The sequence below is a fragment of the Lygodium microphyllum genome, chromosome 16 (assembly GCF_053477565.2).
Source record: "Lygodium microphyllum isolate KBCC chromosome 16, Lygodium_microphyllum_v1.1.10, whole genome shotgun sequence".
In the NCBI taxonomy this organism is placed as follows: Eukaryota; Viridiplantae; Streptophyta; class Polypodiopsida; order Schizaeales; family Lygodiaceae; genus Lygodium; species Lygodium microphyllum.
The window spans coordinates 34,366,357-34,438,445 of NC_141150.1; the positions used below are offsets into that span (position 1 = coordinate 34,366,357).

Consider the following 72,089-nt stretch of genomic DNA (forward strand, 5'->3'; position numbering starts at 1 on the left):
CATTTTACTTGTAGAAATCCATGTGGATGTGTCTCCATACAAATAGAAAAGAAGCCTTCTTCCTATACAAGGTCTTGACAAAGCCTCTCCGATTGCACATCCTATCAATTGTTAGGCATTATTCTGGCCGTACATCCAATGCATACGGCCATGATGTGCTATATGAAGAGATTGAGTTTGATAGTCTAGTTTTTTACTTCACATCATCCATGGGACTAAGGAAATTACAACAATAGCAAAGCAATTAGGCCAGCGGAGCAAGTGAGGGAATGATGATGTGATACAAGACAATTGATCATGGCATTGCATCCTTTGTTCTCCATGGATCAACTAGGGATTTCTTTGCCTAACTCTGCGTATCTAGCCATTTTTAAGGCGTGAAACAAGCCTAAGGCCCTTATTCAGACCAAATATATTTATTTTCATTTTATCTTACATATACTATAGCTCACAAGGCTCATAGGAGAGCACTTGGGGCTAGACCTAGCTCGCTCTAGTGCTCTTGAAGATGCACATAATGTGTTTTTGTCCTTGCATAGATAGCCATGATATCTGGCTAGAGTGATTGATTGTGTCATGTGTATTGAAATCGAAAGGCTTTACATGGTGATGCGCAAAAGAACGGATTTACTTTAGATGTCTGTAATGTCCCCATTACTTAGTTTATTTTAATAAACAATGTGTGTATACATTCCAAAAATTGATAGTAAAGATTGCACATTTTTAAAACTAGCTATAACTATAAAGATAATTGATGAGGTATTATATGTCAGTTCATGGAAGGAAGGCTCTGGAAACTCTCCCAAGACAAGCTTATTAAAACTATGTTTGTAATATAGAACAACAAAAAGAACTAGCCTAGTAGATAGTCACTTTTGGCAAATAAGTGCACTTGGGTGATGACACTGCCGAGATGGGTGACCTCCTGAGAAGCTTTTCCTACAAACTAGTGGGAGCTTCTTGTGCACAGCTAATGGCACCAACGAAGCCTTCGTAGCCCACTGCCAAGTATGCCAAGGTCTATGCCTTGGTCATCACCTTAGTTGTAAGCCTTGGAGTGACGCCCACTTGACGATGAGACGCACAGTGCTCGCCATATCTTTATCTCCACGCTACGTTCCAAAAATGGGGGCCCTCTCTGACATCATCAGTGATGTCATTGAAAATGCTAAAAGCAAGCGTTCTCTCTTTATCCCCCCTCCTGATTACTATATAAATAGGGATAGAGTGTCATGTCATAACAACAACCTATGCAGAAGTCTCTCTGCTATTGACATGATGAAGCTCAGTTGCAATCAGTTGAGCCTCTCTCTCTCCACACATACGCAGAAGCACTACTCAAATCCATCAAGCTTCTTCCATGGCTCCCAAGAGACGTCAAGATGCTAAGTGAGGTCATGCCTTGGAGAACTCCCCAACGCAAGGAAGTAGTCACTGCTGAAGCGCAAGCGAAAGTTACCCCCGAATCCATTCAACTCAAAGGACTAGTTATTCCACAACAAGCCAAGGTTATGTCATAACCCGTAATCACAATGGATGGTCAAAAGGAGATAATCAGGTTTAGTACATAAGAAAAAGATTACTTTTAAGCTATTAACTCTACAACTTCCTAATTTTTCTATTTTATGTTATTGCTTTTTTGCATCTTACGATAAAATGAGGGATAAGTTAGTAATATTAGAAAACCCCATGGGATAAGTCTGTTACATAGATTACGATTAGTTAAAACATACTTAAAACTTACAAAAATATGTTAGTAATTATCAATTGCTTTTTAGGAAAGAACACTGGATTTGATGAGGGGGATAGATTCTATGCATTGCATGTATTGATAAGTGTGTTAAAAATGTTTAATGGTTATGACTGCTTTTGGATTTGTGAATGATGAATTATATATCTTATGATTCCATGCTTGTAACAGTCGAATGAGTCATGGATTGTGGTGGTTCGAGACGTTGGGGTCCCCAACCCAATGTTCCCTAATACTCTACTGTGGAGTGTTGAAAAACTCACCTGCTGCGGGTGGGGGTCTTATGCTCCCGAGGGAGGTAGGTGTTTTTGGTTTTTGATCACTCGAGCACCTAAGAGGGCAAAAGGGCCGAGTGATAAGTGCTCCTGCTATGTAGGATGGCTCCTGAGGCTCAAAGAAGCTTAAAGGGGCTCTGAGCCAGTAAATTCCCTATTGATTGCGAAGGATGAAGTGTGATCACATACAACCCAATCCCGAGGGATTGGAAGGTCCTATCATAGGTTGAACAATGTCTTTTTGTGAAAAGACAATGTTGTACCACTTTGCGTAGTGGTGGTTCTGATTGTTATTATGAAATAAAGTATTTGATTTCCGAATTGTTTGTTATGTGCTAAAGATTGAGTTTAACGAACCCAGTTTAACTGAGTAATAAAAGGAAGTTGTTTTTTTTAATATGTCCAAATAGCGTGGTAATATGCTTTGCTAGTTAGAAAACTAAAGCAAACCCAATCGAGGAAAGTAGGAGGCTTCGATCCTGAGACAATCGAACGCCTATGGCTAGGTGGACCCGATAAGTCGGGTAACTTCCAACACTAGATAGAGCTAATTAAATCATAACCCTCCCAATATCAGTAGGATTAGTTACCAGGTTTAACATCGTTTTAGAGGGACGGAGCTTAGATTTAACCTTATAGGTAGGGGGATCGAGTTACACTCTCCCTCGTCTCTTGCTCTCTTTGAACCAAGTGTGTTGTCAACCTCACTCCTGCCTTTGATTGATTCCAAAGTGATGTTTCTTAGGTGGGCATTAGATTGCTATTAGGGGTGACTTGTCCAGCTTCCACTGTGAAGTAGAATTGAGACTCCCATGTTCAACTAAGTCCTAGGTTTCCCATGGGGAGACTGGATGGTGATGTGCATGGATATGAATTTCAGTCGACTACTAAGAGGACTTCTCCGGGTCTGTTTGGAGGAGGTACCTCACAATGTCCTTGTTTGTACTACACTTTTAAACATATATAGCAAGTGAAAAAATATTCTAGAAGTAGAGAATATGTTTGATAGATTGTCAAAATGCAGTGTTCTATCATGGAATATAATGCTCTCTATTATAAAATTCGAGATACACACTCGACCTTCTTATATACTTCAAAGATATATGGTGAATATCATAGTGGTGCAGAGAGAGAACAGATTAGAGAAAATAAAGATATAGAGAGAAAGAGAGAGAGATAGAGAGATTGACAATACACTAGGGATTGGAAGATGGAGTTATATTATTGACAAGGAGTAAGCTCCTTCATTACACATAAACCCATTCTTAACTTGTAGATCTTGGGAACAAGATCATGGTTCCTTGCAAAGTATACAACCAGCTAACACTTGCATAACCTGGAAGTTGGCACCTTTTGATCCTTCTTGAGTCTCTCCTTCTCTCCTATAAAATATGTGTAGGGATCTCCTCTTGGAGCTTGATTTCAGCAGAGCTTCCGCAACACTTGCACAACTCGAGGGTTGGCGAGCTTGAACTTACACAGATTCTTGCATGGTATACAACCGGCGAGCACTTGCACAACTCAAAAGTTGGATCCTTTGATCTTCTTGATTTCTCTTCTTCTCTCCTACACAATATGTGTAGGGATCTCTTCTTGGTGCTTGATTTCAATAGAGCTTTCGTAGCACTTTGTGAGACTTGAACCACCTTCTCTCCTCCTCTTGTATACATGCAAAGTGATGCTTCCTTCACCTCCTCCACACCCAAGGAGAGCCTCCCTTTTATAGTCTCCAAGAGCTTCTCTTCTTGGAGAGAGACTTGAGTGTCAAGATTGGAAAGGTTGATCTTCATGCAAGATGTGGCTGTTCCAGGACCTACTCTCTACAACAGCACCAATTTTGGAATATCTCTCTATGAGTTGCTCGGATGGAAAAATGTCCAACACAAAAGTTGTAGATCTTGTTGTTTTTGATAACCTACGCGGGCCATTTTTTGAGATCGGCTTTCTATCACAAGGAATTTTTAAAATGGATTTACCATGTCTATTTTAAGAAAAGCAGCTTATAAACTCTATTCTTAACTTATGGTCAATGCAGCCACCTTGAGCCATAGATAAGGAGAGTTCATTAGATTGCCTTGGGCCTCAACCTTAAGATTGACTTCCACACAAAATCTTGTGTCATCTTAGACTTTAGAAAGAGAAAATCACTTCTCTCCTCACTTCCAGGGGATCATGTCTCTCGTCTTTCTTAGTGAGAGATTACCTCTCTCCTTAATTCATTAAGAGAGAAAAGACCTTAAACCTTGACTTGTAAGGGAGAGGATGACCCCAAATGAAAGCAATGCTCATTACACATAAGTAAACATTCCCAGGCATCCCCGGATGCACACATAAATACATATATACAATGCTAATGCACTTCCTCTTCTTAGAACTCAATCCATCTTCATTTATGTGTAACACCTTGGTTCTTGTGTACACTCTTACACTTGGCAAACACTTCCTTCCCCCTTCATAACTTGTACTGCATGTACTAGATATCCCCGTCATAGTGCTCTGATCACCCCATTAAGTAATGCACTAGAAATATTGGTCTCTAAATGGTCTCATGCCCATGGTAGATCATCATCAACACTTAAAGAAAAGCAAGTCATTAATTTATTGACATAAATTTTCTAAATAGAGAATTCGTAATAAGAAATTAATTTAGTACCATCCCTCTGGCTTCTAAACAGCTAACCTCAACTTTAGAGGGGATACATAGTCCTTAAGAAGATCTCAAAAGTCTTGTAGTTCTCTCTCACTCACATAAACTGAGCATCCAAGTGGGTATAATTCTTAAACTTAACGAGATACTTTCATAATACCTTACCTATCCTTAGAGTATTATCCTAATGGTGTAAAATTCTTTCAGGCACAGGGAAATATTTTGTTTCTTCTATGTCAGGTAAATCTTCCTTGATTGGTTCCATTGGAGGTTCTCCAATATAGGGACATAGCAAACTTATATGGAAAGCATTATGAATGTTCCAATGACTTGGTAGATCCAAACAAAAGGTCACATTGTTTATCTTATCTGTGATCTTAAAAGGGCCATAATAGCGATTAGAAAGCTTAATCATTTTACCCTTTTGATCTTTATGCTTCTTCAAGTGAGCCTTCTCAAACTTAAGAAGAACACCTTGTCCCAACTTGAGAACTAACTTACGATGATGCTTATCAGCTTTACGTTTATGCTTCTCTTGTGTCCTTTGGATAGCAACTTTTACTTGAGTGAAAGTTGTATCAATGCCTGTAACAAACTCATTTGTTGCAAAGATCTTATCCTTTGTAAGAAGAATGGGTGGTAAATGAGGCTTACCATAGATGATCTCAAAGGGTGCCCTACTAGTACTAGAGTGCACCGTGTCATTGTATGCAAACTCTACTAAAGGCAAATACTTTTCTCATTCTCTTTGATTATCAGAGACAGGATTTCAAAAGGTCAAGAACAGTAGAATTAGCACTTTCACTCTGCCCATCCATTTGAGGATGATAAGAGGATGAAAACCTTAACCAAGTCTCGAGGTTCTCGAAGAGAGCTTGCCAAAAGAGGCTGGTCATGCGGGGATCTCGATCACTTATAATGGACTTAGGCATGCCATGATGCTTGAAAATATGAGCAATGAGTAGCTTAGCCATATGATCAACTTTGATTGTCTTTCGTACAGGTATAAAGTGTGCTTGCTTATTGAATCTATCAATGATACTCTAGATTGCATCGTTGCCTACTTGTGTGAGGCGAGGAAGTTCTATGATAAAGTCCATGGCTATACTTTCCCAAGGCTCATTGAGAATAGGTAATGGCTTCAGTAGACTAGGTGGTTTATGCCTGTCATACTTTACTTTTTGGCATATCTTGCACTCATGGACATATCTTTCAATGTCAGCTCTAAGAATGGGCCAAAAAAAATATATTTCCAATGCTTGAGTAGTGGGTAGAATACCCCTATGTCCAGCATATGGAGATGCATGTGCTTCATCCATTACCTTGTGTTGCAATGGTAATGCTACACAAATTGCTTGATGATGATACAAATAACCATCTCGAATCGAGTAAGGTGTAATCGATTGACCTAAGTTAAGCTGATCCTATATGGTTGAGAAGTTGGAATCAGTTGCATACATTTTGTGTAAATCCATGAACTCATTATGGTAAATAGTTGTGATTACATTTACTCGATGTCACGGTGATAGAGCATTTGCTACCACATTCTTAGTTCCAGATGTGTGAAGGATTTGAAAGTGAAACAAAGATAAGAAATTTTCCCAACGCATCTGTTTCTCTGAGAGCTTCTTCTGAGTGAGGAAGCATCTTAGACTTTGGTGATCTATTTTAATAACAAAATGTGCACTAAGTAAATAGTGTTTCCATACTTGAAAAGCATGTACCACCACCATAAGCTCTTTCTCATATATTGGAGCATGTAGCTCTTGATCCTTGTGGCATCGGCTCTCAAATGCTATTGCATGATGCTCTTTGTTAAGCACAGCTCCAATGCAATCCCTAGAAGCATTGCAGTGAACTTCAAAAGGTTTTTGAAGATCTGGAACTATGAGAGCTGGTTCTTGAGTCACAAGAAACTTACTTCTTTCAAAGGCTTGTGAGAAATAATATGGCCCAAGTAATGAATTTCCAAAAGGAAAAATTCACTCTTCTTAGCATTGACCTATAGTCTATGCTTATGAAGCTCTTGAAAAACAATAGATAGATGTTTTCTATGCTCTTCTTCAAACCGTGAAAATATTAGAATGTCATCAAAGAAGACACTTGTGAACTTTGAGTGAGGTCTAAAAATTCTCCATCATTCGATTGGATGTGGCATGACTAAGAACTCGTATAGTCCAAATGTTGTACGAAAAGCTGTCTTATGAATATCTTTAGATGCTATCCATATCTGGTGATAGCCACTCTTGAGATCAATGCGACTAAAGATACTAGCCCCTTGCAACTTATCCAAGATATCATCTATCCTTGGGATAGGAAAACAATTCTTGATTATGATCTTATTCAAAGATCTGTAGTTTATGCACATACGAAAAGAACCATCTTTCTTTTGAACAAGTAAGTCTAGAGAGCAGTATGGAGAAGAGCTAGGTTGAACTAACCCTTTTTCCAACAGTTTGTTTACTTGTTTTAGGATCTCCTCTTACTGACTTGCACTTACTTAGTAAGGCGGTTGCTTAGGTGGTGAACTGCTTGGGATAAGATCAATTCTGTGATCTTCCGAGTGCTTAGGAGGTAGCTCTCCTTGGAGTGAATCACCAAAACAATCTTCATATTGTTTAACAAAATCATGTCTGGCTTGATCAATTAAAGAGAGGGATTCTTTTAAAGTTTGAGACTTAGAAGCATTAGTCACTTTGTGAGACTTGAACCGCCTTCTCTCCTCCTCTTGCATACATGCAAAGTGATGCTTCCTTCACCTCCTCCACACCCAAGGAGAGCCTCCCTTTTATAGGCTCCAAGAGCTTCTCTTCTTGGAGAGAGACTTAAGTGTCAAGGTTGGAAAGGTTGATCCTCATGCAACATGTGGTTGTTCAAGGACCTACTTTGCAGCACCAATTTTGGAATATCTCTGTGTGCCTTGCTCGAATGGAAAAATGTCCGACACAAAAGTTGTAGATCTTGCTATTTCTGATAACCCTCGCATGCCATTTTTTAAGATCGGCTTTCTATCACGAGAAATTTTAAAAATGGATTCACCATGTCTATTTTAAGAAAAACAACTTTTTAAACTCTATTCTTAACTTATGGTCCATGCAACCACCTTGAGCCATAGATAAGGAGAGTTCATTAGATTGCCTTGGGCCTCAACCTTAAGATTGACTTCCACACAAAATCTTGTATCATCTTAGACTTTAGAGAGAAAATCACTTCTCTCCTCACTTCCAGAGGATCACGTCTCTTGTCTTTCTTAGTGAGAGAACTACCTCTCTCCTTAATTCATTAAGAGATAAAAGACTTTAAACCTTGACTTGTAAGGGAGAGGATGACCCCAAATGAAAGCAATGCTCATTACACATAAGTAAACGTTCCCAGGTGTCATCGGATACACACATAAATACATATATACAATGCTAATGCACTTCCTCTTCTTAGAACTCAATCCATCTTCATTTATGTGTAACACTTTTGTTCTTGTGTACACTCTTACACTTGGCAGACACTTCCTTCCCCTTCATAACTTGTACTGCATGTACTAGATATCCTCGTCACAGTGCTCTGATCACCCCATTAATTGATGCACTAGGAATACTCGTCTCTAAATGGTCTCATGGCCATGCTAGATCATCATCAACACTTAAATAAAAGTGATTCTTTAATTTATTGACATAAATTTACTAAATAGAGAATTCGTAGTAAGCAATCAATTTAGTAACACTCTCTGTATATTCTGAGTAAGGCCAACAATAAAAAGCTTTGCAGATTTATAGACAAATGCAAGAGGAAGGGGTGATCATAACTCAAGAGATAGTTACAATTAGATTTTCTCAAAACACAATTGGATAAGCTATTGGAGTAAGAATTCACAACACCCTATGTCAAAATGGGATATTAGTCAGGTTCTACTATTATGCAATACCTCAACCTTCTATCTCTTACAATACACTACCTTGAGATTGAATGAATACACTTAATATTGGAATCAATATAGAAGCTATGGCAAGCATGAGAATAGTTAGGAAAGATATATGTAAGGTCATAGACTAAATCTAGGCTTATAAGTCTATGTAAGATCAAGCTTATCACATACATAGATACTTTAACACCATCCCATGAGGGGGGCACCTTCCCAAATCAACTATTGTATTTTAAATACTAAAAACTCATTATCCACATGCATGATCTAGATATAAGTTGTGAAACCTACATAAGTTGTCAAATCTGCACCATTAGAGCATAAATAAATCATCCATTAATATTAGATGAGAAGCACAACCAAAAGATATGCTAGGTGAATTTGAACTCATATCAATTAGAATTAAAAGGTATCTATTTTTTCTTCTCTATTTCCTCATATCATTAATGTTAAAAATACTAATCATGGAATGATTATGTTTACCCATAATTACTGCAAATTTTTAGGCCACCCATTTCTTTCAAACACTTAACCACCACACATACTCCACCACTAGGACCATCCCACAACTTAAGACAATCAACCAAACCCCCTAACACATTTCTAATTCTAGCCACAATCATAAACCTTGGAAACTATCTTTTTTGCTCTTACCATTGAGAACACTAATTATGACCTGATTATGATCACCTGCATCACTTTAGACCTTGCAAGGTGTTGGGGTCACTTCTCTCTTTTTCCTCATAGAAAATATGAATGTTTCTTTCCCCTTTCTTTATCTATATGACTACTAAGAAAGCTAGTACATGCACATAGGCTTTCGATTTTCCAAAGTTACTGACATTTATTTTCCAAAGAACACTAATCTTCATACTTACTCTCTTGCTAATTGATGCAAGGTTCTTCAAAATTGCCACAAGAAGTCCCAAAATATTCTTGACAACTAGGTACTTGACAATGTCCATTACTGTAGAATATCTATATCTTTAGGCCTAATCAAGCATTCTTAATCTAGATAACACTTTAGAATAGATCTAACATCACCCTCTCCTCAAAAATTAGTATCAATACCACAATATTTGATCAATACATCCACATATAATTAAATGGATTATTGTGAACACATTGGTCCCATCTGAAATGATTCTTCTCTCACAAGCAACAATTTTTGTGACTCTTTTCATGCTATGACCACATTCCGACAATGGAAGGCATATGGCTTACTCAATTCAATTGGATAATTAAGATCTATGGCTTAATCTATAGAAAAAAAGGGGGAAGTACCCTCCCATCGTTTGCGTGCACCCGGATGATGGGGGGTTGCTACCCCCCTTTTTTCTTGGCATGTGGGGTGTCCATAGGGTAGTAGGGTCGCATGGAGACTCTTGGGTTTGCAAAAGGTAGCAAGAAAGCAATTATTGTGTAATGAAGGAGACCTAGGAGAGAGAAGGGAGAGAAGGGAGAGATTGCAGAGAGGAGAGAGAAAGGGGAAGAAGAAGAGAGAGAAAGACTAGCAGAAGAGAGAGAAAGACAAGAAAAGAGAGAGAAAGAGAAGGGAAGCCATGAAAGCTGGAAGGAAGGGTAAAAGAGACTTGATTATTGATTAACTGATACCCTAATTGGATCTCCCAACACCTTAAATACTCCGTCATTATAACTAGGTATTCCCATGCTAACCCATGTCCTACCCATCTATCCCCACTCTTTTACATTCCATCTTGACCTCAAAGGTTTTTTCCCTCAAAAACAAAATGAGGACTTATGGCTCACAACAGAAGGGGGGTTGCAGAGTACTACTCTGTTCAGCATTACAAAGGAGAATAAAGGTATGGGGAAGTATAATCTCATGTGGAATTGGGGCATAAAAATGTTTATATGATGTATACAACATGTGCAAGTTGATAGCGTATGAGTTTGGCTTCCAATTCTTGACAATTAGGGGTTGACAAACAGTGGACAACATGCTGTCCAGAACAGGCCTGCTGGAGAAAACTGGTCATAACTTCCTATGGGCAGCTCTGATTGAAGCATATGACATGTCAAAAAAAAGCTCATGAAGCGTAATTTCAGCCCATATAGGTGACACTTGATTGTCATTAATGCAGGGTAAAAATTGTTCTAAAATAGTGTGTTGCATGCAAGTTGTCTACAATGTATACTAGAGCAAATTTAGCTACTCCTCAGTCAAAATTGCACCCTTGAAGTAGGGGAAGAACTGCACTGGTGAAATCCCAATCAGGTTAGGGCTTTTTCAATACCATTCCATTCCTCGAGATCAAATGGATAACCTGCATAATAAGCATCAGGAGCATAAGGGTCATCTATACAAGCATGGGCCACCGTACTACCACCAGGGTCAAAAGGATAATTGTGATCCAATGCATCTATTGTATCATAGTAGTAATTCATGGTGTCATCTTCAAGCACTAATGGAGGCAAGAGATCCTCAAGCACTGATGGTGGCACGAGATCCTCACTAACCCATATGGTGGCATGCATTGACTTGTCCATAAACTCATTGGGAACCAATGTGCCATGTAGAACTAGAGTTGATGAGGCTGCAATCACTACAACATTTACTGCATCAACCCCTAGACATTTCATGTCCATGAGTCCCACATGTGTGGCTACTATTGGGCATTCAAAGTTAAGGGCCTTGGGCTAATGGGACACCTGCTCATGAAGTTGCAGTGAGATGCTCTAATCATGGCATTTTTCGTGAGAAGCATCATGTTGCTCATATGGATGCGCATGCTGCTCATATAATGAAGTGACTGATGATACCGAGCACTCTGTTGTTGATAATGATGTTTCTCCCCATGTAGATACTCATATACATTTGAATGATATTTCCCATGTACATAAGGTTGTCTAGATGGTTGTTCATGTATGTGACCAGAATGTAGCTCATAAGAACATACATAGTCATTAGATGCATGCTGTTTCTCAAAATACGCACAATCATCCTATACATGTTGACCATAAGTAGGCACATGATCCTACCTTTGCACATCATCCAAACCATGCATGTGGTCAGGGTACTCATAATTTCCATGACAATGCCCATGATGCTGCTCATAATCATGCTGATATGTTCTTTTAATTGTAGCCATTTGAGCAACTTGAGTCGTAAGGGCTACAAGTTTGTCATTGATTATCTTGGCTTGCATGTTGGTGACGGAGAGGATTGAGATCACTTGGTCCATCTTAGACATGAACTGATTGTGTTTCTCAATTAGTTGGTTGTGGCTTGCAGCTCGAAGAGCTTCTTGTCACCATAGAGTAGCATCCAATGCATTCATTTGGGGATGCCAAGAGTGAGAAAAGGAACTAGAACTAGGAGCCACAACTGATTTGTTTTTGCAGATACTATTGTCTCTTTGTTGGTGCATTTTATCCATCAATTCCTTATGTATTTCTGCATCCCTTGCATCAAGCCACTGGGAAGTGTGGAGCAAAGCTCTACACTCTTGGTCACTAATCTTTCTTTTATCATTGTCCCACTTGTTCCTCCTCTCTGTCAGAGCAAAGTGAGCCTCAAGCATAGCAACATTGACAGACTTGGATGGCTATGCCTCATAAAGAGTTACAGTAAACTTAGTGCATGTCCCTTAGCCTTTTATTGTTCCACTAGAAGTTCTACATATGGTTCCCCATGGCCCAAGCATCTTACCCCAGACAAAGAGAATGCAATGGTACAAGTTCCTTTTGGTACAAACATTCTGTAGCAGTGCCCACTAAGCACATAATCCATCAGAAAGCCTCTTTGCTCTCTGAAGGAAGGGTAAAAGCTACTTGGCTTTCTATATCACAGAGCCTGAGCTTTCTGGTTTGCATTATGATCCCCTGGCCCAGAAGTTGGCAGAGTTAAATCATTTGTGTGCATTACTGGAGGTTCTCTAGATGAGTGTACTCCTTTCTTTCCCTTCCTAGCTTTTGATTCAACTGCAAGTAAGGCATCATAGTAATTATACTGATCTTCAAAATCATTGTGCCTGACAGCCATGGCAAGTCCTCTTGCTACCACCATTTTTGCAACATCGATGCCATGTCTAGGCATCCGCTGACCAAATTTATTGCCATCTGACTTTTGCATACCAGGCCCTTCCATTCACCTAAAATCATTGCCACGATTTGCATTAACACTGGGGCCTTGTACTCTTCTAAATACATCATCAAGTTCAGGACCAGGAATCCCAGTCCCTTCCATTTGCCTTAGAGTATCATCTTCAGGCTGTGGCATACCAGGTCCGTCCATTCCCCTAAGAATGCCATCACCTACAGGATGGAGCATACGAGCACCTTCCATCCTCCTTACTATAATATCATTTTCAGCACACAGCATTCCATTAGCACCTTTGATTCTTCTCAGCATACTATCACCTTGAGAAGGTAATATTCTAGGTCCTTCCACTCTCCTGAGAGCCTTGTCACTAGCAGGTCATAGTATTCCATGACCATCTATCCTCCTAAGGGCATTTCCATTTCTAGGGTGAAGCACATCGAGGCCTTATCTTTTCCACAAACTGTTGTCATCCTCAAGGTGAAGCATAGCAGCACCATCAATCATCCTTACAATGGGATCCCATTCAAGGTGCAGTATAACAGGGCCTTGGGGGCACAAAATGCCATCACCTTTAGGGTGCAAGAAACCAGGGCCTTCCATCCTCTATAAAGCATGATTGCCCTGCAAGCGTGGCACAATAGGGCCATCCATCCTTTTGGGGCTCATCCAAATGCAGCATACCAAGTCTTTCCATTCGGAGGGGCACATTATTCCCATCCAAGAGGGCAAACCCCAACCATCCATTCTATCTAGGTGAGGTAAAACTAGACCATCCATCCTTCTAGGCATGTTCTATCCATCAATATGCAACAATCTAGATCTCACATAGTTTGACTTGGTCTTGAAGTAATTCTTGCTCACTTCCAACGACCTGCTTAGGAAGGTGCTCAACAAACCAAAGATGCCAACAATGTTTGCGATTACCTTTGATAGAGTTTCTCAATAAGAAACTAAGACATTTCAATCCACATAGCCGCTTAAGTGATGCCAATTGTGTTTTAGTGAAGAAAGCACTCGCCAAACTGAAAATTGAGCGGCCTCAAGCATAGCTTGAGCAAGCAGACTGATTGCAGTTAGTTGTCCTGGTAGTACCCTGTCGGAGGGGTTTTTGTCGAAGGTCGTATCCACCAGGGATCAGAGGTAGAAGGAAGTAGAGATAGGAGATGGAAGAGAAGATAAAGAATACTCAAGAGCTAAACACAATAATGACAAAGCACAATGAATCAAATAAATATGTATTGAAAAAACCTAAAATTATTTGCCTGGCACCAATCAGAAGCACTCTCCAGGCATTAGATCTCATGGAGCTTCTTTGTAGAATAAAAACGTGGATCAGAAATAAGAGTTCCTTCTCTACTACTTGGAATCCAAATTTGTTGGCTCTGTTGGCTCCCGAAGAGGGGTAAAACACCGGGATGCTTGCTCACGAATCTCCCTAATCACTCCTTCTTCCAGTTCAAAGTGCAGTTTTCAGCTTGTCAACAGTGATCGCGACGCGCACGATTTTTCCTCTCTATCTTTTTTATGAAAAATCTCATAACTGGCTGAAAAAGCAACTTGCTTTTTGCATGCCATCCTAATTTAAAATATTTTTATAATAAATAATATCAAAATAGGCTAAATTATCCAAAAATCTAGTATTTTTGGATAATCCATGCAACTCACACTAGTACTAATGACTCAGATCACATTGACTCTCTAGATCAATAAATAAGTCGAATGATGATGCATTCCATGCTTTTTCTCACTATGTCCGCATAGCATTACGATATCCATCCCCTCTGAACCTGCACATCCTCCGATATGTGCCACTGATGCACCACCCGTGTCAAACATCCATAGTATCAACTTGTTGCTTATCATGCATATAAGAAGGCATCCCCTTGGATCATAGATCAAAATACTCGACATTTTTACAACTCTTGAGCCATACTTAGTACCCCCTCTAGGGACATAAGGCCTTGGGTGCATATCATACATTAGAGGTTGTTGAATCTCCATATACATGCTATCAATACACCCATTAACAAATACATAGCAACATGCCTGCTCTTTCAAAGTCCATCGCATGGGAAGTTGCTTTTGATAACCTTTTTGCTCCTTATCCAACATAAATTGAGCCTCACTTGCATTCAACACATTCTTACCATCACCAAAAATAGTGAAGCAATCCATATCTTGAAGCATCTTAGAATTGTCAATCATGGCCTTTGACAAAGCATCCCCGAAACATTTTCGAGCTATAAAGCATTACATCTAACATCTTGTAAATGCATATCCTCGAGCTCATGAACTATTTCAAAAATAATAACTGTATCATCTTGCAAGTCATGTGCATCCAACAAGTCACTAATCTCTGTTTGAGTCCCTGCATCAAGCAAAACATTATCTTCACAAACCTTTTCAGTTGCATTAAGAAAATCTATAGGTGCAATGGTTGTATCTTCTAGTACATGATCTTCCAAGGTATCCATAACTATCTCAATATTATGTTGTAGCTTATATCCCTACTATTTGTCCTCTTGCGCTTGCTATCTTGTTTTTGCTCCTGCTCAATCTCTTCCATAACATGCTCGGGAGGTGGCTTATTTGTAGCTTTAGACAAATCCATACTTCCTCTTGTCACTTCCTTAGATATTATTGCATTATCTTCATCTCTCATCTATTTCTCTTCAACAAGTACATCCATGTTTTTCCCTTTTTCCAAATATGCATTCATTGAATATGCATCTATTGGTGATTCCCAACCAGTTATGTCACGAATGTCTTGCCTTGCATGAGACATTTCACTATCAGTAACCTTTCTCTTTTCAGCTACATGTTTAGCATGTGTCCATATTTCATCCTTTGGACCAACCATCACTTGGCCATGCATTCTATCCAACTATAGACCAAAAGTAGAAGCATGTATAGCTGCATAAGTATTTCGGACAGCCAAGTCTTCCAACAACTTCTGCATACCTCCCTTTCCAAAATTCAAAGAAAAAGGCAATCCCATTTCTTGTGCATGGATCTTTTCATCTTTCCAAAAGATAAGCTATTGTGCCAAGGCCTCCTGATAGGCAACACAATCCTTTCTCTACTATCACACCACCTACATCTTTTTTCTAGCTTAGGGGCTGCTGCTTGTCCCCTTTCCTCTTGTCCTTTCTCATTCAATTTTGTGACCTTCAACTGAAGCTCATGCGTGCCTTTGACCAATTCATCCAAGACATCTTCCCTAATAGAGGGGACAATAGCATGTACATCCATAGGGTTAGCCACAGAAGTGGGTGGCTTACTGGATACATCAATTGTCTTGCCCGTAACAGTGGGCAAGCTAGAGACATGCAATCTTTCTCTTCTTCTATGCTTCTTCACAAGTGCAGTAACAGCTTCCTTGACATGTCTCCACTCTGTTTTCAGACCTGTCTCTGTAGTCTGATCCATCAAGCTTCTCTTAAAGCTTAGGATCAACTGCCTATAGAAATAATTCAATTTTCTGACTTGTAAGAGCTTGCTATTCTGCAAGATCCAATTGCTCAAATCGAGTTTCAAATTCTCTTAATAATTTTGTAGCCACAAGACCCTTATTGGATTGTAAAATCCACTCCTGAAAAGTCTTGCGCGTAATCAAACTGGTATCTTCAATGTAAAATTATTCCCTGAGTATCTTCTTGGAAGCTACCCAATCAACATCCTGCATGTATAATTAAGTAATCCGCGCTTTCAACTCATGTACAGTAACACGTACAAAATACCAGCTCCATGTGAGTTGAGCCACTCCAAAGAATTCCATCTTCTGAGCATAGGTATGTACATATGCAGATACATTCCCACCATTGAATAACTTCATCTCACGCTCAACCGCTTGCAGAGCATTCATCACGACACTTTTTGTTTGAGTAGAAGCCTGCATCACATGTTGTTGTTGTTGTACCTGCATAAGCATATTTATATTTTGCACCAACTGTTGCAAAACATCACTGGAGATTGTGTTCGAAGGTTCTCTTATCTTGTCTTTCCTTCTTCTGATGACCTTTCACATCGGATTTACCAATGTCAGAGGGGTTTTTGTCGAAAGGTCGTATCCACCGGGGATCAAAGGTAGAAGGAAGTAGAAAAAGGGGATGGAAGAGAACATAAATAATACTCAAGAGGTAAACACAATAATGGCAAAGCACAATGAATCAAATCAATATGTATTAAAAGAACTTGAAATTCTTTATCTGGCACTACTCAGAAGCACTCTCCAGGCATTGAAATTCTTTATCTGGCACTACTCAGAAGCACTCTCCAGGCATTAGATCTCTTGGAGCTTCTTTGTAGAACAAAAATGTGGATCAGAAATAACAGTTCCTTTTCTACTACTCGGAACCCAAATCTGCTAGCTTCGTTGGCTCCGAGAAGGGGGGTAAAAGTCATGGACTCCCTGATTACTCCTTCTTCTTCTAGTTCAAAGTGCAGTTTTTAGCCTATCAACAGTGATTGCGATGCGCGCGATTTTGCCCCTTTGTCTTTTTTATGAAAAATCCCATAACTAATTGAAAAAGCAACTTGCTTTTTGCATGCCATCCTAATCTAGAAGCTTTTCTTACTTTTTCAAATTTTTACAATAAATAATATCAAAAATAGGCTAATATTAGCCAAAATTCTAGTATTTTTGGATAATCCATGCAACTCACACTAGTACTAATGACTCAGATCACATTAACTCTCTAGATCAATAAAGAAGTCGGATGATGATGCATTCCATGCTTTTTCACACTGTGTCCGCATAGCATCACGACAACACCCCTGTGATTCGACCGTAGATCTTACTGCCTGTCGTACCCCAGACCGTGCCGTTGTTTTCCAGACCCTAGGGATAATTGGAAGACAAGGCAAGAGAGGTTGCTTCTGGCAAATCGGTGTCAATGGGCTTCAAGAGGGTAGAACAAGTCCGATTTGGTGAGGGTCTACCCTCTGTAAGAGTTTGCAACACTAGGGGAGATCATGGAGTCTGATGCATGATTGTGGTATGAAAATGGCTCAAGTATTGGCTCCTGCAACTATTAGCAATGCTCCAGCTATAGTAAGCAGACTACAATCAACACCTCAGTCTCTCAGCCTAGAGGTACCAGCACAACATCAAGAGCCTTATCATCACCTTCTATTTCTCCGAGCTTTCAACAACAGCCAACTCTAGCTTTGCAAAACCACCTTTAGCAACGATATCAACTACATCATCTTCTGTACCATCCACTTCCATTCCGGCCATCACATCAAACCCCAAGTTTGTATGTTGGAGGATCAACGGTTACTACAGGATCATCCTCTACAATCAGGGTAACTATGTCTTCAGTAGCTCCATCCACAAATGCCCTAGGTTCTTCATTCATGCCAAGAAGTTCAATTTTTTGGTGCTATTGCTGGACAATCGAGCAACACAGCTCAATTCTCAATCCCGCATTGGTATCATCTTGCCCTGTGTGAGACGCCTCTGAGACCCTGATTCTTGAAATTCGACAATGTGAATGAAAATGAAACTGAGAAAACCGATGACGATCCATGCCGTGGAGGAGAGACGGGAGCACAGGAGGCTGAAGGAGCATCCCTTGGCTTCAAATGAGCCAGAGGAAGGCGTGCCTCACTTTCCTGCTGCACGTCTCCAACCCTGCTTCTTCAACATGATTCATGTTGCCATGATCCGCTTCAGAAGAAGCTTTTAATGAGATCCAAGAAGGGTCATCCGCTGTGCCTCACACGATCGGATCAATGGCAGATTTGGAAATTAAGCTTCACGACTCTGGAATTTACAGAGTCTGACTAGAGATCGTGTGAAAATCAAACGAAGCAAAACCAAGGGGGTTACTCAGAGTCAGCCTTGATGGCAGGGGCTAAAGAGAAATGAAGCTTTGTCATCTAGTTTATGAAGAAGACCTTCATTATAAGCCTGCAAAGAAAGTAATGAAACCTCCCTCCGACACACATCAGGGTCTATCGCCCAGAGTGATGCATCTCCCCCATTTGCAAGGGAGGAGCAAGGTCTAAGAGATATGAAAATATTGTGACTTGGTACTCCATGGAAACTCCAAAAGGAAGCTTGCAAGGAAGAAAGAAAAGACCTCTTCTCAAAAATAAGTAGGACTAAAGCCCTCACTAACTCCTTTGAGTCCTTCTTGGCAGGTTTACCTCTAAAATTTGACTAGGGATTCAAACGAATTGCCATTTTTATCCCCTTGCCTCTAATTTTTCCAAGCCTCCTACTGCCATAGCTTTTGTAGTCTTCAAGAAAGCTGTCATCCTTACAAGATATATCTCACTGCTCTTTACAACTCTTGTCCCTGCAAGACCTATCTGAACTAGGGCCTTTTTTGTAAAATGTAACTAGATGTGAGGAAAGAGAAGGAAGAAAGGACCAAATACCTAAGCTCTAAATACCAACTGTAATGAAGGAGACCTGAGAGAGAGAAGGAGAGAAGGGAGAGACTGTAGAGAGCAGAGAGAAAGGGGAAGAAGATGAGAGAAGAAGAGAAAGAAAGACTAGCAAAAGAGAGCGAAAGACAGGAAAAGAGGGAGAAAGAGAAGGGAAACTCATCCAAATTTATGTACGTTAGGGATATGCTCAATGTCCCTTTTAATTTGCAAGAGCTCATGGGAGATCTTGATGAGAAGCTTAAGAACTACAAATAATTATATTCTAGACATATAGAGTCTCTCACAATTGACAATTATGTTCATTTTAATGATGTGATCCAAGCAACCAATGCTTCCACAACCAATGTTCATTTTAATGATGTGATCCAAGCAACCAATGCTCCCACAACAACTTTGATTACCATGTACTATCTTATTGATGAAGAGTTTAGAAGGCATAATACAAACTCTCTTTTTCATAGGGATTAGCGATAGTGCCTTTTGATTCAAAAAGATATAGGTTTTCTTGTGTTTCTACAATATATGGAGGATTCTCCTTCAAAGAAAGTGCAAGAAAGTAAGGGAGAAGATGTTGCATGTATAGATAAGGAGGTTGAAGAGAATGTAGAGATGTTTCAAGAGGATGTTGAGAACCAAGTGGGTGCAAGGTTTTAATCTTGTTCTATTCAAGAGTCAAAACATTACAAAGGCAAAAGAAAAGGAGATGAAACTGAGTATGGAGATTGAAGAAGGCACTTTGGATTATATCCTTGCATTTCCTACCTAGCTTATCAATAGAAAAGGATATGTATTGCTTGATGATATTCAACATCTATTTTATCTTGGAGAAGATTACTACTTAGCCATCCTAGTAGCATGGGGCCAAACTAATAAGAATTTCATAAGTTATAAACCGTGTCTCACTAGCAGCTCTAGATATTGAGGGAGAGAATTTTCAAGATAGCTCCATGGCCTTGCACACATGTATAGATGATATCATGGAATGTGAAAAGAAGAGACTACCCATAGAAGAAGACTTCTAAGATGTGTAAAAAAGGCTTGGCATTGAGGGCATGGGGTATGAAGACACACTAAAGTAGCCATCAGAGGGAAGCCAAAAATCTCAATAAATTTTTATGATGAGAACCTTTCTAAATATGATGAAAACCCAAAGGTGTTAAAGATATTTTCAAGATCTTCCGAGGCTTAATAGTAGGCATTAAACTTTAAGATCTTCATCTATTGACAAGGAAAACTTTTTTGTTTCTTAAGTAGATTGAAATTGAAGATCCTGATAACTTTCTTGGAAGAACTAAGGGCTATAAAACACTGAAGCTTGGAAAAAGTTGAGAACATGGCCACTATATTAGAAGCTTAAATAATCAAATTATTATAATTTATCACAATGGATTCTCAAGCTCTCCAACTTTTCCAATGATGGATTTAAAAGATATTTCTAAAGTCATTGGATCTAAAGTTTTCAACAGAGGAGTGGAGAATGTAATTTTGGTGGAGAAGGAAGAAGCCATAAGGGTTTTTGGCTATATGTATGGTTACAATGGATCTAGGGTTGGATACTTGGGAGTTATTAGCTCCTATTTACTTTGCCATGTAGGAGATGCCATATAGTGAGTGGAGTGTTGATTACCCCAAGCTTTTTTCATTTCCTTTTTGAAAAGGTTCAATTTATCTTTGAAGTCTTTGAACTTATCATCTTTTCAATCAATTTTATCATTAAAAAATATTTTATCTAGTGTTTCCCAAACTTTGGCTTTTTTTATTCCAAGTATGTCCATCATTAGCATGATCCTTAATTGCATTATGTAGGTATTTCCATTGATTATATTTAATAGTTGAACCCCCATTTCTAGAGTAAATATTGCTAAACTTTCCATGAAAGCCTAAGAACCTTCTAGTCTTTACCCCACCGATAGATGGCTTTTTGAAGACATAATTTTCATCCTTGGACTTTTGAATATATGATTCGATAATAACATTACCTCCATGCAAACCAATTACAAATAAAACTTGCTCGATCTTTGTTATAGCTTCTTGTCTAGCTGATAAGGATTTTAGCTTCCAAGCAAACCCTATGTAAATATAAACGAGTTTTTCTATCATTCTGCGAAGTGTATGAAATGTACATATATGAGCATTGACCAAAAAAATGTCTAAATTTGGCTTGAAGCGTGGGTCTTTGATATGTATGGAGGGGGCTCTATTCTAGTTGCTTGAGCTCAGCTATGCAACTAGGGACATGCAATATAGGCAAGGACATCTAAAGTTTACACCTTTAGACACATTGTACATGTATTTGAGTGCTTTAAGTCACCATCTATGTACCATTCCAAATCCCTCAATAAATAGCTCCTTTCTTGCTTGTTGGCTCTTAATCACATCAGGTATTAAAGTTTGATGGAAAATCCAATATAGTATATTAAAATCTTATGTGTCTACTTCAAAAGCTCCTGACCACCAAATATTGTGTTCGAATTGAATACTAAATGACATTGAATCACTGCAATGACTTGACAAAAGTGCTCTATTCATCAAGATAATGGAGACCCTTTCTAATTTTGTAACTTTAAAATCTCATGTTTATCAAGTTTAATCACAAACCTGGCTACTCCATGTGCCTCTTCTAAAGACAAATCATAGAATTTGATCATCAAACATTACAAGGTAGGAAAATCAAGGAAAGCGTTCTTAAATTCATTGTAAAGAACCTCTTTCTTCTTGCTCTTGAAGTTGGCCTTGATATGAAAAGGCTCACCCAAAACTTCCATCACCTTGCCATTAACAATTTGTCTAGTAGTCTTCACCACAAATGGTCTCGGAAGTAAAAAATATTGTAGCTGACCCTATTTCATATTTGATTGCATTAGCTAGAAAATTTGTGTATATGCATCTCAACTAATACAAATACTATCCAAAGTCTTCCACACTTGCTCAAAATCCAAAGAATGGTACCTAATAAAAGAATCCAAGTATTATCTCACTACTTTTTTGAATTTATTTTTCTCAAGGATATCCTTTGGGATTGCTAAGGGCAAGAGATGATAATAAAATTGAGATGCCTTACGTTTGGATAAAGAAGATACCTCAAATCTCCCCTAATGGCTTTGGCCATGAGGCATTTTATTGCCAAGCCCCAAGGAGGCTCCTTTATTATGCTCCATATATTAATCTTGGATTCTAACAATAGAATAAATCTTTCTATAAAAGACCCCAATAACCAGCCTTACAACCCCATCTAACCAAAGAGCACATGTTCCAAGAGTAGGTTTTAACACTTCAAGAATATCTAGAGTCCAAATTCCAATCATTACTCAACCCTTAGCAATGCATCTATGCATTTCATTGTGGAACCATAGAAGAAGAGGAGTATATAAATCCTTGTGTCACATACAATGAAGAGGGAAATGCACTCATCTTCCAATCTCACTCATGATGTTAAGATGTGGGAAAGGAAGAGATATGATCCAAACTCACAAGATTATCAATTGTTAGAATTGCCATCAACTAGCTAAGTACTTGTCTATGAACTACCCATAGAGACAAGAACATTATAGGGACAACCAAGCAGACCAACAATGTATTGAATGTGGCATCGTAATAAAGATGTACCTTAATTGCCCTAAGTGAAAGGCTAGTACATGAAAGGAAATCTTCCCATTAGTGTCTCTAACTCACTTTGTTCTAGATATGATCAATGATGAGGACACCATCCAAATCCTTGTTAATGCCATAATAGTCTAATTCAATGAAGTAGATCCAAGTATGTGTTATGGCCTCTAATAATGTAATAATCCCATTAAGAACCTTGCAAAAGGGTAATAAATCCTCTAGAAGACCTTCAAGGCTTGGGTAGAAGGAGTGAATGTAGAAACAACCAAAGTAGTTCCTCAAGAGCCTCAATGAGAAAGAATCCCCATTTAGTTCCAACTCCAACCTTAGGAGCACTAGGAGTTAACATGTTATGCGAAGGAGCCAAGCAATATGCATCCTAGAGGAGTTAATATTATGAATCAATATATTCTCAAAGTTTGCCAAAAACCCTCCTAGAAAGAATGTACACTTCAATCTAACCATGGCTGATAAATTCAAAGCTTTCGCATTAGGATTTGAAGGATGGCCAATTAAGATTACCGGTGTTAACTTCTCCATCAAATGTGTGGTAACAAAAGAATACAAGTATTATTTATTTCTTGGACATCCTCGGATGTGGAATGCAAGACTAATCAAGGATTGGAGTAACAACTTAGTCTTCTTAGGTAATAGAAAGGATGCAATCAGGATTGAAATGGAAAGTTGAAAAACCACTCTAGTAATGAGGACAAAGACTCTAATGAGGAATATGGCAATGAATTAGAAGATTAACCATCACAACACAAGAGTACTAAAGACTTAAATAATGAATCCAATGACTATGACTTAGATAGGTGAACAATCCAATAATTTTTTAGTAGAACCTAACCACTCGAAAGTTGCAAGTTTTCTCATTGGCAGTGGCATAGTCATAATATATTTTAATTTGGAATGGCTTGAGCATCTAGATATATTAGATCATGAACTGTTAGGGTACAAGCCTATAGACCTCATTTCTACCATCAAAGTTCTTGCTAGGAGAAAGGAGAAAACTCAATCCTTGATTTTCTAAGGAAGTTAGAAGAATCAATCTCAAAGTTAGAATATAGCATGGATAACGATCTTGATATTCCCCAAGCTACTAACGTAAAAAGGATGAGGAGAGACCTTCTTGCCCATTTGTGAAGAAAGCAATTGAAGAACAGTCAGTGGGATGCAAACTTTGATTTAGAAGTCAAAATAGACCCCAAGATCTCACAAATCACTTCACCAAATTCAAAAACCTATTTGACCTTTTCCATCTTATGTGCTAGCCCTAAAAATTAAGAAAGAGGCTAAACCTAACAAGCTTAAGTCAAAAATGAATAGGCGGCATTTCAACCTGAGAGAAGGATATCGCTTGTGTTACCAAACAACTTGTGTCGAATGCCAAACAACAATGCACAATCAAGATAATAAAACATGACCCCACATATTGTGAAACCATTTCTCTAAGGTCAATAATCCTCACTAGGAACCTAAACTCTCCAGTAGACCTTAAAAATCACCTACTATTAGACAAGGTTCTACATGAAAAGGAACTTTACATATGTGGCATATCTAACTTGATATATGATATCATTATCTATTTATTTGTCTTAGTATTTCGATTCTTTGATCTAGAATGAAGTAAAAACCTAGGGTATAGCATGACATGATTGTGGAATACCGTGTTAGCATTGGGTTTTGTAGAGCACATGTCGATCACTCACTTTTATGTATGTGAGAGTGATGTAGGTGTTATGGTCATCATTATGTATGTAGATAACTTGCCTATTATAGGTGAGAGTGAGACAAACATTGATCATGTAAAGGGTTTTATCAAGGCAAAGTTTGAAATGAAGAATTTGAAGGATTTGGAGAGCTATGTTTTTTCTTAATATTGAGATAATTAGGATTCAAGAGGGGATATGGTTGTCATAGAGATAGTATGCTTTGGATATGTTGAAAAAGTGTGGAATGGTGCTTGTAAGCCAATTTCTATGCCTCTAGATGTTGATACTCAGCTTATGCACATGAGGGTGACTTGATTAAGGACATCATTATGTATAGAAAGATTGTGGTTAGCCTTATCTATTTGATGATCACTAGGCTAGATCAAAAGAACACAGTTTATTTGGAGAGTTAGTTTATGTAACTTCCATGAAAGCCACATTTGGATGCAATGTAGCACACATTGTGTTATATCAAGTCCACACTTATTATGCCTTGTTCTATGTTGCAAGTGTACCATTGAAGTTTCATCATTACACAAATGCGAATTGGACTATAGTAGTAGTACATATAGAAGAACTACCAATGATTTTGTATTTTCCTTTAGGAGTGATGTGTTATCACTCAAAGTAGCAAGAAACAACCTATAGTTGTATTGTACTAAGATAGACTACAAAGGTGGTGCAATTGTGACATGTGAGATAGCTTGGTTATGCAAGTTGCTTGGTGATTTGGGGCTACAAGTGGACAAGAAGGTTATCATTTACTGCAATAACCTTAGTAGCATTCAGTTGGCTAGGAAACTAGAGTATCATACGTAAATCAAACACATAGAGATCCACTACCATTTTATTCAAGAGCAGGTGTTGGCATGTGATATTGACTTGATTTATGCCAATATGAAGGATTAGACTGCAAATACTTTCACCAAGGCCTTGGTGGTTTTGAAGCCCTACCGTTTCAAGACTATGCTTGGAGTTCATGAGCTCATGATGAACTTGAGGAGTGTTGAGATGTTGAGCTCTACATGAGTTGGCATCTACTATACACCTTGGTGATGTTATAGGACTTTACTCAGTGGCACATTAGGTGACCGTTGTGACATGGAGGATATGCTAGTGATACTACAACTAGACTACACCCACATAGTCCACTCTTGGTTATAGCACATCCATTGTGCTACCTCATCTATCCTTAGCAAGTTCACACTTAGTGTGACCACATCTAGATATGTTTTAGTATTTTAATATTATTTTATTATTATGTTGTAGACTAAGTCTTGTGTGGAAGAAGAAAGGAAAAAAAGAAGATTTCAACGTGACTTCTATGTGTTCTGAAGTCTCCATTGTGTATGTGCATTTGCTCTTAGTGGCTTCACCTCTCTCCCTTCTTATTTCTCCTCAATCTTGTCATGTTAACAAATAGCATTTTAAGACAAACACCACATCTAACTTTCTAGTATAAAATATGGGACAAATCTAAGCATGCATGGATAATAAGAAATGGATTTTTACATATGTAAGAGAAGCTCTCAAATTTTATCTACAACCATGGATATGAGACCTTGATTTAGCACTAACGGTAAATTCATTGGAACAAGTACAAAAAAAGGTTATAAATGTGATGAGCTATTCTAGCAAGGTACTGTAAAATTTTCAAAGCTTTAAAATTGCCAATATCATCAATTTGCATCTCAAATTTTAATTTACTTAAATGTGTCTTTATAGTGCTTCAGTTGAATTAAGATTTGGGTCCTTGGATTGAGACACGTGAAGTTCTACCCATTAAACTCACAATATTTACAAGGTCCTTTTATTATAAGAAGAGTAAAAAAACTTATAAATGTGATGGATTGCCAAGGTATTGTTAAGTTATTGTATATGTAAAATTCTCATTACTTAACTTGCAATATTCACAAGGCCTTAGAGTGTATCAAATTTGTATGGATACCTTGTAAAGTAAACCAAAGATATATGATTCTCATAACTTACTCACAATTACAAATGGACAAAATATTAAAAATCCATCAAGATTGTATTGATTTTTGTTGTATATAAGTAGTCATGTACATAAGAGCACATATTTCTTCAAACAACCCATGTTTTGATCCGCATGTCATTGTGTAGATGTATAGAAATGATTTAATAGACTTCCGCCCCGGTTTCATGCATGTGTGAGGGTTGTGACCACTTGGCCTATGTTATATGATTTGCTTGTGGATCAAGTTCCTCTCTCCCAATATAGCTATAGGTATGTTTCTAGAGATAGACATCAATGGGGATGAGATGGATGTGATTCTTCTGCATATATCCAACCACAAAAGTCATATTGGGAAAAGATAGATGTGATTCTTCTGCATATATCCAAACACGAAAGTCATATTGGGATGGCCTGACCAATGAGTCTCACGAAAGTCATATTGGGATGGCTTAACCAATGAGGCTTTTGCAAACTTTGCAAAACTACCTTGATCACTATATTGTTAGGGAGTTTGGGAAACTAGAATCGTGATTGATTCTCACAATGTTATCCCATTTAGGATCAAATGGTGAGATGTTCAGTTTGTTTTTCTCTTCTTAACAACATAATAAGCCAAGCCTTGGCAAATGGTACATCTATATTCTTGAAGGCTAACAAGGACATTAGTCGCAAAGCCATAAATATATTGGAGTTTTTGCTTTGGCTTCAAGGTCACACATGAATGTAGTGGCACTATATGGCAAGGGATGTTACTAACACATGGTAGCATTATGAGACTTGATATTCCATGGGCATGCAAAAGCACTAGCTAATAGCTTGATTCTCGAGTTGCAAATAAATTTACCTATTGAAAATTGGAAGTGTGGCCTTCCCATTTGCACCTAATGGTGGCTCAAACAATCATGTTGCCCATCATTTTGTATACTTGCCATTGCCACCCTAATTGAAGACTAGCTTGCAAGAAATCATGCAATCCATCCACTTCATGATATTATAGGAAAAAGATACACATTTAGGCATCAGTGTAGATGTCCAAGGATCATATATGTATGCCTAAACAAATGGGCAAAGGTGCAATTTTAGATGTGGAGACACAAGATAACCTTCCAACGATCTTTATTTAGCAACATGGATTGATAGCAACCTTGGGTTGTCATCACTCAATTCTTTCTAGAAGACGTGGGCATTGGCAAGACTCAAATTCAGGCCTCATGGTGGCATGTACTTAATATTAATCAACCAATACAATTGAAATCCTCATTTTTGTGGACTCATCTTTGTTCATTCCTAGAAAGTGGAAAGTGGCACTTAAGAAGACCTCTTGGCATCTAGCAAATAACCAACTCTAAGCCAAATCCCTACCAGCTGAAACTTAAGCTACTTTTAGAACTACTCCTTCGGATATAAAATAGTAAGCTCACCACCCCAAGTTAAACAGGTTGGCCAAATAAGGCCCGATTCCTATTGCTAGTGCAATGGAGTCTATGTGCTTTATGGTCATTTCACTTGGCGCAAAGGATTTTTCATATGCCTAGAGGGTAGCTTGATTCATGCGAAATTTTGGTATCTTTGCTTGTTTGGCAACCCTTTCCACACATGGGATTAAGCTCATGGCAGGATTGGAAAATTAAGCAAATATTGATCTTGATATTCCAATCAAAGCTAAGGTATAGCTTGATTGGATCATGGGTTGGCTTAGTATGAACACTCTTTGGTGTGAAGTGTTTATTTGGCACATGATGGGGGTCTCCCACTTGTTACCCTCTTAATGGCTCCTACCTCTTTTGTACATCATCTGAGACCTGCCATCATAGGATTCTGGCTTTGCCCAGTCGCACAAAGCATACAGTCTCTAATGTCTCGAATTGGGTGTTCAATTGCCCAGGGCACCATGTATCCAAGGGGCTATGTTATTAGTGACCCCTAGCTAGCAGGTTCCATGCAGCCACATACGCTGTAGTCTTCCACTTGGCATAATTGGACTATCGAAAATGCATTTGTTTTTTATTCCCATTCCGGACTGCACAGGTCTAGAAGTAGAACAATCAAGTGTTTCACATCTCAGCTGTGACAATATACATTTGACAGCCATGGCACAACAGTCCCGCTTCCACATTCTGGATTGCTGGCATGCAAAATCCGACCTCAACACCACACAGGGCCAATCTTATATCGCCTGCTAGTATTATTGACTCTCAGGATGTGCCATCATAGATTTCAGCCATGGCATGAGCAGTCCCACATGCACCCTTGATTGCTGCTCTGCAGAATCCATCCTTGACAGCAGTCCTGTAACGCCTACTAGTATCATGGCAAACATCTCCCCAGTAACATTAGCGGCACACAAGAAATTTGGCATTTTGTAGTTTGGTTCCTGTTATGGCATGAATTTGGAGGGTCGTATTTAAGGCCCCAGAACTGGGTGGTAGGTTTCGAAGTCAATGGATTTTTCTCCACATTAAGACTTCAGATTCCGCTACTTAGTTGAATGACTCTTGCTAGTTGAATGACTCTTGCCTTTGTTAGAAAAAAAGAAAGTGAAGTTATGCAAAGATAAGGTCCAGCCAGATCTGCTGCATCGGACTATGACATGACAATTCAAATAGCATTTTAGTCTTGCATTCGATCAACATATATAGGCAACATCAAATAAATCCAGAATACATGAAAACCTTCATTGATCTTTCTTGAAAAGTGGCTTTCCATTGATATTCTAGAAGATGATACAAATTAAAATCCAGCCTGAAGAAACTGAATTACAGAGCTGAAAGTCAGGACAGAACTGCACCTTATAGTTCTTTAAACCTATACACAAGCAGACTTTTCTTGTGTTGGAACATGACGCAGGCAAAGAGATCATAGCTTGTTTTTCCTCCGGAAGAAAGAGGAGTCACTCTGCTGACCAGACAGCCCGATCCTACTGAATATGCTTTGTCTCTCAGGTCTATCTCTCCAACCCAACTCCCGTGCCCTCTTCTCCCAAATCTCTGAGATCTTCTTTTGTGCTGCCACAGCCAAATCCGACTTCTCTCGTGCTTCTTCACAAGTTTCCATTCCAGCATTGCATTTTTCTGCCTCTTTCTGATATTGAGACGCCAGTTTTTTTGCATCCAGTAATGCAGAGTCAGCATGCGATTGACTTTCTTCAGCCACTGTTTCTTGTAATTTGAGCTCCTCTGACAACAACTCCAGGGAAGTTTTGTCCACATCCTCCTTCAACACTGGGTCAACTTTATCACAATCTGAAAGAGAGGAAGACACAAGAAAGATGAAAAGCCTTTAGCACCACAAGAGAACAGACAGTTCTGAACCCTACCTTTCTCACACCAACCAGTTGTAAAACACAAAAATTGGAACAAGTAATATTAAGTACTAGGATACAATTGGCAACCCATCTTCAAGAATTATTGTCCCTGGAATGACCACATTGTACATGTACACTGTGGACTGCTGAATTCCACAACAGTGACAGCACTCGTGTCAAGCAGAAGAGGCACTACTCAAAGCCACTAAAACATTATATCACTAGGGCAAGCATTGGAAAGAGTTCCAAATGTGCAAAACAAGCAACATGTGACAGTTCATTTAGCAAGGGCCAACTTTTGATATAAGATTTGAAATAGGAAACCAGCAGCTGTAAATGGACATGTCACTGGGATTTTTCAAACCTTGGCTCACCAATTCAAAGCTCAGAGCATGTGCCAAGCCATGTTATGTGCATGTGTCCTGAAGCATACACACTTCCACATGTCTAGTTGCATGCCTTGTCACATTCCAACTAAATCAAATAAATGTCTCCAGCTCTTATGAACCTTCATGATCGGTGTATATCATTCTTCTTTTAGAACGACTTAAATATACCTAGTACATGTATGAAGCCTTTTCTCACAGAATGCAACTCAAGTCTACATAATCTAACCAAGAAAGTTTTCGATGATCAAGTACCAGATGTTGGGCTGTTGCCAAAGCCTGCACAAATAAAAACCCAAAGTGCAATGAGTGTTACAACAGAAAAATCATTAGCCTCCCTCCCTCTTGAGGGTTCAGATTAGGCAGGCAAAGTGACACTCAACAGAAAAATCATTAGCCTCCCTCCCTCTTGATAGTTCAGATTATGCAGGCAAAGTGACACTCAACATGCACCACTAAATTACTAACCACCAATGAGCCACTATTGACAGAATTCTCCAGCTGAAATAAAAAGCCCAACCTTTTAAATAGAACACAAAAAGCAGAAAACCTAATAGACCACTATTTCATGCAGATAAGCAGCCTAACAGGTCATTTGTGTATGGTAAAACTCCTACAGAAAAGAAGGCACTGTTTGCTGCAGATAAATGCTTTATTTGGAACAAGGGACGTTGCTCTTGGACGGCCACATCACAAATCCAATTATAATTCTGAGAAAGAATGACAGAAAGGCAAGAAGCCTAAGCCATGGCCCATTAGCAGTCAAATCGGAATGCTACAGAGTTTAAGCCATACTTGGGGCATAGTTAGGGATTAGATATCTTTGGTGTTCTTTGATTCAGGGGCCCCTGCTCTCTCTCTCTCTCTCTCTCTCTCTCTCTCTCTCTCATTGGCAGCCAAGTTGGGAATCCAAGATGATGATATGGGTCCTACATGCAAGGCTAGTATGGTGCCTCTTGGCCACACAAAGCCAGTAACCCTATCATTGACAAGAAACGTTATACACTGTGAGGACTTTCATATTATGCCTCTCGAGGGCTGTGATATACTACCGGCTATTCCATGGTGTCACAAGGTTCTTCCAATGGTGGATATATACAATATGAAGATTAATCTTAACAAATAGAGAAAAGTGTCACGTTTTGGATGTTAAGCTTGTGAGACTACGCAGTGGAAGAGTACACAAACATGGAGAGGAAAGAGAACAAAGAGATAGCAAGAAGAAAAGAGAATGAAGTGATAATCTGCACTGAATTTGAAATGAATGCTGAATACAATGACCAACTGATCAGTCCCTGCATGCAGCCCAAAGCATCAATGAGCACCTAAAACCAACTGAAAAAGAAATGCATGCTCTAGAAAGAGCTGCCTCCTCTGTCAAGACACATGATAGATTGAATGTTAGAACTCCTAATGTCCCTGTCTAACTCAAACTAAGGCTCATACGCAAAAGATAATTGTGTGTATTACACATGTAAGCATGGGAAAGAACGTGAGAATGACAATTCCTTGAACTTAACCAACTCCATCAATTATCACCATGAAAATTAGAAGATAGAGACAAAAAATAGTCAACACCACGTTGAGAGGAAAACAGGCCCCTCCCCCTTGACAGTAATTTATCGAAACAAAACCATGGGCAACAAGTACTTGAACCATATACAAAAGGGCTAATTTGCTGCAATTTTGAAAATTAGGGTTTTGAAACCCTAATTTCTGCAAACTCTGATCAGCAAGTTGATTCTCTTCTTTAGTGTTTGGATTAGATCAAGCTAAATAAAAAATGCTTCTTGGATGAGAGAGAGAGATAGGAGAGACCTCCAATATATAGGTGTGGAGCTTAGGTGTTCAAAAGTGAAAAGTAGAGGCTACAAATTACAAGTGTTTGCTGAAAATGATAATTGTAGGGACACTTGTCTCTTCAAATTGACACGTCCGCTTCTAGATGCCACATGTCACGTTTTTAGAGAAAGAAGCTTCCAAATCTTCTACTCTAAAAATCTCTCAAATGATTAGAAATTTGAGATAGTCGCTGTAGACAAAATTGTTTCTTGCGAAATTCTGAAGCCTTCAACGCGAACAGAATTTCCATTTGAGTAACTTTCAAAAATAGTAACATCCTAAATTTTAGAAGTTGCTGAATTTAACTTTTGGAAAGCTTCATTATACAGAGTTTACCAGTTGATGATTTATTTCTTCGATCATGAACATCTGGTTTCACTTTCTGAAACCACTCATTATATACGCCTCTAGTCAATATAACACACAAACTTGGATGGAAGTTGTATCCATATCACGCACAAACTCATCGACATGAAATATCTCCTCCTTGGTTTTGAGAATAGGTAATAAAAGTGGTTTTTCATATATGATCTCAAATGGCGCTTTACCCATAGAAGTAAGAACTGTGTTATAGGCATATTCTATCAAAGGTAAATACTATTCCCATTATTGGTTGGCTTCATAGCAATGACACTTCAACATATCCAATATTGTGAGATTGGCTATCTCACTTTAGACATCTGTTTGAGGATGATAAGAAGAACATAAACTCTGTACCCAAATTTTCAAAAAGAGCTTGCCAAAAGAGACTGGTAATTCATGGATCTCTATCATCCACAATGTATTTTGATAACCCATGATACTCAAAAATTTGTTGAATAAATATTATAGCCATATATTGAGACTTGATAGTCTTCTTGACCATCTGTTTGAGGATCATAAAAAAAAGATAAGCTCTGTACCCAAATTTTCAAAAAGAGCTTGCCAAAAGAGACTAGTGATTCGTGGATCTCTATCACCCACAATAGATTGTGATAAGAAGAAAATAAGCTCTGTATGCAAATTTTCAAAAAGAGCTCGCCAAAAGAGACTAGTGATTCATGAATCTCTATCACCCACGACGGATTATGATAACCCATGATACTCAAAGATTTGTTGAATAAATATTATAGCCATATATTGAGACTCGACAGTCTTCTTGACTGAAATAAAATGAGTCCGTTTACTAAACCCATCAATAATAGTCTATATGTCATCATTGTCATTTGTTGATTTTAGCGAGCCATGTTGGAAATAAAGACTCATCATGCCTTTTATAGTTTTCGAGTGTGCATGTATCCTTACGCATGTATTGGGAATAAAGGGTCATTGTGCCTTTTATATGTGCACAGGTATGAACACACCCTTCGCACATTTGTACTTTCATATAAATCTATCTAAAACCTAAAGAGGTACACTAGTCATTGTACCAAATACCTATTGGATCGTGTCTCACTCTCTTCTCTGCACTCTCTCTCTCTCTCTGCCAAGAGAAAGCATTGTGTGTCTCGATCCTCACGTTCACTGTCATAACAAACTGGTATCAGAGCTATGGTTAAGGTGTTCACGCTTCTTAGAAACCGTGTAGGTCAGCTTGTCATTGTTCTTTCACTGGACAGACATGCGACATCTCTACAATCACACACAGGTCAAAAACGTCGTTTTAGTCAATCGCGAGCCTACAAGCCACGTCAGATTGCACGATAGTTGCTGTTGGAGAGTAGGCGACAGACAAGTCGCAAGCGGGCAGCAATTGGCGATAGACAAGTCACAGGCAAGCAGTAGTCGGCAAGTCGCGAGCTATAGGCCACACGTTGCGGGCGACCTCACTGCAATCGACCAGACCGGTGATCAATGTCCACTGCAGAAGCGACAAAGCAAGCAGGCGGAAGCGGACCAGGTATGCGCGTGACAACAGGACTTTAGGCGTCGACAAGCATAACAGCCATCACGTGACGAGTTAGGGTCAATGGACCCTCTCCCCGTCTTTTTTTTTTTAATCAGTTTTTCCTTAAAATCTCTTTTGCCCCTTTTCCTTTGCAGGCATTCATGCGTGTAAGCACACTTAAAGATTTTGGGCAGATTTGCGTCAGAAATTTAGGGATTTGTCCAAATTTAAAGCGAGCAAGACACAACATTGATATTTGTCTCAGAAATTGCAGAAATTTGTGACATTTTGCCTCCAACATTTGGGGCTTTTCATGTACATGTAAGAATTGGGCTGAAATTTACCCAATTTCTCAACATTGATAGACATTGAACCCCGTGCAATTTGGGGATTTTGCTGTTTGGGTGAAATTCGTATATCATTTAGTCATTTTATGTACATGCGGGTTTAATTCCATGCAATTTGGACACCTAGCACTTGGAAAATTTGGGGATTTTGCTTAAATTGCTCTATTTTGGCAAAATTGATTTATTTTGTGCATGTCAAATACAATGCAGATGTATGGTTGATGCTTTGAGCATAAAAATTTTGGGGCTTTTGACCGTGCGTGTCAAATTTTGTGCTTGTGGCTACATGTACAACAAAAATTGCAGCTAAAATTTGGAACTTCGCATGTAATGTGATGTATTTGTCCTTGGAACAGCTGTAATCAGTTGTGGAGTGTCGTAGCACAAGGTTTAGTGCTTCTGAAAATCTATTTGCAGATCTGAAATTTCTGCTTTTACGTGGTTCTTTATTGCTGGTTGGTACTTGTTTGTACCTTGGTCACTTGTGTGACAGTTTGGGCTTGCACTTGCTGAATTTTTTGTCCACATTTGAACTAAAAATCATGGCTGGCAGCAATGACAGCAGTCATCTCATGCACATTAAGAAGCTTAAAGGAACACATAACTTTGCAATCTGGCAAAAACAGTGCTATAATATCCTGTTGCAAAAGAAGCAAGCAAAGGCGATTAAGACCAAAGGGGCAAAGCCCGCAGATATGGAACAGGAAGACTAGGATGAGTTAAATGAGCTTGCACGCTCAACCATTGAGCTATCGATTTCTGATGCCTTGTTGTTTAACATCGAAGGTTTGGATTCTGCCTATGCTATTTGGACTCGACTGGAAGAATTGTATGCCCAGAAGAGTGCCGCAAGCAAAGTTTACTGGCTGAAAAAGCTTATGGATTTGCATATGAAAGAGGGTACAGCAATGTCTACTCACTTGAGTGAGTTTAACTCCATTCTCAGCCAGCTGGTTGCCTTGGAAGTTCATGATTGATGAAGAAAATAAGGCTACGTTCTTGCTTTGCACTCTACCAGAAAGTTGGGATACACTCAGGACTGCTATGAGCAATTCTAATGCACTCCTTCTGTATGCTGATAAGAGAGTACTCAACTCATGGAAGAAATGAATCGACAGAACAATGCATCCAATAAGTCTTCCAGTGCTTTGCATACTAGGGGCAGATCACAGCAAAAAGGCAAATCTGATAGCAAGGGACACAGTAAATCACGTGGTAAGGATGTTGAATGCCATCATTGTGGCAAGAAGGATCATTTTAAACGTGACTACTACAAATGGAAGAAAGAGAAAGGAAAGGACAAGAAGAGAGATGACAGCAAGGAAGAGAAGAAAGAGAGTCAACCTAAGAAGAGCAGTGTCAAAATTGAAGAGGTGAATGTAGTCACTCATGACAGTGACAGTGGGAATGATGTACTCTTTGTCTCTTCACACTTTAATACGCATGCTTTACTTGCAGATACTAATGATGACATGCATAATTGGATTCTAGATTTAGGTGCTTCCTTTCATGTCACCCCTCATTGTGAGTGACTTTCTGACTATACAAGGGGTCCACATGGTGTTATCCATCTTGGGGACAACTACGCATGTGACACTACAAGTATTGACAGTGTGCAGTTGCAATTTCAGCATGGTTTTGTCTTCACACTTCAGCATGTATGGCATATACCTCAGCACAAGAAGAGCTTGATTAGCACAGGGCAACTAGATAACGCTGGATTTCATACCACCTTTGGTGATGGGAAACGGATGATCTGTAAGGGATCTAGAGTGATTGCCATAGGTTGTAAAAGTGACACCTTGTATCCTCTCCATGTATCTAGTGTACATGACCATGTTGCCGTGACCGAGCAACCAAGTGTTTCTTTGTGGCATGGCCAGTTGGGTCACATGAGTCAAACTAGAATGAAAGTGCTTTCTCGTTTGGGTTACTTGCCTTGTCTTTGTTATACTAATTTTGAGCATTGTGATCATTGCGTTTATGGTAAACATGCACAAATGTCTCATAAGAAGTCTCCTTCGCTGAAATCTTCTCCTCTAGAGTTAGTACATTCCGATGTATGTCAAATGCTAGGGTATCTTTAGGGGGAAAGAAATACTTTGTTACCTTTGTTGATGATGCTACACGGAAGGTATGGGTTTTATCCTATTCATAGCAAGAACGAAGTGCTTGGCAAGTTTCAAAAATTCTTGGCATTGGTTGAAAATCAAACTGATAAGACACTCAAGTATCTTCGCTCTGACAATGGTGGGAAATATGTGTCCAAGGCCTTTTAGGCATTTTGTGACAACAAAGGGATAAAGAGGGAGCTCACTGCCTCTCATAATCCGCCCCAAAATGGTGCTACAGAGCATATGAATTGGACCATTCAAAACAAAGTCCGTACAATGCTGTCACATGCTGCTTTACCTAGGTTTTTAAGCAAAGGTTGTTATGACAGTCGTACACTTGATTAATCGGTTACCAAACAGGCTCACTCTCTGCTCTGCACTCTACACTCATTCCCTCTCTCTCTGTGTATATCTCAACTATACTCAATCTTGATCCTCGCGCATACTTGTCTTTAAGCCAAAAATAAAATCCATAGCAATGCTTTCCCAAGGTTGGCTCAAAATTGGTAATGGTTGCAAAAGCCTTGTAGACATTTCGCGATCAAACTTAATCTTTTGGCACACACTACATTCTTTGATAAATCAGGTGAAGTATCATTTTCTCAAGCATGTACTTGACAACAAGAGCATTAAGTTAGTCAAGGTACATACAAATCCTAACCCTACATACCTTCTCACGAAGGGTCTTCCAATAGAGCGGTTTGCTCATTACTGCCAGATGATCAAGGCTCGATAGTATATGTGCATTTCAGCTTTGTACATACATAGACTTAGCTGATTCTTTCCTCTACCTTCAAGCATGTTGCCTTTAGGTGGGAGATTGTTGGAAATAAAGGCTCACCATGCCTTTTACGGGGTTCGGGTGTGCACGCAGCCTTATACATGTACTTTATATATATTATCAAAAACCTAAAGTAATACACTTCATCATTGTACCCACATTAAGTCTCATGCTCTCACTCTCTACTTTGCACTCTGCACTCTGCACTCTACACTCATTCTCTCTCTCACTATGTATATCTCAGCTGTACTCAATCTTGATCCTCGCACACACTTGTCTTCAAGCCAAAAATAAAATCCATAGCAATACTTTCCCAAGGTTGGCTCAAAATTGGTAATGGTTGCAAAAGCCCTGTAGACTTTTGGCGATCAGACTTAATCTTTTGACACACAATACATTGTTTGATAAATTGTTCAATATCTTGTCGAAGACTTGGCCAAAAGAAATACATTTCAAGTGCCTTGGTTGTAGCAAAAATACCATGATAAGCCACATAAGAAGCCGTACAACATTCTTCCATTACTTTAAGCTTGAAATCTTTAGTAAAGCATAGCTTATTCTCCATCGAAAGAAATCCATCTTTAATAACATAGTAGTCTACCCTTTTACCAAGTTGTAAACTCTACCAAATGATTTTAAAATCTTCATCAGAAGCATACATATCCCTTTATGAACTACCTTGTCTTGATTTCCAGGAACATGCAATATTTGAAAATTAAATTAAGCTAAATAATTAGCCCATTGAATATGCTTTTCAAAAATCTTTAATTGGATGAGAAAATGTCTCAAACTATCATGGTCTATCTTTATGAGAGATTTTCCACCTAAAATCTTTAGTTGGTTGAGAAAATGTCTCAAACTATCATGGTCCATCTTTATGAGAAATTCTCCACCTAAAAGATAGTCTCTCCAATCTTTTAAAGCTTGAATGATGGCCATTAACTTCTTTTCATAGGTATAGTATTTTTTTCTATATTTTGCAACCTTCTGCTTGCATAAGCAACTACATGTCCTTTCTAGTTTAAGACTGCACCAATGCAGTCTCCTAAAGTATCACATTCCACAAAGAAAGGTTTCGACAAATTAGATATAATCAAAACAAAGTCATTTGTTGATATAGAACTTTAGAGCTTCAAAAGCTTCATTCTCTAGTTTGGTCCATCGGAATGCCACTGCTTTCTTGGTTAAATCATACAATGATCCTGCAACCACTGCAATGTTAAAATGCATGGATCTAGAGCATGGCTATGGTAGATGATAGATGTAAACAGGACTCATGAAGTCATAGAGTTGACAACTATTTATTACACAAGTGAATTATATTCCAGATTGAGACTTGAACTCATAAAGATAATCTTGTATATGTAGACAATGACACAGACACTTGAGTAAAATGACAAAAGTACTATGACATTTTTTCCAAATGAAAGGCAAATACAATGCTTTATAGCTTGAGGATAGTTAGCACTTTCCACCACTATGCTTATGGGATTGAGCAAGCCTACATATCCTTAGCCCAACTGCTCCATACAAAAGGGGTACGCTAGGTGTGATTGCCTAATTCTCAACACCCCTCAATCACAACCAGAAAGACACAAAGTGTGTGGAGGCTTTAGTGAGTCACCACCTGCATAGTGTGGACGCTCCATAAGCATGGTAACATATCACTAAACAAAGCTAAGTGTGGGCACCAAAAACATGATGGACATCCAAAAGCTAAGTATACAAAGACTATAGTGCCAAATTACATGAGGAGTTTATAAAGCTTATGACAAAAGTATTAGGGCAAGGTTATACAAGGCTTCCAAAAAGTCTATTAGAAAGCTGCGAATAGAAGGACTGGTGAGACTTGTCCTTCTGCTCCTGATAGTCTTCTTCTTCTTCTTTTGCTCCATGGTCTTTTTCTTCTTTCACTCTACAAGATAGACCTTCTGAGACCTCTTTGGCATAAAAAAATTTCTCAGTATGTCAAATCTTTTTGCAGAAGTCACAAATTAGTTGGTCCCTTTTGCCTTTGTTCATGTTTCTCTCATACAATAGTTGTCTATCTTTTGTAGTTTCTTCTTTTCCTTTAATCTTTTTTTCTTTTTCTAACAAAGAGACTTTAACGTCAACCAATTTAAGGTTTGGCATATTAATTAAAGTGGTTGAAACATTATCAAAATCTGGAGGTAAACTTTTTAACAAAACACCAATACAAGTAACTTCATCCATTTTCAAATTTATTCCTGCAAGTTGGATTAGAAGACTTTCCATGTAGTTCAGATGAGATGCCAAGGATATATTAGGCTTCATGTCTAGTCTAAAGAATTCAATCAGCAATCCATACTTAGAAGACTTTGACTAGGTGCCAAACAATGTGTCCGATCTATCCCAAATGTCGGATGTGTCACAAGCATCCACATGATGGATGTAGCTGTCATCCAGCCCAAGCTTTATGATGGCTTGAGCCTTGTCATCATTTTTCTTCCATATTGCTGCAAGGCCAACGTCCCAGAGCTTCTTCTCTTGTCCATTAGTGATGGCCCATAGACCCTTCTTCATCAGGAAAAGCTTTATGCGGATTAGCCAAGTATGAAACCCGACTCCTTTGAAGCGACATGTCAGAGAGTCTTTGCCCATGCTTGAGTGGCTGAAACAGTAGAAAATCCGCACCAAAATTCTTTGAAATAAGCTGACTTTGAATGTGTCGAGAGACACAGACAATGGTAGTCGTAAATAGTATCAAGAGATACTAGCTTGATCTTGAATCTTCCAAGTTGGATCTTGAATCCCTTCCTTAATGTTGAGAATAATAGCGAACAACTGATAATATATCAGCAAAAAGGTTGAGCTTGAGTGTACCAAGGAAGTAAGAGATTAGCTTAAAGCACTTGATGTCAAGCTTGATGATGCTTAATCTGCAGGTTGATTGCTTGATATTCAGACAAGAAGCTTGATCTTCAGGATTGCTCCAAATCTTCTTCTTGACGGTTCATACTGTCAGAAGTGGAGCAGCGGTGGAAGCATAAACATGTGCTGAAATAAACTGCTGAAACACAAGACAAAAAGAGAAAAAGAAAAGAACACGATACAGATGAGAACTCAGATGTATGCACGGGAAATGGAATCCATATATCTGAATACAAGACAGTCGAATACAATAGTGGGTCACTGGCTGTGTGGGCACTGGCACTGGCTCTGGCTCCTCTCTCTCCACAGAGTCTGCAGATGGTGAAGTGAAGTGACTGACTAAGGAGGAGCACTGAGTATAAATAGGTTGAAAAAGTGGGGAGCAATAATGCTGATCGGACAGCATTAATGCTGGCCGACTGGTGCATAAAATGCTCCACTGGCATAAAATGCCACACCAGAAAAATACCTAAAATACCTAATAAAAATGCCAAGCCCAGATCAAGCTCAGACTCACACATGAGCTGACAAATACTCTGCTAACACATACTTCCTAGAAACTTCAGATCTGAGTAAAGGAGGCTTCAATTGACTGAAAATAGTGGGAAAAGTGAAGTGAAAAAGAGCTTGAAGAGTACTTGGCTATGGCAGATTAGGGTTTTCAGAACAGGGATCTGATTTTTTGGTTGGGGCAACTTGTACAATGGATCATTTGAGAAACCCTTTTAGTGGAAGATAGCTTAGGTACGGAGCTTGCAATGCCCTATGGTCGTGGACAACATCGTGCTACTGCACAGAATGAGAATCGACAGGTACAAACAAAATTTGGTGTAGTTCAAACAACAACTTTGAATTTGAGCAATGCTGGGCTATGGTAGGCAATGTCGAGCTTTGAGATAAGAGAGAGGAGCTCCAAGAGCAAGGAGAGAAGTCTCCAACCCTGTTGAAGTAAGGGAGCTATTACCAGTGCTCACACAACCAGTGACTCACTGTTGTATGCAACTCTCATGTTTGATATATGGATTTCATTTCCCAAGCATATCTCTAAGTTCTCCTTTGAAGTATTTTTTCCAGCTCTTTGTGTTTCTTTGTTAGTGTATTTGGACTCCATTCAATCAATATCCAACCCTTTGCATTTCTTTTTCAATGGATTTGGACTCCATTCGCACTCGACAAGTGGTGATCAACTTTAGCATGTAACAATTTGGCCAACTATATTATTTTATTCATATCTTTGAGGTCAATCAAATTTTTCAACTCCTTCGAGATCAAGTCAACTAGTTTTTGGGTTTTTTGGCTATATGCAGCCTACCTCCAATGGCTGCCATCATTATTCTTGCAAGTTTTAACACACTCTTAACATTATTCAAGGATTCTCCTTGGTCTTCTCTAAAAAGTGAGGTTTCACTCTAGAGAACTAAGGTTTAAAATAGCACAAACATGAACGTGTATAGTCAATAGCTCACACAAACACAAAAAGCATAAATCCTACACGCAAACAAAGAAATGCATGAAACCATGACAATGCAAAACACCATCCCTCATTCCATTCTCACCTAGACAAAATCAAGACCTAGTTCTTTGATACCATGTTTTAAGTGTGGTGGGCTGAAGAGAGGTTAGAAGAGAAAGAGAAAGTATGCATGTTTGCAGCATCACAAGATCATACATTTAGTTAGCAACAAGACAATGTAAAGCATAAATAAGAGCTATGAGGACAAATACAAAGCAACTCAATACATGATAAATTCACAGATGTATTTCACATGCTAATGCATCTAATACATGTCAACACAAGGTGTAAGGTTATCAAAGAAGCAAATGGTGATGATCGATACTATGCACAAACACAAAAGACATAAAAAGCACCAACCAAGTGTGAGTGAAAAAAAAGAGAGAAACAGAGAGAGGAAGCATAAAATGAGGGAAGAATACTACACTAACTAAAGAAAAATGTTGATACAATGATGATGGATAGATCAGTCCCTCCACAACCCAATGATGAGGGAAGAATACTACACTAATTGAAGAAGAATATTGATACAATGATGATGGATTGATCAGTCCCTACACGCAACCCAGATAATCGGCGAGGGCACCAAACAGGGAGCCAGTAGTAGCAAACTCAACGAGTAATCACTAATATTCGGCCAATATGACTTTCAAATCATCCCCTTAATGGAAAACTCTTGAAGCTTGAAATCGAGATTAATACGTGGAGTGCAATCTCAAGCTACATAGCAATCGATGTGATAACTCCAATACGATAACTCCAATACTCAGATACGAGGGAAAAATGCTTTAATTGAGAGTGGAACTCAAGAAGCAAACCCTGCATTAACTCAACATTGGCTATGGCATTGTAGGCTCGCCATTGACGAATATGATCAAGGTGAGCTAATCGCGGATCTGCCAACATAGGCTTGGTACCAACGATGAGATCCCAAAGTCCCTGAGATTTGAGCACTTGTTGCATGAAGTTCGACCAAGTTGTGAAGTTCAACTCGTTAAAACGAGTCTTATCCGTGAAGGCATTCTTGCCCATTGCAACAAAAGTGGTAGTACTAAGAGATGGAGGTGTGTAATGGGGGTAGGGTGGATAGGAAGGATAGGCAAATGAAGTGGGGTACTGACAGATGACTCAAAAGAAAACGATGAAGCCAGAAGAAAACAGTCGGGATGGATCAGCACGAGTACTTTTTTTCACCTCCCAGCCTTGCCTAGTATATTGCTGGCCAGATCATCGTGATCCGATTGCCAGCCGTCAAACCTTGGTGAGTCCTACTATTCTTGGACTCTCTTAATTTCTAGGCTCCCCTTAACCCCATTCGGACGCCCAAGAGCCCGGACGGTCATCCTCGTGCGTGTTCCCCTTGATTCACCTTAATGTCACATTAAATGTTACTTTAATGTCACATTCAATGTTTGTGACCTTAACGTCACATTAAATATCACTTTAATGTCACATTTCCTTCCCCTTAAGAATCGGTTTCATCCTCGAAAACGATACTTGGAAGGTCTAACTGTAAATCGGGAAACCTTTTCTTTAAAGTACTTACTCGCTCCCATGTTGAGCTTTCTTCTGAACAATCTTTTCACTTAACCAAACATTCTTGATAAATAGTATTCCTTGTTCGTCTATTACGAACATTTAATATTCTTTCTGGTTCATGTGGATTAGATTGGTCATTTAATAGCTCCTCAATGTCATCATTTAAGATTAAATTATCCAAATCACCCAGCTTCTTCCTTAATTTGCTTACATGAAAACCTGGATATATTTTACTACCAGCAGGTAGTTGGAGCTTGTAAGCCAATTCTCCCACCTTTTTAAGTATTATGAAAGGACCACAATACCTTGGTGAAAGCTTTGAACATTGTCCCTTTTTCATAGTTTCAGTCTGTTCAGGCACCTTAAGATAGACAAATTCTCCTTCTTCAAAGGAGATGTCTCTTCAATGAGGATCTGCATATGCTCTAGCTCGATTTTGAGCTTTTTTAATATTTTCTTGAGCAAATTTTAACATACTATTCATATCCTCCAAAAAGTCTTTAGCTGCCTGAACCTTTTGCTTATGCAGTCCTACTGCAAAAGGAGCTCTGGGCTGAAACCCATACATTAACATAAATGGACTATATCCAGTGGAAGAGTGCTTGGCACTGTTATATGCAAACTCTGCTATCGGTAAATACTCTTCCCAATTAGTTTGCCTTTTACTTACATATGCCCTAAGCATATCTTCAAGGATTTGGTTAACCCTTTCAGTTTGCCCATCTGTTTGGGGATGATCCGCCGTACTCATGCTAAGTTTAGTATCCAATTTCCTAAATACCGCACGCCAAAATTGGCTATCAAATTTTCTATCCCGATCAGAAACTATATTTGCCGGAAGGCCATACAATCGGTATATGTTCTCTACGAACAATCTAGCCAATTCTGGTGTTTTAATATCAGTTGAAGTTGGAATGAACCTAGCCATTTTGGTTAACCTATCCACAATCACCCACACAGAGTCGTGCCCCCTCTGTGTTCTGGGTAAAGCAACAATAAAGTCCATGGAGATACTCTCCCATTTTCCCGAAGGAATTTCTAGTGGATGAAGAAGTCCTCCCATTTTCAATCTTTCAGCTTTATTAACCTGGCATTTATTACATTTGACCACATAGTCAAGGACGTCCTTATTCATTCCAGGCCAATAGAACTGCCTTTTAATAAGACTATAAGTCTTATTAACTCCTGGATGTCCCGCGCTAGGGGTATCATGACACTCAAAGAGTATCTGGCGCCTTATTTCTGTATCTTTCGGGACACATACCCTAACCTTGTAGAGTAAATAACCATTATCAATGGTAAAATTCTTCCACTTGAATCGAGTTTGAGCAACCCCTGATGCTCCATTTCCTTGTTGAACATCCTCAGATATTGTTTCCTCAGTAGAAGCACTTTCATTTGGATCCCCATTTTTTATTGCTTCCCATATGTTGGAATATGCTGGATCAACCTGGCATTTCCCTTTTAAAGATTCAAGCAAGTTGGAAGTGAACTGAGTAAAACTCAATTCATTAATGATGGGCATTCTGCTGAGTGCATCAACTACTATATTATACTTTCCTTTTCTATATCTTATCTCATAGTCGAACTCTTAGAGGAGTTCGGCCCATCTGGCTTTACGCCCGTGTAAATCCGGTTGATCATTAAGCCACTTAATGCTTTCATGATCTGATAAAATCAAAAGTTTGGCACCGTACAGATAGTGCCTCCATTTCTTCATTGCATGTACTATTGCATACAGCTCCCTATCATAAACAGAATAATTCTGTTTTGCACGGTCTAATTTCTTGCTTTCAAAAGCAACTGGTCGGCCTTCTTGTAATAAGACCGCGCCTATTGCCTTATCACTGGCATCAACTTCAACCACAAATGGTTTATTGGGATCCACTATTAATAATACTGGAGCTGTAGCGATAGCTACCTTAAGTTTTTGAAAACTTTCATTTTGGTCTGTTCCCCAATTTAAACTTTTTCCTTTCCCTTTAAGTTGGTCTGTCATTGGAAAAGCTATTTTGGTATAATCTCGAATGAATCTTCGATAAAATCCAGATAAACCTAGGAAGATCTACAGCTCTTCCAGGTTCCTTGGAGGTGGCCATTCAATAATTGCCCGTACTTTTTCTGGATCCATGTGTCAGAGTGCAGCGGTGCGGAAGCGTAGGACTGAGAGTGAGAGAACGCAGAGAGAGAAGGGAGAGAAAGAGACAGTGTACACTGAAGATCTGCTGTATAAAGAATGCTGAATACAAAGATATACACGGGCGCAGTGCGCTGGACTGCGTGTCTCCACCTCGACGATGCGACCTGCTGTCCACCTCGAAGTCTGCTGCAGTCTGCACTGTCTGCTGTCAGAAATCTGCGAACAGAGACAGAGATCTGCACGGCACCGGTCTGTAATCTGCGACAGAGAATGAATAGCAGACTGCTGAAAACGTCAGCAATAAATAGGCGAAAATCTGCCTAGGATGGGGCGCCAAAATAGGGCGCAGCCTGATAAAAATCAGCTGCAGGCAGTCGGACTGCCACGTGGCAGTCCGACTGCACAGTCCGACTGTGCAGCTGGACTGTGCAGCTGCTGCCTGCTGCTGCCTGCCTGAAAACAGGCTATGATCTCTGACACCCCCTCTCAGAGCCTGGACAGGGCAGAAGCCTGAGGGATCTGGAATGTTGCCGAAGCAGAGCCTGAGGAAGCGCCTTCGTAAACAAATCCGCAAGATTATCCTCCGTCTTGCAATACTCCACAGTGATGGTCTCATCCAAAAGCTTTTCTCGGATGAAGTGGTACTGGATCTCAATGTGCTTCGTCCGGGCATGAAAAACAGGATTTCTCGCCAAGGCAATGCAACTCTCATTGTCACATCGCAGCAATGTAGGACGAGTCTGGTGGCACCCAAGCTCCTCCAACAATCTCCGAAGCCACACAACCTCGCATGTGGTGGAAGATGCGGCCCGATACTCCGCCTCAGTAGACGAAAGGGCTACCGTGGGCTGCTTCTTGCTACTCCATGAAATAACACCTGCACCCAAAGTAAAGCAGTAACCTGTTGTAGACCGCCTGTGGTCCACGTCACCGGCCCAATCCGAGTCGCTCCAACCTGCAAGTACAAGATCTGACCCATCTGTCCCTGCGGGGTAATGAATCCCCAAATCAGACGTCCCCCTCAGATACCGAAGTATCCTCTGAGCAGCCTGCCAATGCACCGTCTTAGGTTCACTCATGAACCCTGCCAAGAGCCCAACAGCAAAACATAGATCAACCCTGGTGTTGAGAAGCCAAATCAAAGACCCTATCAACTGTCGATAGCGGGAAGCATCCGCCAAAGGAGAAGCTGAGTGGGAAGTGGCCTTCCAGTTCGGATCCATAGGAGTAGAGAGGGCCCGACAATCTTCCATCTCAAAAGACACCAAGAGCTCCTGAACATATCTCTGTTGGGAGAGAAAGATCCCCCTCTGAGACTGAAAAATCTCATGTCCTAAAAAGAAATGGAGTAGCCCCAAATCCGTCATCTCGAACGTCCGATGTAAAGCTGACTTTGTCTCCTGGACCTGCTGTGCATCATCACCTGTGACAATCAAATCATCAACATATAATACAAACAGCACACAACCATCCTCGGAAGTGTGAACATACAGCTGCGGATCGGCCTTGGACCGCCGATATCCCAACTGAGTCTGAAGGAACGAATCAATCTTCTCGTTCCAAGCTCGCGGGGCCTGCTTGAGACCATACAGGGCCTTCTTCAACCTGTAGACTTTCCCATCTGAAGAACCAAAGCCAGGAGGCTGCTCAACGTAGATCTCCTCCTTCAAATCACCATTCAGGAAGGCCGACTTCACATCCAGCTGATATACAGGCCATCTCCTATGGCCAGCCAAAGCAAGAACAGCTCTAATGGTTGCCATACGAGCTGTAGGGGCAAAGGTGTCATGACAGTCAATACCTGGGCGCTGGGCAAAACCCTTAGCAACAAGGCGAGCCTTGTGCTTATCCAAAGTACCATCACTGAGATATTTGGTCTTGAAGACCCACTTGACTCCAATCACCTTCTTCTTCGGGGGGCGTGGCACAAGTGACCAAGTGCCATTCCTCTCAATAGCCTCCAACTCAGCTTCCATAGCTTTCTTCCATGGGGCGGACTGTAAAGCCTCCTTCACGGAGGTGGGCTCTCGATCCTGCATAACGCGGGACATCAAACAATAATTGGAGCACACAAGCTCCGAAGAATGCGCCTGGTGCCTCCGTGACCGCCGCGGACCATCCTGCGGTCCCCACTCCTCAGGAACCCCCTCGATCCCTGAATCACGGAGTGTGTCACGGGCCCAGCGAGGAGGAGGCCGAACCTCCCCTCGTCGTTCTCCATCAGTAGAAGACTCTGGAATGTCCACCAGTGGTAACTCCTCAGAAGGATCCGGTGGAACAGTAGACTCTGTGTCAGAAACAGAATCATAATCAAACGGCACAGGCTCCAATGGAACTGTAGAAGGAGCCAAACTCTCCCCTGGATCTCCAAGAACGGGATGCTCCTCACCCGTTGAAGAAGCCGGAACCTCCACAAACCGCACATCACGGCTAGTATATACATCCCGCTTGACGGGATCATAGAGTCGGTAGCCTTGGGACTGGGAGCTGTAGCCAACAAATACATGTTTGCGGGAAGCCGCTTCGAATTTGTCACGGTGAGCTTTGGGAATGTGAACATAGGCATCACACCCAAAGACCCGAAAGTAAGAAACATCTGGCTTCGATCCAAAATACGCCTCAAATGGAGTCATCCCTTCCACGGCCGAAGTAGGAGATCGGTTAAGGATGTGGACTGCAGTAGCCACAGCCTCGGCCCACAGAACCTGAGGGGTCTGTCGGTGCTCCATCATGGTGCGCGCCATCTCGATCACACTGCGGTTCTTCCGTTCGAGAATACCATTTTCTTGTGGAGTATTCGTATTGGCAAACTCCTGGTGAATTCCTCTATCTGCACAAAACCGAGCAAATTCATTAGAGACAAATTCACCTCCCTTGTCGGATCGCAAGGTCTTCAACTTCCGGCCTGATCGGTTCTCCTCAAAGAGAAGCCAATCCTTGAAGTGCGAGAAAGCTTCTGATTTTAGTGCCAAAAAGTAGGCCCATGTCATCCTGCTATAGTCATCCACGATCAGCATGAAGTACGAGCTCCCACGCAGGGACTCATTCCTCATAGAGCCACATAGATCCGTAGAGACTAACTCCATCGGTGAAGTAGACCGCCGTGAAGCGGTGTGGGGAATGGCATCCCGATGCTGCTTCCCCCTTATGCAGGAGACACATGGCTGCTGGCTCACCACTATATCCGGCAACCCTCGAACAAGCTGTCCCCGTGACGCCTTCCGAAGATAGTCATAGTTCAGGTGACCAAACCTAGCATGCCATAATTCAGACTGTGACTGTGAGGTAAGAAGAAGAGTAGAGAGGGCAGTGGAAGATTTCACAGCTGTAGTGCATGATAGAAAGAGAAAGGATCGAATCCTGGCATTCAGTTTGTCCCAATGAGACTGGGCCCTGGCCAACTCCGTACGAGCATCGGAAGAGAGTTTGGACTCATCTCTTACCGAGGGCCGGTCAATATCTTCCTGTACCAACTCCGCCAAATCATAGGACTCCAGAATGGCCAACATCATAACGCGCCAAATGCGGTAGTTGTCGCCGTCGAGCTTCTGATCTGTAGGAAGAGCCGGTAGGACAGGCACCTTCCGGTCCATAATCGCCTAGAACTCCAAGTCCATCTCTGTAGACATCTTCACCTGCAATGCCTTCTCAAACGCAAAAGCAGCCCCCTCTGACTGAGTAGACTCAGCCTGCTAAGGCTCTTCAGCGTCCCGAAGCTTCTTCACCTGCCGGAGGCGATGAAAAAGCAAAACCTGCACTTTTAGGTTGAAAACTCAAACTTTCTCCGCGACAAACAGCAGTAAACAGCAGCAAATCCACCACCTGTACTCCTTTCCTGTGCACCCACACTCGTTTCAGCCTTGTTCCAAGGCGCAGCTCTCCTGTCTGCCCTTAAACGCAAAAAACGCAAATTTGTGTCGCGATGGAAACTCCTCTTCAGGTTGATTCTGCGCTCAGTCAGCCCTCAAACACTGCTCTGATACCATGTCAGAGTGCAGCGGTGCGGAAGCGTAGGACTGAGAGTGAGAGAACGCAGAGAGAGAAGGGAGAGAAAGAGACAGTGTACACTGAAGATCTGCTGTATAAAGAATGCTGAATACAAAGATATACACGGGCGCAGTGCGCTGGACTGCGTGTCTCCACCTCGACGATGCGACCTGCTGTCCACCTCGAAGTCTGCTGCAGTCTGCACTGTCTGCTGTCAGAAATCTGCGAACAGAGACAGAGATCTGCACGGCACCGGTCTGTAATCTGCGACAGAGAATGAATAGCAGACTGCTGAAAACGTCAGCAATAAATAGGCGAAAATCTGCCTAGGATGGGGCGCCAAAATAGGGCGCAGCCTGATAAAAATCAGCTGCAGGCAGTCGGACTGCCACGTGGCAGTCCGACTGCACAGTCCGACTGTGCAGCTGGACTGTGCAGCTGCTGCCTGCTGCTGCCTGCCTGAAAACAGGCTATGATCTCTGACACCATGTTGATTCCCTCTTTCGAGATAATATGCCCCAGATATTTGACCTCTTGTGCAAAGAATTCACATTTAGTTTTCTTTGCATAAAGGGAATGTGTTGTTAACAGTTGGAATACTAATTGTAAGTGTTCTAAATGTTCTTCTCTTGATTTACTAAAGATCAAGATATCATCCAAGAAGACTACTACAAAATGTCCTAGATAGGGCCGTAAAACACTATTCATCAGCTTCATAAAGGTAGCTGGTGCATTAGTGAGGCCAAAAGGCATCACCAAAAAATCATAATGCCCGTATCTAGTACGAAATGCTGTCTTGGGAACATCTTGTGCCTTAATTCTTACTTGGTGATAACCTGATCTTAAATCTATCTTTGTGAAGAATTTTGCCCCTTGCAATTGATCAAAAAGATCTTCCATTCTGGGCATAGGAAATTTATTCTTCACCGTTATTTTATTAAGTGCTCTATAGTCAACACAAAGTCGCATAGAACCATCTTTTTTCTTTACCAGTAAAATTAGTGAAGCCCAAGGTGAATTACTGGGTTGTATAAACCCTTTATCAAGATAATCTTTGATTTGTCTTTCAACTTCTTGATGCTGTGTTTCACTTAACCTATACGGTGGTTTAGAAATAGGGTGTGTATCCCTATTTATGTCAATTGGGTGATTTATATCACCCCTATCTGGTGGAAGGCCACTTGGTAAATCAGAAGGAAACACATCTTTAAAATCATCTAACAAACTACTTAATTCATTATTAACATTCAACTCACAAACATAAGAAAATTATTGCTTTATATTACAGAAAGTAAAAGTGTTCTGTACTGGAAGAGACCATAACATATATACCTCACAAACTTCCTTCTTCATCAACTTCTGAACTTCAATAGAACACAGCAAAGGATTATCATATGCTTCATGTTCACCTTGAATAACAAAAGTCTTACCATCCCTTTCAAATTCCAGTGTATTATGGTGATAACTACGTTTTAAGGATGGTTCCAATCCCCATAGCCACTCCCTCCCTAAAGCAATATCAGCTCTTTCCATGTTCATAATTTGGAAATCAAGTTTATATTTATATCCTTGAATCTCAATTTCCAAATTGGATACCATTGTATCCCATATTTTATTATCTTGGCCTTGCATCATACGAACAACATATTGATGCCCACTCTTTTGTTGGGGAAGTTTCAATTTTTTGACAAGTGCATAATTTATAAAATTATGTGTGGCAGAGTCATCAATCGTGACTCTAACCCTCTTTCCAGCTATCAATCTATGTACTCTAAGTAAATCATGTGGCCCAAAAGTAGGCTGCCACATAGAAGTTGACATACAATACTTATATTGTACATTCATGTGCAAGACCTCTAAAGATTTGTACTTTTCATACCCCTTTAATTCTAAGGTCTGCACTACATGGATTTGTTTTTCTTTTCCCTTGCCCTTGTCTTTATCTTTTCCTTTGTCTTCCCCCTTTTTCTTTTGAGGGCAATTCCAAGCAGCATGGTTAGGGGATAGGCAATTGAAACACAACTTTTCTTTTTTGGCCTTATCAAAGTCATCAGGACTTAACTTTTGCCTCACATATGGTTTCTTTTCAAAAGGTTGTTTTTTACCCTTAAAGAATGGCATTTTCCTTTTAAATTTGCCCACAAATTTTGAGGTTTCCAATTCCTTAGACTTGGGCTCCGTATCAGTGAGACTAGTGAGTGTACCTGGACGCATACTATCTTCATGAATTAATGCAAATTTAATTGTCTCTTCCAGCGTCTTAGGTGAACTCCTTTTTACTTCCTTTTTACAGGCTTTGTCTAGTCCCCTAATGAATCCTCTTGTTTTTTGGAATTCATCTATTCCTTCCAATTTGAGGATTATCTCACGATATTCCTCAAGATATGTCAGCAGGGGTCTTCCCTTTTGTCTGGCATAATCCCAATCTTCCCAATTTCTTTCCATTTCATTTTCAGGAAGGAATTCTTTCAAAAAGACGGATTCAAATTGAGCCCAAGTTTCAGGTATTTTATTTGCCTCCTTTAAAGTTCGCCACCATTTATATGCTTTGGGTCCCAAAGTTAAACTAGCCTCCAGTGCTTGGAGATGTGGTGGGGTATTTTTAAGTTTATGTAAATCTTCCCATTTTTGGAGGAAATTAAAGATTGTATCTTTATTCCTATCTTTTTCCTCTCCGTGAAATTGAGGGGGTTTTATATCTTTTAAAACTGGATTATCTCTCAATTTATGGTGGGGTTCCTTAGGATCTCACATAGTCATATCTAAATCTTTCGATGAAGATGGGACATCCGAGGTTTCTATCTTATTTTTATCTCTTTCCAACAATAAAGTTAATTGAGATTTTATTTTAGTGAGTGTTTGGGTTAAAAATTCCATTTGAACCCCCTGAGCTTGCACACGAGCAGTAAGATCATCAAATTGCTCTCGTGTAGCAAAAAATTCTTCCCACTGTTCTTCTTGCATTTCTGGTTCATGGGGATCTACCATAGGGTGGTCCCCAGAACTAGAACCTTCCATTACTCTCTCTTTCCCTTTTTCTGCCATTAATACACTGGAATTGGAAAGCAAAGATAAGAAATTTGCATACAAAATAAAGTACTTCCCTGGTTTTAATGGCAGGGCAGCTGCTGCTGGATTTATTAGTAAGCCCGACGAGTGAGAAACAATCCTTATCTTCCCGGACTAGACCAGTCACTTGGAACACCAATATGTATTTTATATGTGTGACAAATCTGGCTGATTTCAGTCCGTATGTGGCGATTCAAATGCTGGTACTTATCATCACGACTACAGCAGTCGTCTTTATGTTTCGCCTCACAGCTTCTTCAGATTTCGTCTCACAGCTGACGCAACTGACGCCTTTGAACATTACGCCTTTCGTTGACCAGAAACGGAGCCCTTTTCGTCTCACGTTGGGTCGTTCTGCCTTACGCCTGCGCCGGGTCTTTTTTTTTTTTTTTACGCCCGGTTGTTTTTCGCCTCACGTTACGTTTCACAAAGTGTCACTTACGTGACGTGGCACACCAAGCACTTTTGACCAGCGACTTCACGGCGAAACCCATCGACTGACGACTGAAACTCGTCACCTGAGACGAATAGCAGGACCCGTAAGGCCCGTCGACCGTCGACTGAAACGAACCGCCAGACCCGTCGACTTTGCCTTTTCGTTGAAGAACTCCACGGATCCACACGACTAGACCCGTCGGCTCTGATACCAATGACAGATGACTCGGAAGAAAACGATGAAGCCAGAAGAAAACAGTCGGGATGGATCAGCACGAGTACTTTTTTTCACCTCCCAGCCTTGCCTAGTATATTGCTGGCCAAACCATCGTGATCCGATTGCCAGCCGTCAAACCTTGGTGAGTCCTACTATTCTTGGACTCTCTTAATTTCTAGGCTCCCCTTAACCCCGTTCGGGCGCCCAAGAGCCCGGACGGTCATCCTCGTGCGTGTTCCCCTTGATTCACCTTAATGTCACATTAAATGTTACTTTAATGTCACATTCAATGTTTGTGACCTTAATGTCACATTAAATATCACTTTAATGTCACATTAATGTCACAGGTACACTTGGGAAGTAATCCCAAAGTGCCCACCAAGCATACGAGAAGTGTGCATAGCGGATCCTAATGTGGGCAAGGGCAGATTGGGTAGGAGCATGGTAACCACCTACAAAGCCCATGATGCAGGGATAGGGACACGCGGAGCAAAGGATGGAAATCCCTACATAGGAGTGACCCAAGGGATGTGTGATGACAGTCCATAAGAGCAAAGGATGGATATCCTTGTGTTGAAAGGTCTATAGGAACAGGAATAGTGAGGAGCATACCCATCACAACCATCCTAGAGTGGTAGAATGTGGTAAAGTGGGGATAGAAAAAAGATACAATATTAAAGAGTGGCATTTCCCCTAACGATACACCAAGAGGTGGAGTGAATGGAGGGTAGATAGATCGTGGGATGGAGAAAGAGAAAGTGTTGGAAGCGGAGATGAAATATAATCCAAGTTGCTTGATGAAGGATATCTGCTTCAAGAGCCTCCTCTATTAAAGTTAGCATACTCAAAACCATCCGGCTCTTGCACACCAAAAGGAGAAACAAGAGAGGGTTTTGGCTCATACGACTTAAAATGGTTATACAAACCTGACATAAGGCCTGTCTAGGATAAAGAAGATGAATCGTCAAACGCACCAAATATCATGGTCCCTCCAAGATTAGAGAGATGGCCAATCTCACCCATCGGTCCAAAAGGAGTAGTAGCACTCGTTGAAGTGTAAACTGAACTATACGTGATGCGCAAGCACTTCTCAAAACTCTTCATCTGTAAGATGACTAAAACAAGAAGAAGATGATAAAGGTGAAGGTGTGTCTACGTCCTCCTCGAGACCATAATGCCTTCTTAGAGCCTCCAATGATGAAGAAGCTTGATAGGGCATCATAGGATCCAAAGAAGAAGATACCTAAGACATTAAGAGTCAGAATCGAGTCACATGTGAGACTTGCACAAAGATTATCCTTCACAATCACCGCATTATACTCTTTAGAAGAGCACTTGCTCTGATACCATGTGAAAATATGCTAGGGTTTGCACTAAGGAATCACAACATGTACGACCAAGATTGGAACACAAAGACTCAGACAAAGACAAGAAAAACTCGAACCCTAAATGCAAACGCAAAAACTCAACACTCAAACACAAAGACAAACACAAAGAGAAGAGACTCTAAAGTAAATGAATGCTATAAATAAATGTAAGAGTGTACAGAATGCCCGAGGGCAGAGCAATGCAGTATTGGAGAGTGACATCCACCGGAGACAAATCCCAAGTTCTGTGACCACCGATCAAAGTGTCGAAGTGCAAGAAACACCAAACATTGATCATCAATGTGTCAAGGAACTAAGGCGACAACAAGAGAGGTGTTTACTGATATAGACAGATTGCTAAACAGCAAAAACGCAAGTACTGCCGCAGATGCCCAGTGGAAGAGATGGTAGCAACCTATCGCTTAGCGCACCAAATGTTGAAAATGCAGGCTGATTAGGTGCTATGATGATGCAGCAGATGGAGACCTCCAAATGGCTGAAAACATGTTGCCTAGGATTGGATAGTGATGGGCTATAGTCAGTGATGGTGGCTGGACAGCAAATGGTAGGTGGCTAATGGCTGAAATTTGTACGGCAGAGTGAGAAACCTGCACAAAAGGATAAGGCTGAATGGTGGGCAACACATGTCTGTTTATCATCCCAAAAATTTAGGGTTTTGGGGGACCACTAAAACTCTCTCAAACCGTGCACCAAATTTGCATTTTTCATTAATTAAGCATGTTTTGGGGCTGTTTAAAAATGCTAATCAGCTGTAAATCCTGTTTTAGCTCAACATGCCCTTCCCACAGTGTGGGCACTTGGGCTTATTCTCCTTCTCATCCTTCTTGTCTTTCTACTTCTTGTCCTTGGCCTGTATCTTCTTCTTCTTTCCTCCACCTGCACCTGTAGTAAAAGCCTTGTTGGAGCCAGAACTATGGGCCCCAACCTCTTTGACTCGCTCATCATCCAATCAACTTCCATTCTAGTTGCGCTGCTTTTCCAGCTGTGTTTTCAGTCAACTATTGCTAGCAGCTACACACACTCTCCACATTTCAATGCATTTTGCATTTGTCCTCCTGTCCACTTTCTGCAGGTTTCACCTAAGTTTCAGCGGTAAAGGCTGTCCTGCTGACTATGTTTGACCAGGCTTGTGTTTACCTGGAAAACTTCTTGTCCAAAATGTGTGCTGTCCATTTCTGTATTCCCCAGAATCTCAGCAGTGATCGCATCTGTATTTTCCACTTTACAACACATGAGTCTTGACTCTCAGCAGTAAAGGTTGCACATAAAAACAATTGACCAGCAGACCACAACTGTGTTTTCAAGCCAGACTTTTTGTACAAGCATATGCATGATTGCATGATCAGCTTGTATCCCTTTGTTATGGTCCACTGTAGTCAGTGCAATCCCAAAGCTCAAATTGCAGCTGAGGACTATGCCTGGCTCTTCCACTTTGATAGGCTGATACACGGTTGTACAAATCTCCAGCAATCAAAAAAAGCAAGTACTCCTTCATTGGGGGCAGCTGCAGGGTATATGTTTTGGGCTTTCTATTTTCAATTATGTATTTTCCTTTTTGGATTTTCTTCGCATTTGAGACCAAATTTGCATTGGATTCTTCTCTCTAAAACCTAAACGTTAATGTCTGCATTTCATTTCATTTCATAAAATGTTGGTGAGTTGTACTCGGGAGCTTTTAGGACAGATATCCCTGCTAGACTTCCACATGTAACAATGCCCATAGCTCCCCCTTCACAAGTTGCCACTCTCACTGCTTGGCTAAGCCACACAATATAAAAAGGTGGTATGACATGTTGTACCTGGACAGACCTTATGCAAAGTCTGTAAGGCCATTACAAGGGTTAGGCTATCGATTCTAAACAAGCTCACTTAGGTATCTGAGCAACGGCTAGCCATTCAATCCAATATGTACTCCCTAAGGCCATAGAACCAGAATTAGGCAAGCAATTCAAACTAAATCAATGCCATGGATGTCCAGTACCAAATTATCAGTCATGTCAGCAGCCATAGATATTCCTACCCAGCTTTTAGCTTTCAGTGAGCTTGTAGGCATATTTTACCGGACTTCTGCACTCACAAACTCATCAAGTTTCAAATTTGCCCATGTGTGCAGAGTTTCTCCTACTGAAGCATGTGACAGAAAATGCGGTATTGACAGAAGGGGAAAGCATAGAATCATTGCATTCACGCAATCTTTGCAACCCTTGTAGTTGGATGAAAGAGGCTCCAACCTGCAAACTTTACTGTTGTAGTTTTAAGGATGTTTATAAGAAAGTTGCTTTCCGAATAAAGAAACACAAACTTCTTACTTTACTTTTGAGTAATTTACAAGTCGAACCGGATTAATAATTGATCAAGCACAGAATGCACTTTGCTTTTGCAAGATCTGGCCTTTAATTCTAGGAAACAGAACGAATGAAAAGAAAAGAAACAAAACATAAAACAGATCGACGATAGCATACCAGGTAGCAAGGTAGATTCACTTTCTGGCAGGCACTCGCACATGCAGGGTGCACAAGTTCCGAGATCAGCAGAGGATGCCCTTGCAATGCGCCAATACAGAGAAGGCCCAAGAATGTAGATTGCAAGCCCAAATGTGACCATGACCACGATAAGCTTTACGCCAGAGAGGCCAGCCCCAGAGGAAGCCGGTGGTGGAGGCATGCTGCCCAACAGCCAAAGCCACTCGAAATGCAGGTTCGGGAGCAAGCACACGGAGTATTTCCTTCAGAGCGAGGAATGGAGCGCGGTGGGCGGTTTGGGGAGAGTGGGGAGAGCAGGTGGGTCACGACTCACAAGAGGCGCAGGGGGGGAGCCCGGGGGGCAAAGAGACACAGAGAGAGAGAGAGAGAGAGAGAGAGAGAGAGAGAGAGAGAGTAGGCAATCGTGATGCGCAGGTGAAGGGCTGCTTTCATGTGGTCAGTGTGTTAAGCTGACGATGACGCCATGACCATTTGCAAATACCGATAGAATTGGTTCGATTGGCTTCTACCTATCCTCCTTTTCTTGGTTCTGCTGTTGACATGTTTGTGCTCCGTTTTCTTCTTCTTCTTTCAACACCCTGTTTGCTGTTGTGATTGTTGCCTCTTTCTTCACCTACTACACGTTTTCATCTGTTGTTGCAATAATTCATTATCATCCATTTTTCTAATTATCCGTTTGTCACACAAGTTGGCACTTGGTGTCCTTTGACCTAACAGCCATGTCACACACAATGCTAGTGGGGACTAATCACCACTCCCCCCACCTAGGCAATGGTCACGCCCTCTAATCTTAGCGAGGGTGGAGGTAACAATAACACCTACGTACCTCTATTAGCACCTCCTCAGAAAAACATGCCAACACAATGATAGTGGAGCCAATCCCCTCCAACCCTCTCTCGTTAGCATCATGTTTCAACACAACGCTTCAACCCTCTCTCGTTAGCATCACGTTTCAACACAACGCTTCAATCTCACAGCATTCCCTTTCTCACACCTAATCAATGGCTACTTCTTGGTGCACCTTTCACACTTTCTCTCGTGGCTGGCACAACCTGTCTATTAGTGGGAGGAGGCTATCCTTGCATATACCCATATTATCCCTCATAGCGTTAGGGATGACATAACTGCAAGCATGCTTTCACATGGCACAATTTCTTAAACACTCATCGAGCATGAATAATTCAAAGTTTCCCATGCCCTAAAACAAATTCAGTTGTGTAAGTACTTGATCGTAAGTGAACAAGTATTGTCATTAAAAAAAATGTGAACAAGTATGCTAGCTACATAGAAGCTTAACTTGGGGAAAAGATTTCTACAAACATCTCCATGAGTTATGCAATTGAATTACTTGCATAAATGGTACTAACAATCCTCACATGCGATATGGAAGCATAGCAAATGATGCCATGCCCTAGCTTGTACACTTTGCAAGCAACTGACTAGTAACAAATCCTTGTCGATGATCAGATCATAAATCAACAAGATTGCTCATTGTGCATCAGAGCATTGCTATATGCTAGTTTTTCTTTTCCTCTTGTGCTAATTCTAATGTTGATACGGAATGAACAAGCTCTTTGAAAAACCAAAAAACCTACAAAGTGTTAGTTAACTGCTTGTAATTCTCCTCTCAAGAACAAGCTAGGTCCCCCTGTAACTATGGCATGCCCTTATAGCCAATGCTAATAAAGTTGACGAGCATAACTAGAGGAGTAAGCAGTTTATCCATGGATAGAGTATGTTAATGCAATTATAGTGCAATGCCTCATATAATATCTAATGTGGTGTAGAGCATCATTATATTGTGCAAGTCATGCATCCAATAATATAATGATGGCATTGTTGTAAATTGCATAGGCAACTCACCCCATGAGTTGGAAGGCCTTTCCCTTTACTAATGGAAGTAAGCAATCATGCTATTATAACTAAAGCGTTATGATTGAATAGTTAATAGTTGGCATAATTAAATTTATTAAAGAGTTAATTGTTGTAATTTGTGAATTTGTGAAACCTACTTATGTTACTTGTATTTTGAAATACCTTTTACCACTACTACATTGATGTAAGCAATCATGCCATTGTAGTTAGAGCACTATAATGATTAGTTAATAGCTAACATTGTTAAGTTTATTGAAGAGGTAATTCTACTAATTTGTGAATTTGTGAAACCTACTTTTGTGACTTGTACTTTGGAAGACCTTTTACCACTACTACATTGATGTAATTGGTCGATGCCATGATTATTAAAGCACTATGGTTGATTAAATGGTTACTATATTCCATGCATAATACATTCCATGCCTAAAACAACATAACTACGCTTTGCTCTAATAGAAGAGTTTCACATCATACAAAAGTATAGAACTTATGTTCATGTGAGATCCTCGTAGTGCTTATCAAATAGACTAGAAAGTAATGTTTTGGTTGTTGATTGGCTTGTAGATTTGAAGGACATAGACTTTAGCACACAAGCTACATGACTTTCTTATAAGTGTCCTTCATATTGAAGATTGTTTGTCCTGTCCAAAGCTGTAAATAACTTTACTACAGTTATTGAATATATTTCACTTTTTTGTGCATTAAAAAAGAAAACCTAGAACATGGGACAAATCGTAAAGTATCTTTTGAATGTTTCATTGAGAGCATTATACAAGCATATACAAATATGCAAACAAGAATAATGAGCAATGATTTTAGGTGCACTAAATCAACTTCTGCATATCTTATATTTTTAGCAAAAGTTCACACTATGCAACTCCTCACTTAAACTCTCTTAAACTTCCCCTTGTAGATACATAAAACTCTCTTAAACTTCTTAACTTAGATATATTTTCAAGGATGCACAATTATGGAAATACAAAAGATCATGAGAAAGCATAGAAAATAACATTATATAGAATACTTTAAAGTCTCATCCAACTTAAACAATATGAAATTTTGGATAATAGAAGTTAGCTAAACCCTTAGAAAACATTCAACCACTATGCTAGAATTAAAACAAAGTGTATTTCATGATAGACATGAGATTTCTAGATTGTGTGAATGTGTATAAGTCAATATATTTACATACACATAGTTGCCGTAGTTTATAGTTAAAAGGGGTAAAACCATGCAAAAATTCCAGTTAGTCAATATATTTACATACACATAGTTGCCGTAGGTATAGTTAAAAGGGGTAAAACCATGCAAAAATTCCAGTTAGTCATTGACACATAAAGTTTTACTAAACGCTACACCAATGTCTACAATTGAAAATATACCTATGTAGCAATTCGCAAAATACATGAAAAAGGCTAAATTGGTAGAATGTAGAACTAAAAATATGGAAACTAATTCCATACTCTTTTTTGTTCCTAAGTAAGAGTATACATGTGAACATTGAATTTGCAATTAAGTGTGCTTACCAAAAGCACTACCAACACCATACACCAAAAAGTTTGAAGATAACATTAAATTCACAATCTTAATAAAGTGTGGATTAAATTCATAGCACATTGTGACTATCAAAAAGCACCATCTACACCAAAAACTAAAAAAGTTTGAAGAAAACCATGTTAAAGACCTTAGCACATGCCACAATGAATAAAAAACTAAAAGTGTTTACCATAGTGTAAAGCAAGTCAAAAAAGAGAACACAATATATTGTGCTCCTTCATGAGTACTCATTTATAAATATAATTTAAATAAGGTGAGTGTGAGCTTTGAGCTTGTCCTTATGGAGCATCCCTTGCACTATTTTGGAACAAGTGATAATTATAGTGTGATGCCCAAGAGCTTGATATGCATGTCACCACCAAAACTCCCTCCCTCCCTCCCTCCCTCCCTCCCTCCCTCCCTCCCCCCCTCCTCCTCCTCCTCCTCCTCCTCCTCCTCCTCCTCCTCCTCCTCCTCCTCCTCCTCCTCTCTCTCTCTCTCTCTCTCTCTCTCTCTCTCTCTCTCTCTCTCTCTCTCTCTCTCTCTCTCTCTCTCTCTCTCTCTCTCTCTCTCTCTCTCTCTCTCTCTCTCTCTCAAAGTTGTCATAGTTGTCAAGAATGCAAAACACCTCTAACGCAAATTGTGACAAACCCTAACAATACATTAGAAATGCCTAAAATGTAGTGGACATGGAAGTGAAACAATATTTCAACTACTTTTAAAAATGTTTATAAACATGTGCATAGTCTATAATATTAGGTGATCACATAGCTTACATACACAGTCACCAGGTATGACAACCTCTTCACATTGAGTACTCTAGCATCAACTAAAATGTGATCATCACATCTACTCCATCACCCCTATTGCATCACCTCCATATAATTTGATCTCGACACCTCCACCAACTCCTAGACCACATCACCTTAACTAATACTAGCATATAATTATCCAAGTGGTGGAAGGCATTACCTTTGGTGCATAAAACTTGATTCTTAATATGTTCTTCTACATTGTAGTCATTGTGAATAAGCATTTGGCAAAAACTCCATACACTATTCAATAAGTATTTGACTTAAATATCCAAAATGACTTAATTACATAATGTGAGATACATAGATTTGTTGTAGATTGCATGCCTTTTAAAGTGAGCACTAAATTACATCATGTGAGTTACAACATCCTTTATATTTTGAGTTAGATTTGCATGCCTACTAAACTTGAAGTGTAGATTATTCCATACAAAATAAAGAAAAAGAGGTCAATGTTGCTTACAAATTAAAACTTGAAGTGCCTATTATTCCATACAAAGTAAAGAAAGGAGGTCAATGTTTCTTTGACATTAAAACAATTAAGAGGTGCCTTGGAGTTTCTTAGCATTGCAACGCCTACATATAAGTTCAAGGTCAATGGTATAGAGTATTGGAAAAAGAGACAAAGGTTATCTATATTGTATAAGTTGTTTACCTTCCACTAATATAATATTTGAACCATGACTATATAAACAGTTGAAAGTTTTTTCTTGCACATTGGCATCATTGTGAACAAAGGTTTGGCAAAACTTTCATATAATATTTTACAAATAAAGTATCTAGTTTACATATTCAAGAGGATTGTATTACATCATGTGAGTTGCAAGATGTCAATGCATATGTACTAAATATACAAAATAATCTAGTTCTAGGTCAAGCTCTTGGGTTTTGCATTATAAGTATGGCAATCTCTAATTAGAACAATGTTTTCACGAATATATCATTTAATGAGTATGGTACATGGTTTATTGTATGAGTCAAGTGAGAAAAGTAATGGTGGGATGCAAAATCAATGCAATGGGAGAGCAAGAAGGTAAGAGAGAAGCAATGATGGGATGTATAGTCACTACAAGGGGGAGAGAGAGAGAGAGAGAGAGAGAGAGAGAGAGAGAGAGAGAGAGAGAGAGAGAGAGAGAGAGAGAGAGAGAGAGAGAGAGAGAGAGAGAGAGAGAGAGAGCACAATAAGTTTTTTGCTAGGTACTAAGATATCATTATTTTTCATTAACTTCACTTATATATCGTTATATGTAGTGGATACTTATATAAGGGATGCCCACTTTTCGATCTTTGGCCATTGGATTTTACCCCAAAACCTCCTATTTAAAAGCTAATGGGCCTTTGAGAGAGAACAGAAAGTGAAGATATTATCTAATGCCCATGGGCACTCTATAATGTGTTAAGGCTCGAAATATAAAAAACTTCATAAGAAGATCTGCAGGATTATCATCCATATAAATCTTGACAAGATCGATCCGCTTGTCCTCAAGCACCTTCTTGATGAAGCGATATTTCATCTTAATGTGCTTTGTCTTTATATGAAAGGATTTCATGCCAACTAGATGGCACTTTAACTATCACAATATAAAATGGGCACCACTCTAGCAATGGCTAGATCTCCCACTAGATGAGCAAGCCATATGGCTTCCTTGTATGTCTTAGTGGCTACAACATATTCAACTTCTGTGGTAGATAAAGCCATATATGGCTATAATTGAGAGACCCATAAGATCACACATCCTGTGTGAATGTGAACACATTACCTATCGTGGACTTCCTAGAGTCTAGATTCCCTACAAAATCAACACCTTCATACCTAAGGATAGATGTGTCCTTTCTTTTGAAGAAAATCCGCATAACATTAGTGCCCTTTAAGTATCTCATGATACTCTTTACTACTTCCCAATGCTTCTTTCCATGGTTTGCCACATGTATGTGCTAACCACTTCCACTACATAAGCAATGGTTGGACTTGCCATATGTAGCAACCATAGTGTTAGATCAAGGCACCAACCATGAATGCTTAAGTTACCTTGGCCATTTCATCTTTCTGCTTGTTTGACTTAGGGCTATCCTCTTGGATAGCTTTAAAATATAGAGGTGATAGAGCATTGATAGCTTTTTCCCTCTTCCAATTAAAATGCTCAAGTATCTTCTCAATTTATCCTTTTTGAAATATATAGAGAAGCTTCTTGTCTTTGTCACTCATAATCCACATGCCAAGAATGTGATTTGTATTCAAAGTCCTTCATGTTAAAGGTTCCATGCAACCCTTTCTTCAATGCATCCACATCCATAAGTGACTTCCTAGCAATAAGCATGCCATCCACATAAAGGATCAAGATCATGCAACCTTTCCTTCAATTCATCCACATCCATAAGTGGATTCCTAGAAATAAGCATGCCATCCACATAAAGGGTCAAGATCATAAGGCTACCATCCATAGCCTTCATTGTGTATAAGTAGTAATCCATTCCACTCCTAGTGTCTTCTAGAGACCCCATGAAGGCATCAAACTTGTGATACCATTCCCTATTAGCCTTCTAATTCATATAAGCTCTTGTGGAGCTTGCATATAAACTATTCCATCCTTTTATGACAAATCCTTTTGATCATCGCACATCAATATCCTCATACAAATACCCATGCAAGAAAGCTATCTTGACATCCATTTGTATAAGCTCAAGATCCTAAGAAGCCAATTCGAGCACCATATGAAGGGTAGTCATCTTGACTATTGTTGAGAAGATCTCATAAAATTCTATACCCTTCCTTTTGTTTAAATATATTGGCTACTAATCTTACCTTATATTGAGGAAATGCATCAGATGGAGACATTTTCAGATTATACATCCATTTAAATAGAAAATGCACACTTCTAGTTTCCAACTTGCAATTTAAGCTAAAGAGTCCATCTTTGACTACATAGCCTTCTTCCATTCATGAATATCATCCCTAGTTATTGCATCAACATAGTATAAACGCTCTCCAAAATCTATCACCATGACATAATCAAGAGATAGAGTGTAACTCTTTGGTGTTCTAGAGACTCTTGTAGATTATCTCAATATTGCCTCATGCAAAGCATCTAGAGACACTTATAGCTTATCTCAATGTTGGCTCAACTCGAGCATCTAGCTATCTTAACTATCTATCTTGATGTGTGTGAGGTTATCCACCTATCTATGGCACTCCTACCTTAATATTTCATACCTATCCTAGGCCTACATCATGTGGGATAGGTCATACATGGTGCTCACATAATGATTGTCCATCCTCTCGGAATACTACTTTAGATATCTCAATTTTCTTGATAGGTTATTTATGCATCCTCTCCTCATTGAAGAGTATCAAGATCATGCAACCTTTTCTTCAATGCATCCACATCCATAAGTGGATTCCTAGCAATAAGCATGCCATCCACATAAAGGATCAAGATCATAAGGCTATCATAAGGCTACCATCCATAGCCTTCATTGTGTATAAGTAGTAATCAATTCCAATCCTAGTGTCTTCTTGAGACCCCTTGAAGGCATCAAACTTGTAATACCATCCCTTAACAGATTTCTAATTCATATAAGCTCTTGTGGAGCTTGCATATCAAATATTCTAGCCTATCACGACAAACCCTTCTAGGTCATCACACATAAATATCCTCATACAAATACCCAAGCAAGAAAGCTATCTTGACATCCATTTGTATAAGCTCCAGATACTAAGAAACCAATGTAAGCACAATATGAAGGGTAGTCATCTTGACTATCGCTGAGAAGATCTCATCAAATTCTTTACACTTCTCTTGATTAAATATATCGGTTACTAATATTACCTTATATCGAGGAAATGCATCAAATGGAGACGTTTTCATATTATACATCCATTTGCATAGCAATGCATACTTCAAACTCCCAAGTCGCAGTCTAAAGTAAAGAGTCCATCTCTGACTAGATAGTCTTCTTCCATTCATGAATATCATCCCTAGTTATTGCATCAACATAGTTTAAAGACTCTCCAAAATCTACCACCATGACATAATCAAGAGATGGAGTGTATCTCTTTGGTGGTCTAGAGACTCTTGTAGATTGTCTCAATATTGGCTCAATTAGAGCATCTAGAGACTCTTATAGCTTATCTCAATATTGGCTCAACTTGAACATTGTTAAAGGTGGTGGCAACATTAAACACAGGAGTCACTAGTGGCACATTGAAGAGCCGATGGGAGCAGAGGAGTAATGGCAACCCAAAATGCCATATGGGTAGAGAGAATGTTTTGATGCCTAACATGGCACATAGGTAGTGAGAAGGCCACGCAACAAGCAACAACCTATATAATAGGAGAAAGGAAAGTATGGTTGGTTGTTGCTGTTCAAGCATACTCATTGGAGGCCAAGTAGCAAGAGGTCTTCTTGCTCTATGCCATATCCTTCCTGAGTCTTTCTTCCAATCTTCTTTGACTGGCAACCTTGGTGCACTTTAACAATAGTGCTATATTGTATTGTCCCAAATCACGTATTCGATATAGTAGTACTGCCTTGGTCATCATACCCATCAGTGTTTTGCTCTTGTATTTCATAGAATTGTGTTGCGACCATTTGGTCCCTAATTAATGTATTGACTTTGATTTTAGCAATACACTCCAGATTGAGTCTAGATTACCTTTCTATGCTTGTGTCCTATGCAATGATTATGTCGCACTCTTCAACCTAGGCTTTGAACGTCAAAAGTAATGTCAGTGTCTGTTTTGAGTGCGTCTATCGTCATTTCTATGGTGGTTGTACAAGGAAACTGATAACACATGGCGACCATGATTTTCGCTCATACGCGTGCTAAGCTTAATGCATACACATTCGCACGGTCTGCCTAAAGTAGTTTTGAATGTAAGCCATTCATGGCGATCCCTGTTTAGACAATGCCATGGATGATACTATCTCTTAAGGCTATCCCATTCCTCAGTGAGGCCATAGCTGAGGCGCAGTATGCTACCATGGAATTCTCAATGCATCATTCGCATTCTACTCCCCCAATTGGGACCGAATCGAATCCTTCTGTTTTTCTACCTATTACACCTTTGAATCTGACTAGCTAATTTCTCATTTCACTCAACCTAGTAGGTATCCCACTAGTAATCCCCACTTTACCTATCATCTCAATTCCAATGGCACACCATTCTAACATTTCCCTCCCAAAGTTCTCAAGATCTTCCAATGAAGATTCAGATGGTTTTATCAAGCAGCTTGATGTGGCGTAGATATTTAATTACCCTGATCAGGTTAATGAAGCTCACAAGGTTGCTATTTTCGGATCCTCGATGTAGAAGAAGGTAAGAACCTCACTAGCTTTCTATAGAAAATGGTTGGCCACCATGCAATGAAGCCCTAATTGCTTTTTGTATCCAATTCTAACCAAACCAAATAAATGCACAAAAACTTGAATGACTCCACCACTTGAAGCAAGTTGATAGATCAGTTTAGGTGTATACAGCCAAGTTCACAATATTGAATAGCCACATTGATCCAAATGCATAGGCGATGGATGAAATGCTAAATACCCTGTATGTCCAAGGTTTTAATAAACCTATTATGAAAGCCTTTGCTTCTGCTAATTTTTCTAGTACCAGCATTGACCTCTTCTATAAGAAAGCTCTCAAGTTAGAACAGCTCTTGATGAAAGAGAAGTCAAGAAAAGGGAAGAAGTCTAGCAAGACAATTGAAAAACACCAACATGATGACAATAGTGAATTGACTTGTAATTCTAACCTAGACATAAAGTCTAGTAGTACAAAGTCTAATTCCAAGGAGGAGAAAGAAAAAAAGACAAAAAAAGCAAGATTAAGGATAAAATGAAAGAAAGCAATAGACAATAAGAAGAAGAATGAGGTTAGCAACCTCTACTGCACATAATGCAACAATGAAACAAAGTAGTATATAACAATAAGAAGAACGAGGTTAGCAACCTTTGGTGCACACAATGCAACAATCTCAGATATGTCCAAGCTAAATGCGGCTTAAACCAAAGATGGTGCAACATTTGCAACTTGGCCACACACAACACCGATTACTACCAGTAAAATGGCAGGTTCTAGATGGCCTGTGTCAGAGGTTGGCAAGGGACTAGAGCAACCAACTTTGACCAATGCACAAACCTCCATGGCAATTTTTTTCTATACTGGCCATGGCGTATACCAATCAGGATTATTAGTAACCTAAAAATGGCCACAGTGGGCATGGCCGAAGTGCATGATGCTCAGAAGAGGCAAGGACAAGGCATGGCACATATGCCAGGAGCCAACACAATGGAGATCAAGGAATTTTCATCAAAATTGGAGGTGCATGTGATCACCCACTCTGGCAAGACCTAAAGGAGGCCACGTTGTTCCCCATAGGTACTTTGTGGGGCGAGCAAGAGAAATTCTGCCACTATGTGGCCTGATGGAATATAAACAAGATGGTGGCAACCACAATGTCTGCCCCATGCTTCAATCTATAGGCTAAACTTGGAAATCGAGTGGGCAACTTGAAGCAACAACCAATCAATAGGCATATCCTGCCCCCTCTCAGGGAATGCAACACTATGGGAGGACACAACCCCACCCAGTAAGAAGCCAAGGCAGTTCCAACTTGAGCATGCATCCAAAGTCAAATTGCAACTCCGGATTTGGCCTTTAAAACATGAAACCCACCCGGAGAGAAAAACAAACAAGTGGCAAGAGAAGACCCACAACCTAGTGGGGTAAAGAACCTGAGTAGTATTCCTAGTAGTCAAAGAGGAAAGCTACTCAAAGCTCATCTTGGAAAATAAAGAAGTCAAATTTTGGAAGATAATCCTGGAAAAGGTCAAAAGCAGAATCTAGAGGATCATCCTAGAGGCAAACAAAGAACCACCTTAGATGCTAACCCTAGTGGCAGTGGCAGTCAGAAGACCAAGGGGAATCTCATAACAATGGAAGGGAACATGCCAAGCACTTTGACTATTTTAGACTCATCCAAAGCATCAATTGGATGGGGCCCTATCACAACATTATTGTCCCACTAGGTGACTTACTCAACCTAGTCTTTCAGCTTTCAAAGATCATCTCCTAAAGATGATTCAACCTAAATGCTCGATACTACCAAAAGCCGAAGTAGGAGCCATGATGCCCCAAGCCCTTAAAGGACACGGTGAGGAAGATTCAACACCAGCTGGTGCCAGCATGTCCCCTATCCGACCCAACCATCTTGGTTGTTCCTATTTGGTGTAGAGACTAGATCATCCAAAATGTCTTACTTGATAGCAGATTAAGGGTAAATATCATCACAATGGCCACTTTCCAACAATGGGGATTGATGGATTGGGAACTCGTTCCTTTCCTAGGATGGATGGCAAATCAATAGAGAGTATGCCCTCTTGGCATCATTAGATCGGTGCTTTTAGAAATTGCCACGGTGGAGTTTCTAGTATCTCTAGTGGTGTTGAGCATGGAGCGTGCTAGTGAAGATTACTGCCTGCTATTGGGAAGACCTTGGCTATGCCAAGCACGATGTCAGAGGGGTTTTAGTCAAAAGGTCGTATCCACCAGGGATCAGAGATAGAAGGAAGTAGAGGATAGGAGATGGAAGAGAAGAAAAAGAATAGACAAGAGGTAAACACAATAAAGACAAAATACAATGAATCAAATCACTTTGTATTGATAGAACCTGAAATCCCTTATTTGGCACTACTTAGAAGCAATCTCCAAGCATAAGATCTCATGGAGCTCCCTCGTAGACCAAAAACGTGCATCAAACATTAACTTCTTCTTTGCTACTTGGAACCCAAATCTGATGGTTCCATTGGCTCTGAAAGGGGGGTAAAACCCTAGGACACCTAACTAGATATCTCCCAGATCACTCCTTCTTCTTCTTCCTGTTCAAAGTGTTGTTTTCTGCTTGTTAACTGCTATCACGATGCGTGTGATTTTGCAAATCTTTCTTTTTCATGAAAAATCCCAAAACTGACTAAAAAAGCAACTTGCTTTTTGCATGCCACCCTAATCTAGAAGTTTTCTTAGCTTTTTAGGATATTTACAATAAATAATATCCAAAACATCAAAAATAGGCTAAAATTATCCAAAAATCTAGTATTTTTGAACCATCCATGCCACGGACACTAGCACTAATGGCTCAGATGACATTAACTCTCTAGATCAATAAGAAAGTCAGATGATGATGCACTCTAGAGTTTTTCACACTGTGTCCACGTAGTGGCATGACATCCACCCCCTCTGAACCTACACATCCTCCGGTATGTGCCACCCATATACCACCCGAGTCAAACACCCATAGCGTCAACTTGTCATTTATCATGCATATAAGAAGGCATCACCCTAGATCATAGATCAAAATACTCATCATTTGTACAAATCTTGAGCCATACCTAGTACCCCCTCTAGGGTCATAAGGCTTTGGGTGCGTATCATACACTAGAGACTATTGAATGTCCATATACATGCTAACAATGCACCCATCAACAAATATATAGTAGCATGCCTACTCTTTCAAAGTTGAGCGCATAGAAATCTGCTTATACTGGCAATTGTGTACCATATCAAACATAAACTGAGCATGACTTGCATCCAACACATTCTCACCATCACCAAAAATAGTGAAGTAATCTATATCTTGAAGCATCTTAGAATTGCCTACCAAGGCCTCTAACAAAGCATCTGAAACATTTTCCAACTGTGGAGCATTACATCTAACATTCTCTAAAGGCATATCCTCGAGCTCATGAACTATCTTAGAAATGATAACTTTATCCTGCAAATCATTTGTATCCAATAAGTCACCAATCTCTGTTGGAGTCCCTGCATCAAGTAAAACATGATCTTCATAAACCGCTTCAAATACATTAAGAAAATCTATAAATACAATGCCTGGCTTTTCCACTACAAGATCTTCCAAGGTATCTATGCTTGTCTCAATATCAGACTGCAGCTTATATCCTAGCTGTTTGCCCTCTTGCTTGTTATCCACAACATGCTCATGAGGTGAATGATTTGTAGCTTTAGGCTGATCCACACTTCTTCTTGTCACTTCCTTAGATATCCCTGCATTATCTTCATCTCTCTTCTATTTCTCTTCCACAAGTACATTTGTGTTTTGCCCTTGTGCTAAATATGCATCCACTGAATATACATCTATCAGTGATTCCCAACCAGTTATGTGAAGAATGTCTTGCCTTGCATGAGACATTTCATTATCAGTAACTTTTCTCTTTATAGCTGCATCCAAAGCATGTGTCCATATTGTAGCCTTCGGGCGATGCATTATATCCAACTATAGACCAAAAGTAGAAGCATGCACAGCCGCATAAGCATTTCAGACAGCCAAGTCTTCCAACAACTTGTGCATACCTCCCTTTCCAAAATTCAAAACAAGAGGCAATCTTGTTTTTTGTGCATGGATCTTGCCATCTTTCCAAAAGATGAGCTGTCGTATTAAGGCCTCTTGATAATCAGCACAATCCTTCATTTCATGCTGCAAATTATCACACCACAGATATCGTTTAGGGGCTGTTACTCGTCCCCTTTTCTCTTGTCCTTTCTCATCCAATTTTGCAACCTTCAACTGAAGGTCATGCATGCCTTTGACCAATTTATCTAATACATCTTCCCTAACAGTGGGAATAGTAGGTACAACCATATGTTTAGCCATAGAAATGAGTGGCTTATTGGATACATCAACTATTTTGTCGATAACAATGGGCAACCTAGAGACATGCAATCTTTCTCTTCTTTTATGCTTTTTCACAAGTGCAGTAACAGCTTCCTTAACATGCCTCCACTTTGTTTTAAGACATGTCTCTATAGTTTGATCCTCTAGCAAATCATCAAGCTTCTCTTGAAGCTCATCAGGATTTACTGCTTGTAGAAACAATTCAATTTTTTGACTTGCAAGAGCTTGTTGTTCTACAAGATCTAACTGCTCAAATCGACTTTCAAATTCTCTTAATAATTATGTAGCCACAAGACCCTTATTGGGTTGTAAAACCCACTCTTGAAAAGTCTTGCGCGTAATCAAATTGGTGTCTTCAATGAAAAATTCTTCTGCGAGTGTCTTCTTTAAAGCTACCCAATCAGTATCCTGCATATACAATTCAGTAATTCACACTTTTAATTCATGTACAATAATCCATACAAAATATCAGCTCCATACAAGTTGAGCCATTCCAAATAATTCCATCTTTTGAGCATAGGTATGTACATATGCAGATATATTCCTGCCATTAAACAACTTCATCTCATGCTCAACTGCTTGTTGCAGAGCATTCATCACAACAGTTTCTATTTGAGCAAAAGCTTGTATCACATGTTGTTATTGTTGTACCTATATAAGCATATTCATATTCAACACTAATTGCTGCAAAACATCACTTGAAATTGTGCTTGAAGATTCTTTCTTTTGACGACCTTTCACATCGAGTTCACCAATGTCATAGGGGTTTTAGATGAAAGGTCATATCCACCAGGGATCTGAGATAGAAGGAAGTAGAGGATAGGAGATGGAAGAGAATAAAAAGAATAGACAAGAGGTAAAGACAATAAAGACAAAGCACAATGAATCAAATCACTATGTATTGATAGAACTTGAAATCCCTTGTCTGGCACTACTCAGAAGCAATCTCCAAGCATTAGATCTCCTGGAGCTCCCTCATAGACCAAAAATGTGTATCAAACATTGACTTCTTCTCTGCTGCTTGAAACCCAAATCGGATGGTTCCGTTGGCTCCAAAAGGGGTGTAGAACCCTAGGACACATATTCAAATATCTCCCAAATCACACCTTCTTCTTCTCCCTGTTTAGAGTGCTGTTTATTTGCTTGTTAACTGACTGTGATCCCGATGAGTATGATTTCGCCAATCATTCTTTTTTCATGAAAAATCCCAAAACTGACTGAAAAAGCAACTTGCTTTTTGCATGCCATCCTAATCTAGAAGTTTTCCTAGTTTTTAAGGATATTTATAATAAATAGTATCCAAAATATCACAAATAGACTAAAATTGTCAAAAAATCTAGTATTTTTGAACCATCCATGCCACAGACACTAGCACTAATGACTCAGATGACATTGAATCTCTAGATCAATAAGAAAGTCGGATGACGATGCACTTTAGAGTTTTTCACACTGTGTCCATGTAGTGGCACGACACAGGTATCTCATTACCGAGACCTAGCAATCTTGATATATCTTCAATA

At 39.8% G+C, this 72,089-nt stretch overlaps 1 protein-coding gene across 2 annotated transcripts; it reads right to left on the bottom strand.

The window, feature by feature from the left end:
* Positions 1-29,029: 29,029 nt before the first annotated feature.
* Positions 29,030-57,270, bottom strand: LOC148022685 (uncharacterized). Of its 2 annotated transcripts, XM_087695636.1 has the most exons (3): positions 56,636-57,269; positions 30,298-30,321; positions 29,030-29,594 (listed from the first exon to the last, which is right to left on the bottom strand). In XM_087695636.1, the coding sequence occupies exons 1-3, from the start codon at positions 56,835-56,837 to the stop codon at positions 29,209-29,211; spliced, it is 612 nt and encodes a 203-aa protein (XP_087551762.1). In that variant the 5' UTR covers positions 56,838-57,269; the 3' UTR covers positions 29,030-29,208. The 2 variants fall into 2 exon arrangements, with proteins under 2 accessions (XP_087551762.1, XP_087551763.1); XM_087695637.1 differs by lacking the exon at positions 30,298-30,321 and having other exon boundaries at positions 56,636-57,270.
* Positions 57,271-72,089: the final 14,819 nt, after the last annotated feature.

Coding starts and splice junctions, on each gene's coding strand:
- LOC148022685 (XM_087695636.1), bottom strand. CDS start 56,837: ATGCCTCCACCACCGGCTTCCTCTGGGGCTGGCCTCTCTGGCGTAAAG. Junction 30,322..56,635: donor TGAATCTACCTTGCTACCTG/GTATGCTATCGT, acceptor TTATTTGTGCAG/GCTTTGGCAACAGCCCAACA. Junction 29,595..30,297: donor TGGCAACAGCCCAACATCTG/GTACTTGATCAT, acceptor CCTCTCTTTCAG/ATTGTGATAAAGTTGACCCA.